The sequence below is a fragment of the Nematolebias whitei genome, chromosome 12 (assembly GCF_014905685.2).
Source record: "Nematolebias whitei isolate Nwh7 chromosome 12, NemWhi1, whole genome shotgun sequence".
Lineage (NCBI taxonomy): Eukaryota > Metazoa > Chordata > Actinopteri > Cyprinodontiformes > Rivulidae > Nematolebias > Nematolebias whitei.
In genome coordinates, this window is record NC_056509.1 from 22,282,554 (window position 1) to 22,342,725 (window position 60,172).

Genomic DNA, 60,172 nt, shown 5'->3' on the forward strand with positions numbered 1-60,172 from the left:
TGGTCCTGTTAGAAGAGTGGTTCTGTTAGCAGCATGGTCCTGTTAGAGGAGTGGTTTTGTTAGCAGCATGGTCCCACTAGCAGCATCCTGTTAGCAGTCTGATACTGTTAACAGTGAGGTTCTCTTAGCAGCATGATCCTGTCAGCATTGTTGTTGTCTCCCTCCACACATTACATTGTGACTAGGATGGCAGTTTTATTCATGTTTCCTGGTCATAATGCTATGGCTGAATGATTAATGTCTACACCATTGCAAGGTTCTTTATTGTCATTCACATAACATGTGGCACATGAGGTGGAACGAAATTGTGTACACAGGGTCCCAGTTACACCCCAAAAAAATAGTAAAAATGTAAAGTATTCAAACATATGTATTTAAAAATATAAAGTATAAAAAGAAATGGGATTAGATAAGGATCTAAGATATACACTAAGATAGATGCTAAACGAACGCTAAGCGGTACACAAAAAGATCTAAGATATACGCTAAATACTAATAATGTAAAATAATATGGTATATTAAATAGCAGCCCGAACATTTATGGAGGCTTGATAAACGTTATATGCATTCTATTGTAGCAGAAAAACAAAATGCTACGGGTAAATTAATTTATGACAAACAACAGGCTTCCTGAACTGTATAATGCCAGATGAGTCATGGCGAGTAAATGAAAGGCATTTATTCATAATAAAGGTTTGAGTTGTCTCTCGATCATCTACCTCACTGAATGCTCATGCTCACTGGCTGACTAAGATCTGGAGAAAGGCTTTAGTCACTACAGTCTCTTCCAATGATTCGACACGGCTGATTTTCTGAGGGGAGTGAAGTGTTAAAGCAGTAAAAAAATGTTTGTTAACCTAAAAATGATGTTAAAAAAGCAACTTCTCATTTGCTTGTTGTTACTCGTTGTTCATCACTTGTTATAATTTTTTTTTTAAACTTCACTGTCTGCTTTGAGTTAGGTTGTTAGGAAAGCTGTTGCGGTTCATTTCATTATGACCTTATTAATATGAACAGAGACCCTCTGTTGTTCTGCGTAGGTAACCATAGAGGTGGTTGATGACCCTCAGATGGAGGTAGAGATGGACTTGGCCAACGAAAAAGACTGGCTACCACCTTCATCCCCGTCGTCCACAGTGGACCGTCTCGGTGAAAAGAAGATTTTCTGGCCGCTCTTTTGGAGTTACACCGACACTGATTCTAGTGAGGGCAGCAACAGTCGATCAGCCATGGAGGAAACCACTGAAGAAGAAGAAGAAGAAGATTACTCCCTGGATTACGGTAGTGAAGAGCCCTTACCAAGTGGTGTGGGCAGAGACTGGGATACCCATTGGAACGAAGGTTGGGATCCCATACAGAGATATTATGGTATGCTTCACTAAATGACACTCTTTTCAATGATTACCAGTTATTTTCTGTCTGGTAAACGGTCTAATTTTGTCACAGCAAATAGAGGAATAATTAAATTGACCTTTAAGGAATGGTAGACAGAGAAAGAACAGGATTAGTAAAGAGGGCCAACCCACTGAGTGGCTCTTGTAGACTGTCACAGAGAACCAAACGATGCCAGCATACGAGGAAGCATGAGCACTCAACCATGAGGGTATTGTGGGTTACGGCTACTTTGAAGTCGACACTATCGTGCTTCTCGCAGAGGTCTGCCTTTTGAAAATGGGTTTGATGCGTTTGCTAATGGCAGCGTGAGGCCGGCACTGTTCCCTGGGACAAAACATCCCTCTGCTTGTGGACAATTAGAGGGCAGATTGGGAACACAGAATGACAAGGACTATTTGGTCGGACTCTTTCATCCTTCCTTCTGAGCCTGCCCCCCACCCCCTTTAGACCCCGATGGCCCTCACTGTCCTCTGCGGCTGGTCCTATTGAGCAGGTTCAAGAATTTAGTAAGACTGTAAGGGTACATTATTACTGTCCGTCTGCACAAACAATGCATTCAGTGACAAAAATAGAGAGAAATGTAAAAGAACAGGAGAGTGTACACAATCGATGACAAGGGTTAGAAAAAAGCTAAAAGAGGATCTTATTGTAGATTATTTCAATCTTAATCTAGCTACATTGTAATAATCCCACTCTACAGAGTAATTTACCAATGATGGATTTGTTTTTCGCCGATTTCAACAGGAAATTTCCTCTATTCATCTGTGACATTGTTGCAGGTATTTGAAACTTGTTTAACTCTAATCCTTTACCTTGTCTGAACCACTGAAGGGCAACAATGTCCGTTAAATGATCACATCTAAAGTCTATGAACATAAATCATGGATGCCGACCTTAGCTTGTTCTGTAATTATGGCTCTCCTGAGACCTCATAGTCATATGGCCACATGGCGAGTTGGCATTACCCACAAAGTCAAATTTGGGTGCTTGCTACACCCAAGCTGGTATTTCTGCACCCACCTCGCCTTTAATCAGGAATGACTTGTTTTCAGTGTTATTAACACCACAAGGCAATATGGTGCAGAGGCGGACAGCCACAGCACAGCCTCTCTCCCTCTAATTTTACTGAAGCCAGCCTAAAAAGAACATGGGTTTGCATGGGAAAGGTTAACCCGGGAGAAAATTATCATTTGTATAGACTGAGACGTTTCGGAAACTTTGAACGCTTGTTCTGGATTAGACTGTTGCAGTACACAAATCCTTGTCAAAACAAAACCATTTAGTTTTGTTTGCTCTGTTTTTGCACTGATCTAATCACAGAGTGTTTAGTTGGCTTTGATCTACACGGAGTGAATTACATGAACTTACTCAGAGCCACCGGTGATTTTAGATTTGTTTTCTCCCCCACAGATAAAGACACAGATGAATGGACTCCTTGGTCTCCATGCTCGGTGACATGTGGACACGGCGACAAAAAGAGGACTAAGTCCTGCGGCTACTCCTGCACCCTCACCGAATCCTCGAAATGTGACTTAGAGCCTTGCCCTGGTCAGATTATGCCTCAGTTATGAGAATAAAGTATACAGAGATCTTTTATAACGGTTTCCCACCTGATTTCTACTTAAATTAATGTATGACTCTCTTCTTTGTAGGTGATGACAACACTGTAGTGGAGCCTTTTCCCTTTGAAATGGAGAATGGCACAGAGCCATTTGGAACAGGTAAGCTTGTTATAACAACCATGAGTTTTATCATACAATATTTCTTTAAAATGATAGTCCAGATGTTTTGAAGTGAGGTTCTTTGGAAAGACTGTAAATAATAGACATCTTACTTAATAACACTTTGAATAATCCCAGTTTAGATAAATATAAGGTCAATTACACACAATCCTGTGGTTATTTACAAGTGCACAAAGCACCGGCAGCAGTTAGCTGTAGCACTTTGAGTGCGGCCTGAGGCACTTCTCTTAGGGATATTAAAACATTACTGCTGAAAAATGTGTAATGTAAAATTCATGGTGTCGTAAACGTTTTTAGAATACAGTAGTCTCTCGATTATCGCGGGGGTTACGTTCCAGACTCCACCGCGAAAAGTGAAAAACCGCAAAGTAGGAATGCTATATTTATTTTAGTATTTATAAATATTTTAAGGCTTTATAAATCCTTCCCACACTCCCGCAATGTTCTAAACTCTTAAACCTACGTAATTTTAACAACATACATATATGTACTGTATAGTACTGTAAAATTTTACTAATCAGCTCTGCAGAACAGCAGCTCAGTTCTGGTCTGGCTTGGTTCCGGTTCTACAGACCTACACTGCTGTGGTGAAGCCCACTACCCCATTCAGTTTGATGTGCACGTGGATAATTGAGCTTCAAGATTATTTACAACTTTCCTGCCAGTTCTGTGATCTTAATGGATAGCGTAGATTTGCATTTCAAAACTTTCCCTCCATTTCATTAGAAAGCAGTGGCCCAAAGCACTGTTGGCTTCTGGGTAATGTAGTTCTTTTGAATGGCCTTACAGTGTAGGTTTATTGAAAGGAAACTACAAAATGGTGGAGCCAGTCCAAAGTATTTTTTTTTTCCCGTTAACTTTATCCCGTAGTGTCCCAATCACATGTGTAATATTAAAGTTGACAATCATTGAAAAACCGCAAAAGAGCGAGTCCACGAAAGTTGAACCGCAAAGTAGTGAGGGACTACTGTAGTATTCACGCAAACCACTATAAGTTGTTATGTTGTTAATTGGATTTGTTTTAGGATGGCAACAATCCACTGTGGTCTTAGCCCTACTCTGACGAGCTGTTATTGAGGAATGGGCAGTCGTTGTTGAATAAACAGTCTAAGTAAAATGGAGCAATTCAAAGAATTATTGCAACGCTCACTGCCATCATCTCGTTCACAGTTGTGACACAACAAGGTGTTTCGAGTCCGGGTGCTTTATTCGACAAGACAATTGTTGCCCACCCCCCTCTCAACAAATAAATTATTATTTTCAGTTTCTGTTTCTGAAATGCTTTTAAAGTAGAAACTATGGTCACAGGCGAGCTTAGCCCAGCTGCCAGAAAATGTGCATCCCCTGTCACGTTGACCAGAAGCTCTGACTGAAAACATCTCAGGACTAAAAATAATAATTACAGAAGAATTTAATGAGCGTTTTTGCTTAAAAAGCCCATCCCTACTGTTAGCTTATCAGTTGGACTGAATTGAGTTTTATTTTTCCAAACTGAGGTGATGAAAAAGCTATCTACAACAGGTAAGATATTAATTATTAAGTATGGAAAGCTGATGAGTTCTCATCACATGCAACTGGTCTGTTGTAAGGGAAGCAGAACTAGCCTGCTCAGAAGTGTTTTATAAATGCCAGACTCAGGGTTTGGACTTGACTCCATGGGAACACCTGTTCCTTCCATCAGCAGAGTACCACGAACCTCTTAGGACACTGTTTTAATTCCTTTGTCCTCCTTCCCAACAGATGTGGACAGCTGTGAGAAATGGCTGAACTGCAAGAGTGAGTTCCTGCAGAGGTATCTGCACCAGGTTTTGTCAGAGCTGCCCAGCTGCCCCTGCTCCTACCCATCTGAAGCGGCGTACACGGTGGTCAGCCTCCATGACGACACTCACAGCCGGTCGTTTCGCTGGCGAGACGCCAGCGGCCCCAAAGAGCGGCTGGATATTTACAAGCCTTCAGCGCGCAGCTGCATTCGCTCGGCTCTTTCCGGCGACTCGTCCACTCTCGCGGCGCAGCACTGCTGCTACGACAATTTCGGTCGGCTGATCACGCGGGGGAAAGGCGCCGGAACGCCGAACCTGATCAGCACCGAGTTCTCACCTGAGCTGCACTTCAAGGTGGATGTGCTGCCTTGGATCCTGTGCAAGGGGGACTGGAGTCGCTTTCACGCAGTGCGGCCACCCAACAACGGGCTGAGCTGCCCAGAAAACCCCCACGAAGACGTGTTTATGAACGAACTCGAAGAGGCCCGGGAGTACTGAGCCACTTCAAGTCAGGGCTTTGTCCTGATTTTAAAAGAGACAATAGACTTCATTAAGCACGTCTTTAAACCTCCACAGCTATCGAGCATGCATTACAACCTCAGAGAGTATATTTGTGACTTTCATGACGATGGTACGGTCGGATTATTTCAGTTTTAGGAATGGGCACATTGTCTTGACGTCAGGCTTGACTAACTGATTTACACAAATGGATGAAAAAACAAGTAATACTGCCTCATCGCTTGCCAATTCCTTTCACATCTGGTTTTACATCCGGCTCTTATGCACACACATTCCTGGGTGCATGTATGCATGATGTGTAATACTGGCTTACTTTATGATGCCCTGAAGTGTTTGTAGTTGACAACATCCACATTTTGTAACATTTGAGCATGTGCTGGTTATTATTTGGAGACAAACATTTGTATGGGCTGAATCCAGGGGATCCAAACGTTGCTGCTACAAAATAAATCCAGTCATTTCTCTGTGGGGTGCATGTCAGCCATGTCTCCATCGTTGTACCGAGGCAGGAGGACTTGTAATGTTCTGCTGTCCTTATCAGACGTGCTGACGGTAATTAGGCAGTAATGATCCAGAAAAGACCCCGTTTGATTTCAAAGGTTTCACCACACAGCTCGACTTCTTGTGTTTCTGCGTATTTTCTTTCACGGCCAGGAGAACGTGTGATCTGGGTGCCAAAGAGATAAAAATCAGAGCGTTGGTGCCAATCTCAATCCAGCCTCCGAGTCTCTACACGGCAGATGTAGACACAGACTCGGTTCCACAGCGAGGAGGTTTTTGCTCGTATAGGCGTGTCGCTGCAGTGTTCTCAGGGGGAGTAACGGACTGCGACAGACAAATGTCTTCATTTACCTTATCAGCAGAGCACAGCTGGGCCTTGTACAAAGTGAACAGAGATGAGTGGAAGTGTGTAATCTATGTAATCCAGATTGGAAGTGATGAACAGTAACCCTTCTGCCTGAACAGTTCTTGATACAGTGTGGTATCAGAACAAGCTGTTTTTGCACAGAACTCGACTGGATAGAAAGGACACGTTCCTCCTCGAATATGAAATCATTCAGCTGGCAGCTGGTACCCCAGCTGGGCACAGGATAACGGTACTGGCAGCAGGAACGGGCTGGCTCTACCAAATATTTCAAGCTTTTTCTGTTCGCTATGGTGTATGGTGTTCAAATAGTCTAGACGTTTGCACCTATAGTCATGTTAAAACTCCTCCCCTAAAAGTGTATTTTGGCCAATTTAAAGTGGGGTCCTGTAGAACGTTGTTTAGAAGTAATATCTTACCTGTTGCAGGTCATTTTCCAAACATTTTCAGAGTTTAATTGTGACTGTGAAGTTGCTGAACTGCAACAGTTCACTTTAGAAGTTTCCCCCTCTCGAACTGTAACGAGCTGATGTTATCTCGTCTGAGCCGACCCACTTCTAAAAGCAGAATGCTGCCATGCAACACAACTCGAATCATTTCTTTTGATTGATTCAAATTTCCTTGAGTGCAAGAAATGCACATGCCATACCGGTAATTTAATTCTTCAAACCTCAATACATTTAGACAAATATTTAATCATTTATATACAGTAGTCCCTTGTTTATCGTGGGGGATCCGTACCCTGAAGCCCTGTGATAATTGAAAAAACATGACGTAGGAATAGTAGTACAAGTAGTAAGTAGAAGTTTATTTTAGTAGTATGTATGTATATATATATATATATATATATATATATATACTCATCCATCAATCAGCCAGTTATGTGTCATGTCCAGTCTTATTTTGAAAAACCGCGATAGATCGAATCCGCGATAAACAACCCGCAAAGTAGCGAGGGACTACTGTTCATTTAAATGGATAATGAACAGATTTTCTGCACCGGAAGCACTTGCTGCTAGTTGCAAATAACCTCCATATTAGTTGTGAATAAATTAAAAATCTAAATAAACAACAAGCTAAAGGTTTATAAATAACAGCATTGTTGCTATTATAATTTATTTTTAATTGGAGTTGTTTTAAAACAGTACTAGTTGTTAGTGCATTAGTCAGAACTGAATACGCTTCAAACTGAGGTCATTCAAAAAGCCATCTAAAGCAGGTAAGATACTAATTGTTTAGTTGTGCACACCTCAAACTATCTCTTTAATGGTTGACTCCAGAACTCGTCTTTTCTATCCCTTGTATTTCAGTATCCGCTCCAAACGTATCATTTGGACATTGAAATATCCAGTTTTCAAAATAAGGCACTTTATTTTCGCCACTCTTTGATGACAGTTTTATTGTGAAGGTACACTCACAGGAAATGCTCCAGTCTTAAACGCAGAGGTGCGTAAACACACATGTACGTTTTAAGAAAAGCATGACTCTTTTGCGATTTCTAGTATTCCATACGTATATGGTGTTGTACAGTATTTATTTGTCTGTTCTCTGTTTTTTTTTTTTTTTTAAGTCTGCTGAAGTTTTGAAATGTCTCTGTACCCGACATGGTGCACTAATTAACAGAAAAATGAAGGCACCCGGCAACAAAGGGAAAATGTTTGCCTCGTGTTGCTCCATCCTGTAACAACAGGTGTCTGTATTTCAGTTTGTGTTGGACTGCCATATACTGAAGAATATATATATAAAGAGTTTGCATTCAACTGATTTTTTTCAGTGTTGCTTCTTTTTCCACCCTTGTCTGCCAAGCACGTGCTGTAAAAACAACTGTTTTCTCTCCAACGCTCAGAAAGAAGGCCAACGAGTCTAGTCTCGCATTTCAAATGACTCCTTTAAGAATTATTTCTTCCCTTAAAACGTGTTTTAATGATCGAATACAAAGTCGGACCATCTACAGACAAATGCTGAGTCCTACCCAACGCTGGTGGAAACTGCTTATCTTTGTATTCTGCACATGTGGGTTTGTAAGTTATGAGAAGTCATGGGAATTGAGGCTGCGATGTCACTTTTCTAAACAATTTCTTCAATTTTCAACAAGCAGTGGCAGGCCTCAGTTTCAAGGTTGCCTCGGTTACAACATGTTGGTAATTCAACATCATGCAGGTGCATCTCAAAAGCTCGTGAAAACGTTCAATATATTTTTATTAGTCATTTCAGAAAGTGAAACTCAGTTTTTATTTATTTATATAAATTCATCTGACAGAGTGAAATATTCCAAGCCTTTATTTCTTGTCATTCTGATGGTTGTGGCTTACAATTAATGAAAAACAAACATTCAGTGTCAGAAAATTTGAATATTGTGAAGAGGTTCAACATTGAAAACTCACGGCGCCAATATGATCCGCTGATTAACTCCTAGACTGAATTCTTGTTTGTCAAAATGTATAAGCCATAATCATCAAAATGATACGAAATAAAGACGTGAAATATTTCACTCTATGAGTAATGAATCTATGAGTTTCACTTTCTGACATGGCTGACAAAAGAATTGAACTTTGGCACAACATTCAGATTTTATTTAGATGCACCTGCAATGCCAGGCTGACCGTATAAGCCATTGTAAATACATCTAAAGCATTCACAACATCCTAAAGAAGGTTATCAGATGGTCTTTATACCTTTTTTCTGCAATGTAGTTTGCTAAAATAATAATAATTCATACAGAAGCAAAGAACATCTACTTTTAATGACTTGTAACTCCCTGTGATGGACTGGAGACCTGTCCAGGGTGAACTCCGCCTCTCGCACAGTGACCCCCGTGACGTGAAGACGGAAGAAGCGGGTAAAAGATAACGGATGGATGGACTTTTGTAACTAGTTATTTGGGATTACCAAGCTACTTTGAGTTCTAGCTCATGGATCATCCATCCATTTTCTTTACCCGCTTATTCCATTTTGGGTCACGGGGGTCACTGGTGCCCATGTCCAGCAATCACTGTGCGAGGGGCGGGGTACACCCTGGACGGGTCGCAAGTCCATCACAGGGCCACATAGAGACAAACGAGACAAACAACCATTCACTCTCTCACTCACACCTAGGGACAATTTAGAGTTACCAATCAGACTAACATGCATGTTTTTGGTCTGTGGGAGGAAACCGGAGTACCCGGAGAAAACCCACGCATGCACGGAGAGAACATGCAAACTCCACCCAGAAAGGCCCCTGGACCGGGGTTTGAACCAGGGACCTGCTCGCTGAGAGGCAGCAGCTCTACCAGTTGCGCCACCGTGCTGCCCAGATTAGGAATATGTTTTGTTGAATTGTGCGTTTGAAATAACAAAAGTGTGCCTTTTTAGGTCAAAAGACACAAATATAAAAATTAAATATAACTTAATCTATGGTATCTCAGGATTACAAGATAAAGAACTTATCTCAAGAAAAAAAAAAGCTTGATTTCTTGAAATAAAAGGAAAAAATAGTCACTTTCTGGAAGTAATGGCTTTAAAATTTGCTTCTAAATTGTCCTCTCAAAGCTTCTGTATTGTCACATGAACTATGCAGTTTTTTTGGTTGCTGGAGTCCCAGTTTGGTCTTGGCCCAGCTGAGACCCTAAGAGCTCATCAGTCCGGTCAGAATTAAACTCTAGTTCGTGTTCAAAGACACATTTACAATCAACAAAATGCTGTCCTTCATTATCTTTCCACTAATAATTCAAATTTAAGCACTAAACGAAACATCAGGTATTCAAACCATGCATCCCATAAAAAGAGCTGTTAAATGTAAAACCAATAAAGCCCCTTTATACCTTTGCTTATAACCACCATTACTGTGGTTTGAAGGTTGATCTATGGTGGCCACTGTGTTTTTCTGAGCCCGCAGTCTTTCCAGAGGATTAAATAACCTTGAGATTAAGCGTTCAAAGGTCAGAGCAATGCAAATCCATTGGCTTAGACAATCCATATAGTCCTCTTAAATACTCTAATTCCAGCCAGTCTATATTTTCTCTTTGACCCTAAAGAAAAGAGGTGAATGCATTGACAATGAGACACTTGATGCAAAGAGAGACACAATTAACAGACGTTTACTAATGCCAACCAGAGACACAGAGGGGATGCTAAGAATGAACCCATCTGTCTGATTCCTCTAATAAACGGTTTGTGGGACGCTGTGTGGTTCTTAAGTTGAAGAAAAGTGAGCGAAGGGAAACCAGACACATGTTGACCACATTGCTGCCACAGAATAACAGATAAATAACCACAGATGTGCAGACAGAGGGGAGAGCTAGAATGGAGAAAACGGGAGAAAAACCGAAAGGGAAGGGGAACATAAAAGAGAGGAGAGGTTTTGGAACCCCACGGCCAAAAGATGTTATCTGACACATCGAATGAGGCGGGAGATTTCTGGGCAGACACTTAGAAAAGGGGGTGAGTTTTCTCCACAGCTTATGGAAGGCATGTGCGTCACGTCACTTAGCGAGCGTGTTGTGGTTACACAGAAGTTCAATCCGTTTAACGGGAATGAATTCTCACTACAAGACTGGGCAAACATTCAAAGTTCTTAATGTGTGATTTGTTGTGCACCTTCCTTTCAGGCAGTCACTGCGTTGCAAGACTTGTTTCTTCAGTTGCAGCCATGGCCGATCAGGTCCAGTGCCACTATTCGGTGGTTACAGATTTGTTTACTTTTGTAGGCTGGCAGGAACATGAGATTTCCTCTGGGTGTACTGCAGCTGGTTGACCTGCAAACTGCGTGGCCCTTCAAGTGCTCTCGTTACAAGCTCCCAACCCCCCAACAGTGATCGCTTGCAGGGAGTCTAATGCCGCACAAACAAATATCGGTTCACAGCGACGGACAAGGTTTCAGTGAAGTCATGGAAAGCAGCCATCAAAGATCCACTCACAAAGCAAATCGGATGCTTTAGCAGCTCTGTCTTCATGCGAATGCCAGACAATATTAGGTCCTTGCAGATTATCTGCAGCTTGAATCATCCCATTCCTCGGCCACCTTGACACAGAGGAAGGTCTTGTTCGGAGATGGTCTACAAGAAAAAGAAAACGCAGCCTCCATCCAAGACAGGTTTCGAAAACAAAAGGAGTCGCCACGTCCTTATTCAATCGTCAGATGTTTTCTTTATCTGCCATGCTGTTATAGATACCTACACACCACCGAGTCGCAAAACACTGACGGTGAGGTCGTAACGTCACCATTTCTTAGATGAAGATCAAAAAATGGTGATGACTCATTTTACATTTACGAACATCTTTTCATGCTGTGCACAGTCGATGTGAGAAATTGCATTTAAAATACGGTCCTGGTGGAGCTGATTGTTCAGTAGGACGGATATTTTGAAAGTTGTGCAGTTTCCAAACATCTTGATTTCTATCAGGGAACACCTTAAAGAAACAAAGTAAACCTTGTGCTCCTTCAGTTCAGCCCTTCAGTCTCCTCGTGAAAGGCCGTGTGTCTAATCAGGTGGTCAGTAGCTCAGGAGCACCACAGGGGACTGTACTCTCACTGTTCCTTTTCACTCTGTACACCTCAGACTTTCAGTACAAAACAGACTCCTGTCATGTGTAGAAATATCCAGATGACTCTACAGCTGTCGGGTGTATCAGAGATAGACAATTCAATTCAGTTAATTTTTATAGCACCAAGTCATCAGGACACTGAACAGAAACATTCATATATATAAAAAATAATAATTTAACATTATTTATCTGAGGAGCAGACTGCTTTGAGTTTAACTCCATCACAGAACTCTCATCTTGAGCAAGCATGAAGGCGACGGTGGAAAGGAAAAACTACCTCATGAGGAAGAAACCTTTAACAGAACCAGGCTCAGGACAAGCGACCATCTGCTTCAACCGGCTGGGTTTGAGAGGAACAGATACACAATGGCAGGTCAAGAATCACATGTTAAGATAGAAATAGTATCAAATGAAAACTTCACTTTTAACAATTCATTTAAGGAAATGGGGTCAATTTGTCCTCCAGTAGTCTAAGTTTAAGATAGCATGACAAGCCAACCCTAACTATAGGATTTATCAAAAAGAAAAGTAATTTCCTTTTTTTTAAGTCAATTTATGTTTTTTTATAATAGTCTATTGTTGTCATCTGTGTTCTTTGTTTAAAATAGGTCTCTCTTACAAGAGAGACCTATTTGAAGCCTGTTTTTAAGCCTGCCACCTGATTTATGAGTCCTGGAGGCTCAATGAGACTAACCTGTATAAATAAAAGATGAATGAAAAAAGCAAAGTCTTAAGCCCAGTTCTTAAAACTGGACACTGTGTCAACCTTACGGACAGAAACTGGAAGTTGGTTCCACAAGAGAGGAGCCTGATAACTGAAAGATCTTCCTCCACTGCTGCTTTTGGAAACTCTAGGAACCACAAGTAAGCCTGCAGTCTGAGAGTGAAGTGCTCTGTTAGGAAAATATGGAACAATAAGATCTGTAATATAAGATGGAGCTAGGTTGTTGAGAGCTTTGTAGGTTAGAAGTAAGATTTTGAATTCAATTCTGGATTTGACAGGGAGCCAATGGAGAGAAGCTAAAACTGGAGACATATGATCTCTCCTTCTAACTCCAATTCTGACAAGAAGCTGAGTACAAGGAACTGGTGGACCACTTTGTGGCATGGTGGGGAAACAATCATCTCATCTTGAATGTGAACAAAACAAAGGAGATGATTGTAGATTTCAGGAGAAACAACAACAGGTCCAACACTATTTCCATCATGGGAGAAGAAGTGGAGTTTGTTGAGAAGTATAAATACCTTGGGTTGAAAACAACAAAGTCCATGCTCAATAATCCAGTTATACAATCCAACATTTTTCAGTCAGGTCATCTGGACAGTTTCTTTTTTTTTGTGCTGAAGCGTTTTGCCGTTCTACAAACCTTCTATAAGTCTGCTGTAGAGAGCGCTGTCTCTTCTGCCATCATCTGCTGGGGTAGCAGCACCAGAGAAAGTGACTTAAAAAAGATCAACAAGCTCATAAAGAAGACTGGCTCCGTTCTGAGGACTCCTCTAGAACCTTTGGAGATGATTGTTCAAAGAAGGATTCTTTATAAAGTGAAGAACATCATAGACAACCCTCAGCATCCTCTTCATCAGACTGTCATACAACAACAGAGTGTTTTCAGTCAGAGGCTTCTTCAGATCCACTGTAAGGATTCAAGGATTTGTTATTGTCATACCAGCTCACATTTTCATGTTTATGGTACGAAATTCGAACTTTCTGGCCAAAAAGACCAACTTGTCCACATTTTCTGCCAAAAGTTGCAGTGACAATATCTCCAGCTGTGGAGAACACCCACTCACTAACAACAAAGGTAGCAGGAATAGTGGCTGTATTTGGCTTCATTGACTTTCCATCGAAGAAGAGGGTCACCTTCAAGGGAAGAGCACCCTGAAGCTCTGTACTCACAAACCTCTTCTTGGACCTGCTCCAAAAGGGACTTGATACTTCCCACCTGTCCCTGGAAAAGTTCACCAAAGATTTCAGTCATCACAGACTTCATAGGTGATCTCTGGTGGATGATTTCCCTGAAGAAGAAGCCTCAGCTGATATCTTGTTGACATCCTCAGACTGCAAACAACACAAAGAGGTAAAAAAAATGGAGTAAATAAGATGATAATTTGAAATTTAAAAATTAATTAGATAATAATAATAAAATAACAATACCTCTTCTAGCACAGTCATCATTTCTGTTGTGAGGTGGTTGAATCTCTTGCTCATCATCCATGTGACAGGGCTTTAATTCTGGGCTCCAGGGCTTGTTGACGATCAGTTTTAACTTTTTCATAAAGTGCTGCTACAACTTTTTGATGAAGTGTTGGCGTGATGGGATGTCGTAGCGGGGCTCAAGAACTTTAATCATATGCTTAAAGCCGATGCATTAACAACAGAATTCGGACGTAGATCCAGAGCTTTAAAAACTCTAAAGCTTGTGTTATTTCTTTGGACCGATCTGAATTACCTGATAAAGGTTGTTGAAATGCTGCTGTTATCGGTCTTTGCACCAAGCTACGTTCACATTCGGATGATGTCGTTTCAAGTGCGTTAACAAGTTAGACGTGTTGCCTGCGGCAGATCCAACCTCTGTGAAACAACGTCGACACACAGCTTTGGATTTGTTCACTTGTCTTATAAAACAAGAAAGCCATAATGTTCCCAAACAGGAGACCACAATGAGATGAAAGGGTCTTCAAGCTCAGGCTCGTTCCCTCCACGTTCCCTGAGGTCAGTGGCCCAGTTGCTCCTCACAGTTCCAGGAACTCGTCTTAAGCGCAGAGGTGACAGGGCCTTCTCTGTAGCAGGACCAAGACTTTGGAACGAGTTACCTCTGCTTGTCAGATAGGCTCCCTCCCTCTCAGTTTTCACATCCCGTTTAAAAACCCACTACTATTCAGTAGCTTTCAACACCAGAGGATCTGTGTTTTGAACCTGTACGCTCCACACTGGTTAGTCGTCATATTTATTATCTGCATCGTTTTTATGTCTTTATTCTGATTTACCTCATTTTGTATATTGCTTTGTGTGTTGCCTGTTTTTCTGTCTGTACAGCACTTTGGTTGGCCTTGTAGCTGTTTTAAGTGCTTTATAAATAAAATGGTATGGTTCGTTGCCTGCTAGGCTGCTAATGCTATGCGTGCTGCAAGATAATAGCGCCGTGCTGAAACACGCTTAGGAACTTTAGTTTTGTGGCCCATAATTTCTGGTTAATAAAATTTAATGAGCAAAAAAATAACTGAAACGGTACACACATGGACCGAACCGAACATGACGTACCCCGAAATGGTTCAATACACCCACGTGTACCGTTACACCACTACAAAAGAGTATATATATATATATATATATATATATATATATATATATATAAATAAAAAAGTAAGATAAAGGTGAATTAAGTGCATCTCGAGTTCAGCAGTCTGACAGCTGCAGGGAAGAAACTGTTTCTGAGCCTGGTGGTTTTGCTCTGAATGCTCCTCAGCCGCCTTCTTGAGGAGAGGAGCTGGAACAGACTGTGTGCAGGATGAGTGGAGTCCTTCATGATGCAGAACGCCCTCCCCCTGCATCATGAAGTGTAGAGGTCCCAAGTGGTGGGAAGGCTGCTTCCCGCGGTCTTCAGTAAAACAGACTGCTACAAGGGATCCTTCTTGCCCACAGCCACCAGCATCCATAACAACTCTTTTTAATAAAACCAGGATATTGAGCTACAACAACATTTAATTTCCCTCTGGGATTAATAAAGTATTTTTGAACTGAATTAAATATATTTGTTAGTTTGTTTGTTTTAAATGTAATCAGTGTGGAAGTGCAGCTTGTTCCTAAGTTCAGTATTTTTTAAGAACTGTTAGTCCTCTGGTTGGCTTTGGCAGGTTAGAATATTCCTCTTCTTCTTACAGCTGCTCGCTTCTTCAGGGGTCGTCACAGCAAACTAACACACGTAGTCTTGGCAATTGTTTTTACGCTGGATGCTCTTCCTGACGCAACCACAGACCATGAGCTACCACAGCCCTCTGTGTGGAGCAGAGAGCAGCTATTTAGGGCGCCTGGGGGAGTAGATGGTGGGGGTTAAGAGCCTTGCTCAAGGGCTCAGAGTGGGATAAATGAGGGTGGAGGGAGGTGTGGGCGTTTCACTTTTCCCACCCACATTTTGATGTTGTTGATACGGGGAGTTGAGCCGGCCACCTTCTGATCACAGGCCCACCTTCCCTAACCTCTTTGCCACCACTCCCCTGTTGTTGGTCAAGTTAGAATACAAACGTTCAAACCAGAGGTCTTTGGACAACAACTAATGTCACAGTTAGTGTTGGGTGGTCCAGCTCAGGGTCCCTGGATCTGGAGAAGGCACAGTAATTTAAGAAGTTTGAGCCTCTGGATGATTACATTCAGTTTGTTAGGGGTTGAAATGTTTTACGGCACATATTTGAGTGTTATTTAAGTGCGTTGCTTATGATCAGGACTAATGTGGCAGGTGTTATTAGTCGCACTAGATCAAAAAGAGGAGCCTTGTGGTGCCTATATCTAATCAACTAAATACCTAAATCTGATCAAATGGTTTTATTAATTGTTCAAATAATTGTGATGTTCAATTATTCGCAGGCAGGTATTGGTAGTTAAACATCGCTTGTGGCATTTAATGACTGAAAGAACAACAATCTGAATTGTGACATTTGTGTTTGCTGATTTTACAGTCTAACTAATCCTTTGAGGATTTTAATATTTTTCGCCTGCTGCCATGACCGAACCAAACACAGAAATAGTTATAAATAGTTATACTTCTATGAATCTTACAGATATCGAGCTACAATTTGGGATGGTAGTAGCTGAGAGTTATCCTCAACTGATACTCCAAGCACTTTTAGATCCCATGACATTTTTGTTCAAAACTTTGACATGCAAGACAGCAGGGGCAAACATTCATTTGAAGAATCATACTTTTAATAAAACCCCAAAATTTTATGAATATTCAAAACACTATTTGCTTGGATATATACAAACTTGTTTATTTTTTTTACAACTCAAACGTGCATAAATACTTTTAATATTTTCTAAGCTTTTCATCTCAATCCCTGGCAAACTTTATCTTTTATCATTTGTATCACACCAGCTCAACGTTGACTATGATTAGCCCAACGCAAGACACTGAACATCAATGTCCTCAGTGAACTCTGAACAACTCTACAACCAGAATCTACAAATGTTTGTTTACTGATGTACAGCGGGAATATTAATGTTCTCCAACTTGCACACTCTGTTGTTAATAAGATCAAAAGAACAGCCAGTACAATATCTTTGGAGGTGGAGGGAAGCTACAGATTTAGTGGGACTGAGCCGGCAGCCTGCCAGCCATAACAACATCAAACAGCCCCCAGCCTCCAGCGCCTACATCAAGACAAGACCCTGCAGAAAAACAATATGATTGCTTTTTTTTCTTTACAAGATAAGAACCTCAAAAACCTCAATGAATAAATCTTTATAAAAAAACAACTAATGCATCAGGATACCTCACCCAAAAAGGGAAATTGGAGCAACCCCACTAGAGCAAGTCCAAACAAGTTGCAACAACAAAAACAAGAGATAAGTTGCAGCTCCATCTTGCGTCCACTTCTTGCAAGAAGTATATTGCACCCGTCGAGATCGGGTGCAATGCATGCAGGTGGCAGTGATGGAGGGTCCCAGTGTGCACCAGGGAGGCATGCTATTCCTGGCATAAATTAGCGCTAGGCAATGTCACATGACTGGCAGGTAAAGAGCCAGAGCTGGTAAGTGATGTTGAGTAATACACTGGAGTTGCCCAGGGAGAGAAACATCAGGCGGGTGTAGGGATATTCTAGAATTGTGCCGCTCAAGGTGGCTACATGTTGGAGTAGCTCTCTTACATTCATTCTGAGATTTTGCTTATGAAAACTTTAATTCCTCTTTTTTCTGGATGTAAATGCTTTTTTCGGATGATTACTTCCTCTGGTATCAGATGCTGTGCCACTGGAAGGATTTTTATTGAAATGTGTTTTCCTTTTGGACATTTGTTATGATGTGTAACCATAACAACAAGGTGGTTTTCTACAACTTGGAGCAGCTGATTAACACCCCAAAAGCTCAAATAATATGTCAATTACAGCCCCAAATCCCAAATAAGTTGAAAAGGAGGTGTCATGGATGCATTCCCGTCTATCTGGAGGTGGTGCTTGAGTGCCTGACTGCCAAGCTGTTGGAGGTGGTGGAAAACGTGGCTTGTGACAGCAGGAGGACTGAGATCATCCCCTGGCACCTGCAGTTAAGTCTGCGGCGACGAGGGGCTCGGCAGGCTGCTGGGAGCAATGGCCATTGCTTGAGTAGGAGTTCTACTTGGCATTCAGGCGGTTCTGCTGCCCAGGAGAACCAAGACGTCTGCTGAGTCTGGGTGGATGGATCGGCATCTGCAGCCAGTTTCTTTGGATCTGCTGTGGGACGGACTGCTACAAGAGATCCTTCCTTCCCAAAGCCATCAGCATCTAGAACAACTAATGAAACCAGGATAATGAGCTACAACAACAATTAATTTCCCTTTGGGATTAATAAAGTAGTTTTGAATTGAATTTTGAATACTCACAAGCCCCAAGCTGAATGCCTCAATGTTGGTCTTCTTTTGTGAACAAGAGGACTGTCTCTCTACAGCTGTAGCCTCTCTGCAGACCTTCATCCATCCACTCATCTTGATGGATGAATAGATGGATAGATGTCCAAAACATTGGCCCATTTCTAAGGAATGGACTTCCCAATCTGGACTTGACTGGTATTGTTAATAAATGTTCCCTAACACAGGATGGTTTTATTTTTTATTTTACTGGAAAATTTCCATCACTGAGGATCTCTTGCAACACTGTGAAGCAGCATTTTGCATCTCTTTAAAACAGCTGAAGATGCGTAAAATATGTTAATCAGCCACATTTCTAGAATCGCACTGTTCAAGGTGGCTGCATGTTGGAGTAGCTCTGTTACTTTCATCCTGAGTTGTTGCTTTTGAAAACTTGAATTCTTCTTTTTCTGGATGCAAATCCATTTTTTTTCCAGATGATTATTTCCTCTGGTATCGGATGCTGTGCAGCGGAAGGATTTTTATAGAAACCTCTTTACTTTTTCTTAAGATTTGTAACTTGAAATGAAGATGTAAATATCTGGGGAAAAAAATAAAAATAATTAAAACAAAGAAACCTCTTTACTTTTGGACATTTGTTGTGAAGTGTAACCATGACAACAAGGTGTTTTTTAACTACCAGGAGCAGTTGATTAACATCTCAAAAGCTCAAATTATATCTCAACTACAGCCCCAAATCACAAATGAGTTGAAAAGGAGGCACCGTGGACACATTCCCATCTACCCAGTGGCGGTGCTTGAGTGCCTGACCGCTGAGATCCTCAAGCTGGCGGGGAACACAGCTTGTGACAACGGGAGGACTGGGATTATGCCTTGACACCTGCTGCTGGCTGTTTGCAACGATGAGGAACTCAACAAGTTGCTGCGAGGCGTGACCATTGCTCAGGAATGAGTTCTGCCCAACATTCAGGCTTTTCTGCTGCCCAGGAGAACCAAGAGACCCGCCGGGTCCAAGTGGACAGATCAACATCTGCAACTGGGTTGTTCGGAGCCACTGTGGGATGGACTGCTAGAGATCCTTCCTGTCCACAGCCATCAGCATCTGTAGCAACTCTAATGAAACCAGTATAATGAGTTAGCACAACATTTATTTTCCCTTTGGGATTAATAAAGTATTTTTGAACTGAACTGAACTGAATGACTTCTGCTGTCTCATTGTGACAATGAAGCCTAAATGTCCTCAGTCATGTGGTCTTGGAGATGTTGAAACAAACAGCCCATATCTAAGGAATGTCCTCCCAGAGCTGAACTTTAATGGACCTAGACATGGGCTGTCCATAATGAATGTCATGTCTCAGCTTAGGGTGCAGCATACAAGTACCTGATACGAGACCACCTTAGGCCAAAGCTCGATGATCAGTTTTGTGATCATATCGTCAGACCTGTGGCCCTATGAATTAGACACTCCAGTAAAGACAGGTGGAGATTTTAACTGATCTCTACCTGGTGGTGAATTATATTTGGTGACAAAGGTGGCTGCCGAGCAGGCCTGGACACCCAAATGAGTAGTGAGGAATAACTGGGAACATCTGGTCCAAACTGTCTGTGGGAGCTTCAACTCTCATGTTCAGGAAAGTTTTTCACATGGAGGTTGGGGACATGGAATCTGAATGGGTCTTCCATGAGCTGCCTGAAATGGGTGCCTGTCACTGCAGCAACCAAAGAACCTGCTGGTAGACACCATCAGTGAAAGAGACCATCAAGCTGTAGAAGGAGGCCTTTAGGGCTTGTTTGTCCTGGAGAACCCCTGAAGCAGCTGCCAAGTACAGGGTGGCCGAAAGCACTGTGGATTTTTAGGTCTGGATGCAAAAACTCAGGCACAGCAGGCCAGTTTTAGAGGCCATGTAGGACTTTCGATTGTCCTCAAGGAGGTTTTAGCAAGCAGTGCGGTGATGCAGAAAGAAAAAGTAGTTCCTCCCCAGGCTGCATTTGGTTTGAGTGGAGAACTGCTGAAACAGACTGGGGATATTGTTGAACGATGGAAGGAACGCTTCGAGAATCTCTTTAATCTGTCCATCACAGTGACAGAGTCTGAAGATTTGGGGGAAGATGTCTGTCATGGCATAGGTCACCCAGGTAAAGGCGGCGCCAGGGGTGGACGAGATTTGCTCTAAGATGCCACAGGGCTGTTGTAGTTGACACGGCTCTATTGTCGCATGGAAGACCTGAACAATACTTGTGGAGTGGCCTACTGGTGATGATGCCTTTATTTATGTTTTACGATTGCAGAAAGTGAAGAAAACAAAATCAGACCGAGCTGCTGGTAATATGCAAAACACAAGCACCTTTTAAATAAGAAGACACAGTAATGCAGTCTATGTGTAGTTGTTTATTATGGTCGTTTTGAACCATTCAACCAGTGGCGAAGAGAACTGCAGCAGGTAAGATTGAACTCTGACTTACAGCGACACCTGCTGGTCAGCCTGTGTAAGTACAGACAGAAAACTACCAAGCCGGAACATAACTCCTGACTGAACATGAGCTACTTTAAAAAGAAAGCAATATTTACATGACATATTGGAATAGTTTAAGGTAATTCACTGTCTCTGCATTTCAGCCTTATTGCGTTACATAACAGCCAATCTATGAAAGTTTGTTTTTGTTGGACTTTAATTGCTGTAATCCAAGATGATCCATTAAGGCATTTTATGTTCTACACAAATTCAAATTAGACTTTACAAAAGCACGTTTTTTTTTTGTCTAAAATCACAAGACAAATGTTGTTAGTTTGTACAATTATTTTAAAAGGTCATCAGTTAATCTTAAGACATGTTACATTATTTGTGTTAACCCAATTTAAGAAGACCTTCACAGCTAATTGACCTAATTCAACAGAAACAATGCTACAACTGTGCCAGATTTACAAACACGGAGTTAAAACTGAATGCGGTAGTAGCTGAGAGTCATTCACAACATATATCTCACGAGCTAACACATCACACCTTAGATCGTACATATTGTTATTTTCAAAGTTTGAGCAAACTGCATACAACAGAGGATTTCTAAAACTCTGGGATTAAAAGAAGCGGGCAGTACGCATTCCTTCAAAGATTATTAGGCCTTAATATGGAACAGACTTTTCTGCTGTGGAGGTTGATGCAGCCGGAAACCAGAGGTAGAAAGAATTTTATGACTAAAGCAAGTGATGCGTCTATGCTGTGACAGCCTTTCAGCGCTTTTCAGCTTTTCAAATTGTGCTTAATGATCAGACAAAACATCAAGAGCAGAATAAAGAGTGCTTCATTCACAATGTCCATCTGCATCACTTGGTCTTTAACCCCCATGTAGATATTTATCTGCAAAACTTGGTGAAGATCCGTGATGACGCAAACGATCTCCAGTTTGTCTTTATTTTCCCAGCCTTCTCCAAGATTAGTGTAATTGCATAAAGCACAGGAGGCTTTCCTGCTTCACCAGCTGAGGGAGAACAGGAGGGATCTGATGCGGACAAATCGGTGTTTCTTGTTGAATGCGTTGATAAGTTGATCCTATTTTAAGTTTTGGTGGAATTCCCTCCAAGCTTAAACTGATGAGTGAGGAAATGAACTTGTTGGAAGTTAAAAAGTTGTAAAAACTTAAATTTTCCTCCGTGTTGTACGTATCATCAGTATAAGCTTGGCCTACTTCCTCCTCTCTGTCGACCTAATTGCTCTGTTTTTAGAGAAACCAAAGCATTTGAACGTTGAACTGGTTTCCTTATAATAGTGTCTGGTGGTGTAGGTTTTTTTTTTCTTCACAGAACTGATATGTCAAAACTGATGCTGTTTCTGGAACATTAATTCTATAATATTGTAGATGTGTATTTTTTTAAATTAGTTTCATTAGTTCTGCTTTTACCAAAAGTTCATGCTCAATAATCCAGGTATAATCCAACAATGTTCAGTCAGGTCATCTGGGGGGGTTTGTGGCTGAAGAAGTCCTTTGGATGAAGGATGAAACATCTCAGCAAAATAAAAAATAAAATAAAAAAGAAAGTTCTGCTTTGAGTTGATATTTATATCCACATAATTTCATTCCTTGAACTGGACATTTAATATGAGTTAAAATTCAAGTCAACTTTTTAACACAACATTTTTTAAACACAAGTGAAGCTCAAAGCGCTGAACAAAGCAGAACAACATAAAACACAAACGTGTTGAAATAAACCAAGTTAAACCAATAAAGACCATTCTTATAGTGAACATCCATGAACGCAAAGGTTATCATATCTAAACATTTAGGCAATTTTAAGTACTTTAAAGTACATTGATACTAATTGTAAACTTTGTGAAAAAGTAAATCTAGTAAAAATAGACTTAAGACATAAAACTTATTCTAAAAAACAACACTGTCAAAGTGGGCTCTCTAGTGGAGACACCATGAACAGTCCACAATTTACAAAATGTGTTACACTTGACAGACATGTTGCTCTTTTCTAAATATTCCAAACCTTATTCTTATATTTTGTACATCTTGTTAAATCTTCCTTGGTCTTATTCAAACATTTGAGAAACTGAGACGTTCTAGTTTTAATTTCCTAAATGTAATTTCAAGGCAACATTAATAACATTATACCAGTGTAATATGATATGCTTAAAAATAAAACGTACTCCATCGAAATTCAGAATATCATGGTAGGGAAAAAAAATATTTGTCAGAAGTGGGATTCGAACCCACGCCTCCAGAGGAGACTGCGACCTGAACGCAGCGCCTTAGACCGCTCGGCCATCCTGACATGGATAAATGGCAATCACATTTCTATTTATGAATATGCACTCCAAGAGTTCTGGTATTGGTAGGTATAATTATGATTTGGTAAAAGCGTCACAAAATGGTCAATATGAACTTTGTAATGTCCCTTAACTTTTCCCTGTATCAAAGAAAACGGTTCTAAAATTAAGCTAACATACGTAAATGACATTGCCACTTCACTTCCGGTTAAATTAGACTGTACGGTCTCGTGCTGATTTTCTTACTTAGCATCGTCAGTCACAATATGGAATATTATAGGCCTAGATTTCTACCAGAATTTTACAAAACCTAAAGGTAAACTACTTTTCGCCGTCAGAAATGGGAATATGAATGTAAAATGTAACTAGGCCCCAGCGAGGATCGAACTCGCGACCCCTGGTTTACAAGACCAGTGCTCTAACCACTGAGCTATGGAGCCAATTGCAGCAAAACTCGTCACAATAAGAGCTTTTTAATAGTCAAATACAGACATGTTTTGTTTAGTTCAAGAGGCTCAGAAACTAGTGGGCGTTGCCTCATATCCAAGATCCTAACAAAGCCGAGCATCTTCACAAGACGATCCATTGTAATGGCAGTTTTCCACGCGCTTCTATATTTGGTCGCCAAAGCGCTCATGCTGCTGGCATGTGTCCTTTTCATAGCACTTCTGGGTTACTGTTTGTACATCAAGTACATTCATCTGAAATATGAACACATACCCGGGCCACCAAGAAGCAGGTAAGCCCGCTGGGTCGGCTCTCGGATGCACGCGCAAACTTTAACCCGGTGTTTTCCCCCTCGCAGTTTCTTCATGGGGCATTCACGGACACTTTTGACGATCATGAATTCCGATGGAGTTGTACATGAACAATTTCGTGAATGGTAAGCGCCTTTCTGTGTAAATGATCATTGCTGTAATTGTTTGTACACATTTGTTTACACTACTTGCAGCTGGTTTATTCGTTACACCTTAAAAGTGTTGTAATTCTTTATAACTATCACATAATGAACGTGATTTACAGGGCTGAGACTTACGGGCCTGTCTACAGGCTGAACATTCTGCATCATGTTTTGCTGATTGTGACATGTCCACAAGCAACAAAGGTAATCAGTCTCTGTGAGACAGACAATAAAAAAAAGTGCACACACAGACAATATTTGCTCCCTTCCTAACTTTGCAAGAACTACTGTAAGAAATAAATGTTCAGTCATTAAAAACACATTTACAGTTAACTATATAAACTCAGAAAATGAATTTACAGCCCTGAAAGGAATCAAGTTTACAGTCGTTTACATTTTTATAACTAAAGTTTCAAAAATGTACAAGTTGTTGGAAGTCCTAAAACAATCACACACACACAAAAAACAAACAAACAAAAAAACTGTTCAGGCACAACACTGCACCGGATTTGCAAGCGTGTGGATGACAAATGTCACATTTACTGAATCAAGAAAAACATTGTATTTATTTATTTATTTATTTTACTGTTATTTTATTTACTGTACCAGTAACTTGCTTTTAAAAATGTGCATTGTGCATCAACTATAGCCCCAAATCCCAAATGAGTTGAAAAGGAGGTGCCATGTATGAATTCCCGTCAACCTGGCAGAGATGCTCGAGTTCCTGACCACAGAGATCCTGGAGCTGGTGAGAAACTCAGCTTGTGACAATGGGAGGACTGGGATCATCCCCCGGCACCTTCAGCTGCTTGTCCATGGCGACGAGGAGCTCGGCAGACTGCTGGGAGCAACAACCATTGCTCAGGGAGAAATTCTGCCTGGCATTTGGTCAGTCCTGCTGCCCAGGAGGACCAAGAGGCCCGCTGGATCTGACGGCAAGCTGGGTCCAGGTGGATGGATCTGTATCTGTGACCAGATTCTTCGGCATCACTGCAGGAGATCCTTCCTGGCCACAGCTATCAGCATCCAACAACTCTTGAGGGGGTCCCTGAAACTTTTTCTCCCCTGTAAGGGGTCCCTGAACCCAAAAAGTTTGAGAACCCCTGGTTGAGAGGGTGGAATACAGTTTATTCCATTCCAAAAACTAATCAGAGTTTGGAAAAATGTAAAAAAAAAACAAAAAAAACTGGCGGCAGACCCCATGTGCAGCTGATTACATTATAAACAGGAAGTAGCTACCACATGTTCATCTGTACCAAGGTAACTGCAAGTAAATCCTCCATTTTCTGTTATAATTACATTGCATGCTTAGTGGTTAAATTATAGGTTAATGCTTAAAAGCTATTTGTGCTTTGTTTCTTGTTTTATTTGTAGACATATGTTTTAACATCTGGTTGCATAAGTTTAGTCTTTGTTTAAACTAAATAGATTTTGCACAAAGTGTTTAATAGATTGTGTAATGTAAAATTTACACTCGTACATATTGAATTTCACTGTGAGTTCTTGCCCTGTGTTGCTCTGTGGTTTGAAAACATCCACTTCTGTAACTATTTTAAGCTATTAGTAGCTTAGATTTGTTTTTGTTTGTTTTTTGCCTGTCTTCTTTGCCTTAATGTTGGCTGATGAAACATAAATGCCTCACTAAAATGCCTCAGGTAACGCCATGAGCTTCACTACCTCCACCATTACAGCCATGTTGTTTGTTTTTTTGTCCGAGTTTAGCTCATCCTGGGTTACATTTCCTCGTGGGCGAAGTGATCTTATATGCATCTTACATCTTCCGTAAAATATTTGATAATGTTCTTATAGAAACCATTACTGAATGTTGTTCGTACTGTGTTAATGCTAAATGTTTGTCTCTTGACCCTACAACTGGGTAACGTTACAGTAGATCTAGCCCGCCACTGGAGTTTTAATTTGGTATTCTAAGCTACTAATAAAATTAATGGATGATTATAATATTGCTTTATGTTAGGCCATTGGTAAGAAGAAGTCACTATTATTATTATCATTTCTATTGGCTAGGGATTTTTTTCCCCCTAAAAGTTAAACTTAGGCTACACTATGTTTCTTAGACTGACTAGGATGTGTGAGAGAAGCGGCATGTACTCTATTCACACAAGGAGAGCTGTTGGTCAGGCTACTTCTTGTTGTGTCATTAACTGTAAAATAGTTATTGAATCAAGTGTTACTTATGTAGGTCAAACTAGATGTTAAACAACCCATTAAAATACACCAGAATTCAGAAAATGGCATCTACTTTATTAAAAATTTTCTGGGGGAGGACCCCCAGAACACCCACACCAGAATATCTCCCCACATTACAAATGCTTCTGATGCCAATGGCCATCACACTGTTCAAGCCAACCATTGTCAGAACTGGGGTCTAAGCACCCCTAAAGGGCATATTCTAAATGTGCCCCTAATGTAAGATTATAATTACATGGTTTTAATAATAAGTATTGATCTAAAGTGGGCCCCTCTGATGAATGAAACTCCAGGGCTGAAAATGAGTCCCACTCTGGCCCTGTGTTAAACCCAGGACCTATATGTTGTGAGGCAACAGTGCTAACCAACCATGCCACAAAACAGCCCAGCCAAAAATAATGGTTAAAAACAAAATTAGTTCATTCAAAGAACTAGCTACAACAGGTTTGTAACTTTTCCACTGAAAGACACTTCAAAATGTTAAAACAATATCTTTACTGCTTCTGCTTTCAGGAAATCCTGATGTCCTCCAAGTACCCTAAGGATAAATTTTTTTACAAGAAACTCTATGACGTTTTTGGTCAAAGGTAGGCTGTCAGTAGTACTACATTATACAGTACAACCTAGTGAAATCAAGGTCAAGGTTTCTTTATTGTCATTTACATTTCATGTGGTACATGTGATGGAACGAAATTGTGTACACAAGGTCCCAGTTACATCAAACAAAAATATAAATTGTAAAAGAAAAACAATTATAAGATCTAAGATATGAACTAAGTAATATTCTAAACTTAGAATAAACACTTAATAGTGCAAAAACAATACGCCGAACAACAGCTGCACAAACTTGAGTCTTTGTGAGCAGATGAGTACAAATGAACATAGCAGGATGAAATAAATCAGCAGCAAGGATAATCAGCAGCACATATCAACAATCAAGTGGCTTTACGTTGATTTTTTTGTTTCCACAGTGATTATCCTGATTAGGGATTCATGAGTCTTAACAGCTTTAATTCAATTCAATTCAAAAATACTTTATTAATCCCAAAGGGAAATTATTTTGTTGTTGTAACTCGTTATCCTCATTTCATTGAGAGATGTTATAGATACTGATGCTGTAGACAGGAAGGATCTCTTGTAAAGGTCCATCCCACAGTGGATCCTAAGAAACTGGTTGCAGATGCCGTCCGATCCGTCCACCCAGACTCGGCTGGCCTCTCAGTTCCCCTGGACTGTAGGACTGCCTGAATGCCAGGCAGAACTCCTCCCAGAGCGATGGCCACTCCTCCCAGCAGTCTGCCGAGCTCCTCGTAGCTGCGGACAGACAACTGTAGGTGCTGAGGGACGATCCTGTCCTTCCGCTGTCGTGAGCCGTGTTTCCTGCTAGTTCCAGGATCTCAGTGGTCAGGCACTCGAGCACAGCTGGCAGGTAGATGAGAATGCGTCCACATAACATCCTTTTCAACTCATTTGAGAGTTAGGGCCATAGTTGAGGTATTATTTGAGCTTTTGAGATGTTAATCAGCTGCTGTTGTTGTAGAAAACATCCTTGTTGCCATGGTTACGCATCATAACAAATGTCCAAAACTTAAAAAGTTTCAGTAAAAATCCTTCCAGCTGCACAGCATCTGATACCAGAGGAAACAATCATCCAAAAAATGTGATTTACATCCAGAAAACCAGGAATTAAAGTTTCCAAAAGCAAAATCTCAGAATGAAAGTAACAGAGCTGCTCCAACATGCAGCCACCTGGAGCGGCGCAATTCTAGAACATTTTAGGGTAGAAGCTGTTCCTCAGTCTAGTGGTTCTACACTTAATGCTCCTCAACCTCCTGCCTGAGGGGAGCGGGGCAAAAAGTGTGTGTGCTGGGTGAGTGGGGTCCTTCATGATGCAGGTGGCCCTCTTCCTGCATCTGGAGGTGTAGATGTCTGTGATGGTGGGGAGGCTGACACCGACAGTCTTCTGTGCAGCCTTCACCACTCTCTGCAAAGCTTTTCTTTCTGCAGCTGTGCAGCCTCCATGTCACACGTTGATGCTGGAGCACAGGATGCTCTCCACTGCACACCTGTAGAAGGAGGTGAGGACTGAGCTTCCCAGACCAGCTCGTCTCAGCCGTCTGAGGAAGTAGAATCTCTGATGAGCTTTCTTGATCAGGCTGGTGGTGTTGTTGCCCCAGATGAGGTTGTCATTCAGGTGCACACCCAAGTACTTGTAGCTGGAGACCACTTCCACTGCAGATCCTCTTATGTTCAGGGTGCCGGGGTGTGGGTGGGTGTGGATGTATGGGGTGTAGGTCTGTTTGTTCCATCTCAAGTCCACAATCATCTCCTTTGTCTTCTTCACATTGATGTGAAGGTTATTCTCTTTGCACCAGCTCTCCAGGTGTTCCACCTCCTGCCTGTAGCTGGACTCATCATTGTTTGTGATGCATCCCACCACCGCTGTATCATCTGCAAACTTTACAATATGACAGCCTGGATGGGTAGCTGCACAGTCATATGTGAGCAGAGTGAACTGGAGATGGCCCAGCACACAGTCCTGGGGGGAGCCAGTGCTGAGGGTTATTGTGGAGGAGAAGAAATTGTGGATCCTCACTGACTGTGGTCTGTTTGTTAAAAAGTCTAGGACACAGTTGCAAATGGATGGGCTTAGTCCTAGTGTGGATAGTTTATCCATCAGGGTTTGGGGGATCATGGTGTTGAAGGTAGACGTGAAGTCCACAAAGAGCAAATGGACATAGGAGTCCTTCTGCTCCAGGTGGGTGAGAGCAGTGTGGACCATAAAGGAGATGGTGTCCTCTGTTGATTGATTCTTGTGGTATGCAACTGGTGAGGGTCCTCGTTGATGTTGATGGTTGTTTTGATGTGAGTCATGACCAGTCTTTTGAAGCATTTAGCGACTATCGGGGTGAGGGCCACTGGCCGATAGTCATTCAGACCAGTCAGTGTAGAGCTCTTTGGGACTGGGATGATGATGGTGGTGGCCTTCAGGCAGATGGGAACAGTTGCCAGGGTGAGGGAGGAGTTAAAGATGTTGGCCAGCTCATGATCATCATATTAAAAAACTTTTTTGTAATATATCATACTCTATTGCATTGTTAGTTGGAAATTTTATTATTATTAAAAAATCTTACTTTTACTGTGCTATGATATTCACTTTTTATATTTTATTTGTTTGTTAATGTATCACTTTCATAGATTTATAGGCAATGGCCTGGTAACAGCACAGACTCATGAGGTGTGGTACAAACAACGCCGAATCATGAATCCTGCCTTCAGCAGCTTGTGAGTACCATGGTTCAGTTTCTTGGCATGATTATATCGTTGTTGTTGTTGTTGTTCATCCTGCTCAGTTTGTAAAATATGTTTCACCCAGTTTTCTTAGGAGTATTAAAAAGGTTTGTAGGCTCAATCATCCAGGTATCCTGATGCATGCTCAATAATCCAGGTAGAAAAATCTAAAAAAGTTAAATCTGGTCCTCTGGACATTCACGAAAAACAAAACAAAACAAAACAAAAATTTTTTTAGAAAGGTTTCGTCTTTCATCCGAAAACTTCCTCAGTCGGAGGTGCTGTATTCAGCACAGTCTTATAAATAGCACCTTCTTGCAGTGGATCAACCAGTTTGCTGCTGAACATCTTCATCCCTGAAAGAGTTCACTTCCTGGACAGAGAGGAACGATGGTTTGAGAGAGGAGTAAAGGAGGCCAACTTTGTGAAATGAAACCGTCCATCATTAAACAGGGGTGGATGCCTCCGGGTTCAACTGTCCCCCTCTTACAATGCTGTGATTGCTAGTATCACTCAGCCCCCTGTGAATAGTAAACAGCCATCAGTGTGCTAATGATCCATTGTTAGGCTGATGGTCCTTCTTGACCATGTGAGCAGCTGGTTTTGGTTGTCAGCAGCAAAACTGGTTGATCCACTCGGAGAAGGTGCTATTTATAAGACTGTGCTGAATACAGCACCTCCGACTGAGGAAGTCTTTCGGATGAAAGACGAAGCATTTCTACATTTTTTTTTTTGAATGTCCAGAGGACCAGATTGAACTTTTTTAAAAATCATCCAGGTAGATAACAACAATAAAGGTTAAATCGTGTCATCTGGACCAGTTTCTTTAAGGGAGAAACATTTCGTCTTCCATCCGAAAGACTCCATCAGTCTGTGGCCTGCCAACCAGACCTGTCCCATAAGTAGCCTTCATTGCTGTGTTTCAAGCCAACCTCCTGTTGGAATCTCAGAGGCAGGCTTTTAGGAGTATTGTCCAGTTCCATCATGGGTGTCTGACTTTGTTGCTATCATGTAGGTGTGTTTTTCTTGTTTGAACCGATCATTCCTTCCAGATATTTGAGAGGTCTAATGGGGACCTTCAATGAGACGGCAGAGAAACTGATGGACAAGCTTGTAGAAGTTGCTGATAACAATACAGAGGCCAACATGCTGCACCTTGTCAACTGTGTCACCCTTGATGTGATTGCTAAGGTAATATCTGTTCATTGTCTAAAATATAAGTTTATCACAAATGTTTCAATCAAGTTTCAAATTTGTAAGAATCTGAAAATGTTTCATTTACTTGATAACTTTCAGGCTGCTTTTGGTGTTGATTTAGAAGTTCTGACAAAAAGTTCACCTTTCCCTAAAGCCATTGATACTTGTCTGAAAGGGATGATATGCATTATTAGAGATGCAACGTTTGAGGTAACATTTTGTTTTTGAGTTGGTTCTTTTTTTTTGTTCATGTAAGATAATTAACTGTTTTTAACAGTAGTTGTACTTTATTCGGTCTACTTTTTCCAGTTCAATCTAAAAAACAGACCATTTATTAAGGGAGTGAGGGAAGCCTGTCACCTGCTGCGCCAAACTGGAGCTGAGTGGATCCACAAGAGAAAGACTGCCATGCAGAATGGAGAAGATGTCCCGAAGGACATCCTCACGCAGATCATCAAAACTGCTGCTGCAGGTTTCTGTTCCTTAAGAGAACATTTAAATAGCAAGAATGAGAGATGAGATTCTATATAGCTGAGTAATTAAAAAATGGCAAACAGTAGATATTCAGAATTACAATTCATAACTGGGCTTTGTAGGATATGGTTTAAGCAGAGACCTCCAGAACATTTTGGTATTAGCTATCTCTTAGCTTGTCAGAGGGGACTTTGAAATGTTTCATAACCAAAAGAAAGATATGATCTTTTCATTTAGTGGTTGGTCTACACCAGTTGAGTTCTTTGAAAGACTTCCAGAAAGTTTTTTATGCACAAAATACTTCATCTGCCTTTTCTTTTTACAAAGGACCAGTTACTCTACTTTGACTTGTGTTGGATAAAAATATCCTCTATTCATCTTACTTACTCAAAGAAGCCACACTCGAAGACATGAGACTGTTTTCAGCCAGTTTTACTTGCAGGGGCAGACTTTCACTATATTCATGTACCACATGTGATGCGAATGACAATAAAGAACATTGAACCTTCACAACAGGTTACACAGATGTACAGAAGTTCTGCATGCATGGAGCCCAGTCACGAGAATCTGCCACGGGCAGCGTGCAAGAATTGTTTTTTATACACTTATCAGATCTTGGCTCAGAGGTAGTCACTGATGACCTTAGCCGCACAGCTGCACAAGCAGGATCAAATGTCTTTCTGCACTTTTCCTGTGTTTCTCTCTTCCTTGTGTTTCTGCTCCTATGCACACCTGACCCAAATCTAATCACCGCAGGTGTTTCCCACTTCATCTCTTTAAGCATCTTGTATTTATAATCTGTCTCGTCACTCCCTTGGTATCTGGGCATTAACTATCCATCCACGTTTCAATGATCTGTGTCTGCTCCACCTGTCACGTAGGGTTTTGCTGCCTCGTCAGCACTTTTGTGTTTAAAACAAAATAATTATTATTTTACTCCTGAGTCCTTCTGCTCTCTGCTTGCACTTGGGTTCAACCATTAACAACCAGAACATGTCAGAGAGAAAAGAACTCGCTAGTAACTCAAACACATGGTTCATGGGCAGTTAACATTCTCGGCCATTGTAGTTCAAAACATCCATAAACATTGATCAAAAATCCCATGACAACTTTTCCCCCAAATAGACATCTCCATTTATCCCTAAGGGAGAGTTCCTATTTAAGTTAATTTCAGCTGTATATACAGTTTTATTTTAAGAGTTTAAATATAGATTGGTAAAACAATAGCTAACTAGTATCACTGCAGACACTTGCTACAGTTTGTATTAATCTACAACACCCTAATCCTACTAGGCAACAATTCCTTAAGATTTCTAAACTTTTCTATTAGAGATAGGACCTCACTCCCAACTCAGAGAAAACCCATTTTCAGCTGAGGTCTCAGATTTGAAGGTACTATCTTCATCCTGGCTGCTTCAAACTGCTCCAATACTTGCTGTAGGACCCACTTTTTTTAATCGCAATTAAGGTAAAACATGATGATAAAATCTAAAACCTCACAAATTCAACACATACTGAGCATTGACTGCTTCTACAATTTTTTAAAATAAAAGTTATTAATAGAGTAACCCTGGCAGGGTCTATTAATTAACACAAAATAGTCCGACGCATGGGAACTCGACTTTCACTTGTACTGTGCAAAGAGGAAATGGCACATTTTAGAGGACAAAAATCTATTAACTCAGAAATAATCATCATAGGATACTGACTATGTTACTATAGTTACATTATATATATATATATTCATGATTATCATATTTATACAGCCATGGTGCACATTGGATGCATGAGTTGTCCAGTGTGTTGACCAGGGATACATTACCATAGCATTGTAAGTGGTCCACTGAGGTAGCTTGGTGGTCAGTTAGAGCAGTCGTCCTCCAATGTGAGAGTTTGGGGTTCGAATCCACCAGCAGTCACATGCTGAAGTGTCCCTGGGCAAGACACTGAACCCCTCATAGCCTCTGATGTGTGTCCCATCAGTGTATGAATGTGATAAAGCACTGATTAGTCTCTTTAGAATGATTTGTTCAATTAGCTTTGCAGAGATCTAGTAGAGTGCTGTATGAATGGGTAAATGAGGCACAGATTATAGCGTAAAGCGCTTTGAGTATCTTGAAATAAGATAGAAAACGTTATATAAGTACAGTCCATTTACTACAGATGAAAAATTATCTCAAAGGTCTCAATTGTATAAATGGATGAATGCATGTATGGGATCTGTCCATTTGTTTGACTATTAATAGGCAGCGAGTATGTAGCTGAATGAAACACAAGGCTTTTCACACACTTTACACAATTTTTAGAACATGACTATTAACATATATATTCATTATATTATATACACATATGACATATTTGTGTGGTAGATGTAAACTGATTTTATTGGTACAAGAAACATAAAATTTAGTAATTCATTTTTCTTTATATTACAGAAGAAACTATGACTGAAGAAGACGAGGAGTTAATTTTAGATAATTTTGTAACAATCTTCATTGCTGGTGAGCTTATTGTTTTTTTGTTTTTTTTTATGATGTAAGTAATGCTGCCAAATAAGTATGGGTGTGCTTTCTCTTAAATAATCAAGGGTAACTATACTGCAACCCCTATCTAAAATGTTGTGTAAAAGAATAATAATAATTAAAAAAAACATTATTTTGCTAACCTAATAAACCCATAATTTCGTTACTTTGGAAATTGTAAATAAAATGAGAAACAAAGATTTAGAATGTAATTAATAAAGTGTACTTTTTTAAAGGAAAAAAGTAGGACAGTTTTGAATTTGTTTGCTTCAGCACATCTACAAATGTTGGGGTATAGCCATGTTTACAACTGTGAAGCATCCTCATTTAATCATCTTTTAGCAATAGTCAGTAAACATCTTGGAATTAGAGACAAATATGACTGGAGTCTTTGGAGGTTTGTCCCATTCTTTTCTGATGTAGGATTGTAAATGTTCAACAGTCCTGAGTTTACTTGGCTGAATATTTGTTTCATGATGCACCAAATGTTTTCAATATTCAGAGGTCAGAACAGCACACAGACTGCTTTACTACAAACTCATGTTATTGTAATGTATGAGGTTTAAAAGAGTCTTGTTGAAATAGTTTTGTCCTTCCCTTAAAATTACATCTGAATGGATGCACATCCGTCCGTCCGTCCCTCTGGCCGTCCATCCATCCATCATCTTTACCCACTTCTTCTTTTTTGGGTTGCGGGGTTCACTGGTGCCCATGAGTCACTGTGAGAGAGGCGGGGACACCCTGGACAGGTCGTAAGTCCATCACAGGGACACATGGAGACCAAAAAAAATAAATAAATCTGTTTTTACTTTCTGCATTGATGATGACTTTTCAGATGCCTAAGCACTACACTACACAAATGCACCCCTATAAGATTAAAGAGGCATGTTTTTGAACTGTTTGCCAGTCAGCAGGTGCTCACCCATGAGCCCCTCCCCCTTACCTGACTCCAGGGTGAGGCTCTGGTAACTCATGCCCGGTCAAGAGACATTGAGCTCCTTGTTTTTTCTTGATCATGTAATTGTTATAAGTGAATCACTCTTTGTCTGGCACATCACCAATGACTAATATGCCTTGGGAGACCCTACGGGAGGCAGTTACTCTCAACAGTATAGCTCTAGGATTATTTAATCACACAAACGCCTCCACCACAATAAGATGGTGGATCGTGGAGGACATTCCGTCTCTTTAAAATGTTTATTTTTATACAGTCCTTTTACTCACCTGTTGCTACTTGACCTTATTATTTGCAAAATGTTCTTTCAGTTTCTCCTCCAGGTCCTCCTGTTTCTTATTTGCACCACTTTAACAATTTTTTTTGGTATCCCAGTCCCAACTTTTTAAAACTGTTTTACTGCCATGTAATTAAAGTTGTTGCATCTTATAACAGTTGGGTTTACTATGTTCCATTGTAAAAACATCCATCCATCCATCCATCCATCCATCCATCCATCCATCCATCCATCCATCCATCCATCCATCCATCCATCCATCCATCCATCATCTTCCGCTTGTTCCGAAGTCAGGTCTTGGGGGCAGAAGCTTGAGCAGGAGGTCCAGACATCTCTTTCCACAGCCTCCTCTTCCAGCTCTTCTTGGAGGACCCCAAGGCGTTCCCAGGCCAACTGAGAGACATAGTCTGTCCAGTGTGCTTTGGGTCTTCCCCGGGGTCTCCTCTCCATCGGACATGCCCAAAGCACATCCCTATGGAGGTGCCCAGGAAGCATCCTTACCAGATGCCCTAACCACCTCAACTGGCTGTCATTTGCATTGCAATTGGTTTTTATTTATATTTTGCATAACTTCCAAACTTTTTCAAACTTTTGGTTGTAGGTTAAACGGACAGTTAATTGTAATTTGCTGGTCTTTTTACTCTGCCTTTTTTGGCTTATTGATGTTTTATTTTAAGCAATCATTCTAACTTTGCCCTGCGCCCTTTCAGGTCAGGAAACAACAGCCAGTCAGTTAGCGTTCTGCATCATGGAACTTGGACGACACCCCGAAATTCTGGAGAAGTAAGAGATTACTACTCAGTTCATTTTAGTTTGTTATAATGTTAGTGAAGAATGTTTTCTGATTTAGAATTGGTACTTTTCAGAGCGAGGAAAGAAGTGGATGATGTCATTGGAATGAAACAAGAGATGAGCTATGATGACCTCGGAAAACTGATCTACCTCTCACAGGTATGTACAGGAAGTGTAAAAAAAATTAAAGCGTCGTCAATAAAAATTGCAATCATGTTCATTTATGTTTACTGTTAGAAAAGCAGTCTTTTAGTTCTCTTAGCAGGTCTCCCTCTGAACCTCTTCCATTTCCATTTAACGTTTACCATAGACATAACCTTGTAACCCTCCCGCAGGTATTAAAGGAAACCCTGAGAATGTACCCATCTGCTCCTGGGACATCTCGGGAACTTCAGGAAGACATGGTGATAGATGGTATCCCCATCCCTGGAGGAGTCATCTGTACTGTGAGTGTTTAGTAACAAACATACTTGTGAATTAAAGCATTAAAAAGTCTGCTTCAAAAGAATTACAACATTACCAACAATTTTTTACAGGACAGAACAAAACTGTTTACCTGATTTAAAAATAAAAAAATCGCACAATAATTCAAATGATTCCTAGCGTGACATAAATGATTTTGATTTTCAGTTCGACTCCTATGCAACTGGGAGAATGGAGAAATTCTTCAAGGACCCACTGACATTTGATCCAGACCGATTTCACCCCGACGCCCCCAAGTACGTTGAACAAAATGTTTTCATGATGTCAGGTTTTATTTTGTGGTGAGCAGAAGGTAGAACATAAACTTCTCTTTATTTGTTTTACCAGGCCTTATTACTGCTATTTCCCCTTTTCTCTCGGTCCACGCTCATGCCTGGGAAAGAACTTTTCTCAGGTGGGTGGCACAAAAACATCCATTTCCTGTGTGTAAACCCACAGCATGTATAAAAGCTCAGAGAGTCTTGGGTGGTTTTGTGTTTTCAGATGGAGGCTAAAGTTGTGATGGCAAAGCTGCTTCAGAGGTTTGACTTCAGCCTCGTCCCAGGACAGACCTTTGACATTCGGGACACTGGCACTCTGAAGCCAAGGGATGGAGTGATTTGTTTCATCAAACACCGGAAGTAAAAACAAAGCAGTTTCAAAGCTGTATGACATAAGAAGTAGTCCTCACGTTAAAGATAAATTGTTTAGACTAGTTAATCATTAAGTTGGTATCACTACCACAACAAAAACTACTTAGAAAAAATAATTCTTGGTAATCTTGACCATTGTTATGGCCTGAGGCCATATCTTTGTGTGACAATATAACAAAGTCCATGCTCAATAATCCAGGTATACAATCCAACAATTTTCAGTCAGGTCATCTGGACAGTTTCTTTTTTTATTTTTGTTCTGAAATGTTTCCCCTTCGATCCGGAAGGCTTCATCCGTCAAGGAAACACACAACAAAACTGATTCTTCCCCCAACAGCTTACTCCAAAGTGGAACAAACCAGTTCTGCTTGTGATAAGATGGTCTCAAAAAACATTGTATGTACAGTACGTCCTGATGCATGCTCAATAATCCAGGTAGAAAAATCTAAAAAAGTTAAATCTGGTCAGTTTCTCTGATATCAGAGAAACTGAGACGTTTATTTTCTAAACATAACGTCCCAGTGGCTTTTAAACCCCAAAATACATTACGGCAAAGACTGGTTCATCCCAAAGATCCAGTCCCCCGGCACAAACAGAGCAATGTTGTGTATGCTGTTCAGTGTCAGGAGGGCTGTGATCAGTCTTACATCGGGGAAACAAAACAGCCACTGGCCAAAAGGATGGACCAGCACAGAAGATCAACATCATCAGGCCAGGACTCTGTGGTCTACAGTCATCTCCAGGCCAGCGGTCACTCTTTCAGGGATGAAGATGTTCACATCCTGGACAGAGAGGAACGATGGTTTGAGAGAGGAGTAAAGGAGGCCATCTTTGTGAAAAGAAACCGTCCATCATTAAACAGGGGTGGAGGCCTACGTGTTCAACTGTCCCCCTCTTACAATGCTGTGATTGCTAGTATCACTCAGCCCTCTGTGAATAGTAAACAGCCATGAGTGTGCTAATGACCCATTGTTAGGCTGATGGTCCTTCTTGAGCATGTGATCAGCTGGTTTTGGTTGTCAGCAGCAAAACTGGTTGATCCACTCTGAGAAGGTGCTATTTAAGAGACTGAGCTGAATACAGCTCCTCAGACTGAGGAAGTCTCTCGGATGAGAGACGAAACGTTTCTACATTTTTTTGTTGATTTGCTTTGTTTTTTTTTTTTTTGAATGTCCAGAGGACCAGATTTAACTTTTTTAGATATGTACAGTACGTGTAAAAAAAAAAAATTAAAGCATCTTGACTAAAAATTGCAATCATGTTCATTTATGTTTACTGTTAGAAAAGCAGTCTTTTAGTTCTCTTAACAGGTCTCCCTCTGAACCTCTTCCATTGTGACAATATAGTTGCAGTTGATTTGCTGACCCAGCTGTGCTGTGGTGGCTCATCTGGGATTGGCTTCATCACCTCCTGACTCCTCCCCAAAGGACATCCATCAGAATCCTGGTTGGCTTCTTCACCTCCTGCTCCTGCAACCACAGAAGAGGTCCTGTCTATTTAAGCCAGGGGTGTCAAACCCACTTATAAATAGGAGCCAAAATTAAAACGTTTTTCAAACTAAAGGCCCGTATCAGAAGCTACATTAAGATATCCAACAGTGTTTCTTGGTTGCAGCTTCCTCAACAAGAGTTTGATTGGTCTCATTTGACGTTCTATATTGCACTTTTGACATCATGATCAAAGATTACTGAAAAAATAAAAATATTTTACATGTACAGTGCCTTGCGTAAGTATTCATCCCCCTTGAACTTTTCAACCTTTTGCCACATTTCAGGCTTCAAACATAAAGATATAAAATTTTAATTTTTTGTGAAGAATCATCAACAAGTGGGACACAATCATGAAGTGGAATGAAATTTATTGGATGTGTGATGGGAGACTGCAATGAAGCCAAGATTCAACTTGTCTGCTGGATTCCTTAGAGAACTTTACTAATTGGCTTTTTATTTATGTGAATGTTCCTGTAAAGTACCCTGAGACAACGTTGTTGTGATTTGGCGCTATATAAATAAACTGAATTGAATTGAACTCATTGTCAAACTTTAACAAATAAAAAACTGAAAAGTGGGGCGTGCAATATTATTCGGCCCCTTTACTTCCAGTGCAGCAAACTCACTCCAGAAGTTCAGTGAGGATCTATGAATGATCCAATGTTGTCCCAAATGACTGATGATGATAAATAGAATCTGCAGCACGGTGGCGCAACTGGTAGAGCTGCTGCCTCTCAGCGAGCAGGTCCCTGGTTCAAACCCCGGTCCAGGGGCCTTTCTGGGTGGAGTTTGCATGTTCTCTCCGTGCATGCGTGGGTTACTCCGGTTTCCCCCCACAGACCAAAAACAGACCAAAAACATGCATGTTAGGCTGATTGGTAACTCTAAATTGTCCCTAGGTGAGAAAGAGAGTGGATGGTTGTTTGTCTCTATGTGTCCCTGTGATGGACTTGCGACCTGTCCAGGGTGTACCCCACCCCTCGCACAGTGATTGCTGGACATGGGCACCGGCGACCCCCGTGACCCAAAATGGAATAAACGGATAAAGATAATGGATGGATGGATAAATAGAATCCACCTGTGTATAATCAAGTCTTCCAACAAGACAATGATCCAAAACATAAAGCCAAATCTACAATGGAATGGTTCACAAATAAACGTATCCAGGTGTTGGAATGGCCAAGTCAAAGTCCAGACCTGAATCCAATCGAGACTCCTGAACACTCATAATGTTACCTCATAATTACATCTGTATTATAACTGAATACTCCATCTGTACTGTTTTCTAAGCTTTTTTATTGTTTTCCATTGTATGGGTGTACACATGTTTTATGTTATGTTTTCATTGTTACTTTATTTATGGGTGTACACATTTTTTATGTTATGTTTTCGTTTTTACTTTATTTTACTTTATTACTATTCGCACCTTTATGTCGAAGCAAATTCCTAGTTTGTGAACCTCGTTCATTGACATGGCAATGATAGACTGATTCTGATTTACAAGAGAGACCTGATTTCTTTAACAAAGAGTGATGACAACAGTGGATAACAATGACAACAATAGACATAAAAGAGGCATACAAACGTATTTATTTATTTTTTCAATAAAACCACTAATGTGATAACTGGGTGAGATGGGGAAACAGTGGTTAGAGCTGTCATCGCTGCCTGAGAGGATGTAGGATCAACTCCCGGTTTGTTCTGGGGGAAGTTTGCATGTTCTCTGCATTCATGTTGGTTTAATCAAATAGACAAAAACACGCATGTTAGGTTAATTTGGTAACTCTAAAATGTATTTTATTGCAGGAAAGAATGTGAGTGGTTGTTTCCATTCTCTCTATGCGTTCCTGTGATGGACTTGGTGTCCTTCGCCTCTCACACAGTGACTGCTGGAGATAGACACCAGCCACCTACAACCCAGAAAGGAGAAGCGAGTAAAGTAGAATGGATGGATGAGACATCCAAAAAAGGAAAACAAAAACACTTTACTCTGTAGATTTTTCAGCTTTAGCTTATTTCTTTACAGGCAATAGTTACACAAAGTACTCCATACTTTAATCAACTTTAATTTCCCTTGTTCAAGTGTGTTTAACTTTATACTTTAGGTTTACAGCACGTTCTAAAAATGTAAATATCTGGAAATCCTTGAACAAATGCATATCACCCGCCGCCTTTCATGCCAGAGTTTTAGACTAAGACCATCTTATGTTGAGAAATGATGACGTAACCGTTGTAATCAAACCTTAAAAAGATCCATGCAATCTGACAAGGTGTCACACTTGGAGTTTTTGTTGTGAATGACTCTCAGCTACTACCACGTCAATTTGTAGCTCAGTATCTGTGAATCTGACTGAGTATTAGCCATTTTAGCTACGTCATCCATCTGGAAGTGGATTGAAACCAAAAGTTATTCAGAGCGCTAACAAATCTCACAAGGTCTTGTAATGTCTCATGAGATTGGACATTCATTTACAGTCTCTTGTCATTGTAAGGGAATTTGTCTTAGTTTCAAACTCTGCTATAAAAAGCTGTGGGTAATATGCATTCCTTCAAGGAATACTAGCCCTTTAATTTACCCTGATGTGTTGACTTCTCCTCTTGTACCGCTCGCTTCCTGACCCCAGATTTTACTGCATGTTATTGTATGAGAGATGTGCTCACGTTTAACTGAAGCATTTGCTAATCTCTGGCTTGATCAATAAATCAGTAGTGTTGTTTTAATTTACACTGAGTGTGATCAGTGAATGTGACTGCTACGTGTCTGGAGTTATAAAGTCCAAAGGTGAGCATGTGGATGTCACATGAGCTAAAAACGAAGGAAAATATACATTTGTAATTCACAGTCCGTTTTTAAAATTATACCACATCCATGTAAGAATCAACTTATTTCTTCCTGTTTATCTATCACATACTGTATGTTTTAGTGCAGTAATTTACAGAGAATGTCATAGTTATTGATGCCAGTGCAGCTTAGTTTGGACAGAGATGAATTACCACATATAGGCCTGTCATGCACATTACAACACTCTTTAAGCTACAGTGACTGGCATTAAAAAAAATAAAATCTATTAAGGTTATCAAAGTGAAATGCTTTGTTTGAAGAATGAACAGGCAAATGTTTGTCCAGTTGATAAAAAAAAACTACCGTAGTTTTCCCTTTCAACGTGGCTTTCAACGAAAGCCGTGCTGATTTTCTTCACTGGTAGTGTTGTTTTCTCATCGACGTGACCTGGTGTATTTTTGTAGAAAGGATTAGATAAAGCTAGATAAGGAGCAGAGATCCTGATTCACAAGAACTTGCAGAAAAGACGCTGCAGTTTAAACATTGACAGAAGAAAACAGAATTTGGACCACTTGGAAGTCACTCTAGCTACGAATTTAGAAGACGCCAAATGGTAAATATCCCTGAAACTTGATTTAGTAGAGATGGAGTGAATGCAACTTGTTTTTATTTGGCACGGTGGATAAGTGACCTCTCAGCCCTGTCGGTCGCCCCCTCCTGTCTTAGAATTCAGAGTGATGAGAGCTCAGCGAAGCTGCATCCAACCCTGCTTTTACTCCTAAAATCATAACAGCTCCTTCAGACTCAGAATTTTAACGTTGGATGGGTTTTATACCCCTCCACACAATTCTGAAGAAGAGGTTCAATCTCACTTAAATTCGGTGAGTAATCTGAGTATTCAGCTCTCAGCTGTGTTAAGGAACATGTGACTGTTATAGCATTTATCAGGTGCTTGAGTTAACTGCACATATTCATGACAGAAGAATTAGTCAGATCATGTGTTAAGCAGTTTTTTCAGGTTATGCGCTTTTGGGTTCGGACGTATCCAGTGAGGCTTGGACTAGATCCAGCCTTGCCTTTAACCCACTAGTGGGCGTGGCTTAAAGGGCAAGCCACACAATGATATAGAATGTAGGTTACAGTGCCTTGTGAAAGTATTGGTCCCCCTTGAACTTTTCAACCTTTTGCCACATTTCAGGCTTCAAACATAAAGATATAAAATTTTAATGTTTTGTGAAGAATCAACAACAAGTGGGACACAATCGTGAAGTGGAATGAAATTTATTGGATGTGTCAAACTTTTTCAACAAATAAAAAACTGAAAAGTGGGGCGTGCAATATTATTCGGCCCCTTTACTTTCAGTGCAGCAAACTCACTCCAGAAGTTCAGTGAGGATCTATGAATGATCCAATGTTGTCCCAAATGACTGATGATGATAAATAGAATCCACCTGTGTGTAATCAAGTCTCCGTATAAATGCACCTGCTCTGTGATAGTCTCAGGGTTCTGTTCAAAGCGCAGAGAGCATCATGAAGACCAAGGAACACACCAGGCAGGTCTGAGATACTGTTGTGGAGAAGTTTAAAGCTGGATTTGGATACAAAAAGATTTCCCAAGCTTTAAACATCCCAAGGAGCACTGTGCAAGCAATCATATTGAAATGGAAGGAGTATCAGACCACTGCAAATCTACCAAGACCCGGCCGTCCCTCTAAACTTTCATCTCGAACAAAGAGAAGACTGATCAGAGATGCAGCCAAGAGGTCCATGATCACTCTGGATGAACTGCAGAGATCTACAGCTGAGGTGGGAGAGTCTGTCCATAGGACAACAATCAGTTGTACACTGCACAAATCTGGCTTTTATGGAAGAGTGGCAAGAAGAAAGCCATTTATCAAAGACATCCATAAAAAGTGTTGTTTAAAGTTTGCCACAAGCACCTGGGAGACACCAAACATGTGGAAGAAGGTGCTCTGGTCACATGAAACCAAAATCGAACTGTTTGGCCACAATGCAAAACGATATGTTTGGTGTAAAAGCAACACAGCTCATCACCCTGAACACACCACCCCCACTGTCAAACATGGTGGTGGCAGCATCATGGTTTGGGCCTGCTTTTCGTCAGCAGGGACATGGAAGATGGTCAGAATTGATGGGAAGATGGATGGGGCCAAATACAGGACCATTCTGGAAGAAAACCTGTTTGAGTCTGCAAGAGACCTGAGACTGGGATGGAGATTTATCTTCCAACAAGACAATGATCCAAAACATAAAGACACATCTACAACGGAATGGTTCACAAATAAACGTATCCAGGTGTTGGAATGGCCAAGTCAAAGTCCAGACCTGAATCCAATCGAGAATCTGTGGAATGAGCTGAAGACTGCTGTTTACAAACACTCTCCATCCAACCTCACTGAGCTCGAGCTGTTTTTCAGAAAGAATGGACAAGAATTTCAGTGTCTCCATGTGCAAAGCTGATAGAGACAAACCCCAAGAGACTTGCAGCTGGAACTGCAGCAAAAGGCGGCGCTACAAAGTATTAACGCAAGGGGGCCGAATAATATTGCACGCCCCACTTTTCAGTTTTTTATTTGTTAAAAAAGTTTGACACATCCAATAAATTTCATTTCACTTCACGATTGTGTCCCACTTGTTGTTAATTCTTCACAAAAATTTAAAATTTTATATCTTTATGTTTGAAGCCTGAAATGTGGCTAAAGGTTGAAAAGTTCAAGGGGACCAAATACTTTCACAAGGCACTGTATATATTGTAACCACAGATTCTATGAATTGTGGGCGAAGCCCTTTAAGCACTGGGCCTCACTGGCTCCCAAGTGGCTGAATAAAAGCCATCTCTTTGGGAGTAGAAAGATGGGTCCGTAGCCTATTTATACAGATGGAGGTGGGGCCCACACAGTGGGTGGGTGTGGATTAGAGTTTTTTCAGTGTTGGCGTGCTGGCGCGCGGGGTTAAACCCACTAGTGGGCATGGCTTAAAGGGCTTTGCCCACAGTTCATAGAATCTGTGGTTTCAATACGTTACCTATGTTTCTGTGCTATGATGAGCTCTAAATTATTAAAAATAATGTTAATATTTATAATAAGATTATACTGGGATAACCCCAGTTTCTCATCTAAAACTTATCAACTTCTAAAGGGTATCTGAAACAAAAATCTTGTTTTCTTCGTTAAATAGTAAATTTTCAGTCTACTGTATGTTCTAATATTTGTGGAGGGGGTTGTGATTATATTATATCTCTGTTTTAGAGAAGTGGAAGACTTTTAGAAGAGGAGAGAGGAGGGAAATAAACTAAGAGAAAGAAAAGTCAAAGAGAGAGAAGAACAATACAAAGATTGATAGAAAAAAGAGTGAATTAGAGCAGAGGAAAATAGGAAGACTGATAAAGCAAAGAGAAGGAAAAGAGCAGATGAGTGTTGCAAAGAAAAAGGAGGCAAGGAAAGAAGAAGGACGAGACTGAACGACAAGACAGATTTTTACTGGGACATTACCAGCAGAGTTTCCATTTCTACGTCCTGGTCGGCTCTTCAGATTGTTGCTCTTCAGTTAATGTTCAAGTTTATCCGTCTCATGTTTATGATGTCAAATATTTACAATTCAAGTTGAACTGATGAAGTGGTTTGACTGGTAACATACTGAGTGATGACAGAGTGTATACTGGTGAGATGTTACGTCTGGTTCAAGTTGAGAGGATAGAAGTTCTTCCTGAGTCTCTCTGAGCTGAGCGTCAGGCTCACTGTACTTCTCTAACCGCAGCAGTGTGTGAAGAGGCAGTTTTTATGAGTGACGATGAAACAAGTGGAAAAACAAATAAAAGAAAATAATAGGTATATAATCCTATTACTAAATTGTGTCTTATTTCTTATGTTTTAAGTATTTCTCCTTACTGTAATCTGTGCTCTTTCAGTTTTGTGTGTAACCTTTTCTGTTCTTCTTCTATTCCAGACCTCCATGGCTGATGGTTCTTCAGACAGAGGAGGCCTCGCAGAACCAGAGATGAGCTCATAGCGGACTACCTGACCTTCACTCACCTCACGCATACACACAATATAAATACACATCAGCCACGTAATCACACACTGTGTACTTGTACACACCTATGCAAGCACATACATGTTCTCATTCACTCACAAGGTATGCACGCTCACTTACTACTATATATGACGCTCCCTTCAGTTTTAGTATCTATTACTACTACTATTACTTTATTCATTTTATTACCCTTAGGAAATGTTAACAGTGTGAGAGACACATTCCTGCTGTTACGTTTGATTTTTATTGTTTAAACATGAATAAATATGTAAAAATAAATGAAACTGTCCCTGTTTTTAATTTCATCTTGATAAAATGTCATTGTTTTTGCTCTCTGAGCTGGAAATGTCCCCAGATTTCACTTCAGAAATCTGGTCACTTTATGCTATTTTTATGATTTGGGCTTTTACCATATTTACTGGTTTGTGGTTGCTTTTAGCTATCTTTTTTTTTTTTTTTTTTTAGCTTTTATTTATTGCTTTTTTTCATTTGAGCTTTTAGCTACTATTTTATTGGTCACAGTATTTAGCTATTGTTTAGCTATATTTAACTTTTAGCATTTATTAGTTTTATATTTTAGCTGTTGTCTTGCTAATTCTAGCTTCTAGCTGCTGTTCCACTAAATTTAACATAACTTTTGTTTAACCTAATTTTAGCTTATACAATATTTTCTGTTGCTTGTAGCTACTGTTTTTAGCTTTTAGCTATTGTTTTGGTGTTTATAACGTTTAGCTAATGTTTGGTTAAGTTTAAATTTTAGCTCTTGTTTTGCTAAGTTTTCGTTTTACTTAGTTTAATCGTTAGTTTTTATTTTGCTAACCCTATCATTTACAGTAGCTATTGTTCTGCAGTAGCTTTTAGCTACTGTTTTGTGCTGCATATGGCGTCTTACTAGTGCGCATCATCTGACACTTCTTGCAATCATTTTCTTTGTTGATCACAAATATTTCTCCTGAGCTTTTTGTTAAGGTGGAGAGTTGCAGAGAAACTAAATACTAAATGTTTAGCCTCACAAGTCCAAGGTTAGAAACGTGAGTTTAAGTGTCGAAGTGGATAAACTTTAGTCACAGATGAGATGGTGAATTTTTTTTACACCGTGTTTAATCAGTTTTTAACCATTTCAATCATATTTAATGAGAACCCACCCACCCTGACACAAACCCTAACAAATAAAAAAGAAAATTAATAAGTCATAAAAACTCTATAAATGCATACGCAATGCATATATGTATTCAATTCAATTCAGTTTATTTATATTTGCACCAAGTCTCAACAGAAGTTGTCTCAGGGCACTGAACTGAAACATTCACATACATAAAAAAAGCCAATTAAACTGTTTTAAAGAAGTATTTTGGACACCCAGATAGTAAACAATTGTAACAGTCCAGTCTAGACGTGATGAATGCATGGACCAGTTTTTCTGCATCATTTGTTTCTAATTTTAATGATAATACACAGGTGGAGGAAAGAGGTCCTGAACACATCACTGTGGTGCTCAGCTCAAAATAATCTAACATTTTCTATCGTTTACTCAAAACAATTTCAAATGATCCAGACTTACCTGCCAACGTCAGTCTGATTCTTGTTCACTTTAAGAAAATAATGGACCTGTGTATGTAAAGCTGCAGATTTCCAATTTAGCAGTATGATCCATTTGCGTCACCAGAATTTGTCAGTTACCAAAGTGACACTTAATGCATCATAACTGTGCAAATATGTTCTCCTTGATTAAAATGTAGGTTTTTCTAAATGACTGTAAACTAATCCAGATGAAATGTTTTAAGAGGTGGCTCGTCTTTCGTTTTCCAGTGTGAAGAAATTACATTTGTGCCTCTCTTTGTAGAATTTCAATGGTTTAATGAATGTGAAGACAATTTTTCTGTTTGCTGTCAATAATGGAAACTTTCATTGAAATTAGTTCAAGTAATGAGGAGATGAACTTTCTGTTGGTTCCTGTCTGGATTTATGGACTCACTTTTGTCATCTTTAAGCCCCTAATGAGCTGCAGGTTCATATATGAGTATTGTGACAGAGTACAAGTGTGTGAATGAGCGGGAAGCAGGTGGAACAGTGAGGCTACAAGGAGCAAAGGTCACAAAGGAGCAGGACTTCAAGTACTTGGGGTCCACTGTCCAGGAAAATGGGGAGTGTGGTAAAGAGGTGATGAAGAGAGTCCAGGCAGGATGTAGAAAAGTTTTATCAAAGATCAGAGGAAAGGTAATAAGACAGTGGTGAGACCAGCTATGTTGTTTGGTCTGGAGACAGTGGCATTGACAAAAAGACAGGAGACAGAACTGGAAGGAGCAGAAATGAAGATGTTGAGGTTCTCCTGAGGAGTGACAAGGATGGATAAGATCAGGAATGAGATCATCAGAGGTACAGCACAGGTTGAACAACTGGGAGATAAAGTTAGAGAGACCAGACTGAGATGGTTTGGACATGTCCAGGTCAAGGTCAAGGTTTCTTTATTGTCATTCTGATCATATGTGGTACATGTGGTGGAACAAAATTGTGTACACAGGGTCCCAGTTACTTCCAACAAAAATATAAATGGTAATGAAAAACAGTAATAAGATCTAAGATATGAACGAAGAAAAACACAAAACACTAAGAGTACAGAAACAATACGCCGAACAACATCAGCACCAACATGAGTCTGTGTGGGCAGATGAGTACGATGAATGTCCAGAGGAGGGACAGTGGGTATACTGGTAGAAGGATGTTAGAAATGCAGCTGCCAGGAAAAAGACAAAGAGGAGATGTATGGATGCAGTTAGAGAGGACATGGAGGTAGATGTTTGCTGGTGTCGTTCTGTTTCAGCTCCTTGCTGCTTCCTCTTTCTGCTCATTCTTTTATTTTGTCTGAACTCTGCTGAAGATCAAAGTCTGTCGTACGTGCTGCTCTTGTTTTGGTTTTTCCAGTATGAATACAAGAGACTGAACTTCTTGTTGAATTTTTATTTTTTTTATTTTTTTAGGGGTCACCACAGCGAACTAAGTCGCACGCAGACTTGGCAGTTATTTTTACGTCGGATGTTCTTCCTGACGCAACCACAGACACCGAGCTACCACAGCGCTCCGTGTGGAGCAGAGAGCTGATATCTAGGGCACCCGGAGGAGCAGATGGTGGGGGTTAAGGGCCTTGCTCAAGGGCCCAGAGTGGGACAAATGAGCGTGGGGGCAGGTGTGGGTGCTTCACCTACCCCACCCACATTTTTGATGTCGGTACCGGGGCTTGAACCGGCGATGTTCCGATCACAGGCCCACCTTCTCTAACCTCTGCACCACCACTCCCCTCTTGTTGAACACAATTCATAAATATATGTCACGGTCAGCGGCCCCCGCTGCCCCCCCATCTGCCAAGCCTCTGCCACCTCCTTCAAGCTGCAACCAGAAACCAACATTTATATCTTCTAACTATCATCCCTCAGTCTTAATCATTTCCTTCTATTTCAAGTTTCTGTCTCTGTCTGCTTTTTATATTTTTTATTGTTCTGCTTTGTGTGTGATTTTCTGTTTATCTGTTTCTGTTATGTTCCTCTCATTCCTCAGTCTGCTTCTCCACTCAGTCTTTATCATTCACACCTGTCCCTCATCAGCCACTTGCCCAGGTGCTCTCGTTACTAACTCTCCCTCTGTCACATAAAAAGCCTTTCTTTCCTTCACTCCTTGTCCGGTGATTGTTCTGGGTTTACAGACATTCTCAATCCTCTTCTGTCTTGTCTGGTTTCTGTCCCCCTGATGATCTGCTCTGCCTGGTTTCTGATCCAGTCTGCCAAAAGTAAGTTTTGCTGCACCGACAGCCCTTTTGTTTTGGTATTAAAAATAAATTATTTTTATTTTTTGAACTCCTGCCTCGCTCATCTCTCTGCAATTGGGTTCCGACACTGAGGTTCGTGACAATATATTCCATGTTTAGTTGTTTGTGTTTTAGTCACAGTGTAGTTTGAAAGTTTGAGCAGACAGAACACTTGGCTTTGGAAGACCTTTCATAACATTATAGTTTGTTTTCTATGGTGGTGTTTGGTCTAATGATGAGATTTAAAGTTGGTGAACTATTTTAACCACACATTATTAGATATGGTCATCGTGTTAATATCTGTTACACAGAGTACATCACCTCCTTCTGTGCTGGTCTTATTTCTTCCCTGATCAGCGTTAGATTCGAGCTTCTGAACAAAGACCCACAGTTTTTTTGTAGGTTTTGTGTTGTCTGATTTATTTATTTGTTTATTTTTAATTGTCTCTCGCTTCGAGGCTTGATGTGTTGGAGCGACTGTGCACGGATGAGAAGCAGCAGCTTTGATGGTAACGACAAGAGTTTCGCTTAAATGACTTGAAAAAAGGCATTTGTTTTTAATTACAGCGTTTAATGAAAACTGTGCTATTGATAAGTGTATAAGCAATCTATTGTTATAACTGTTTTGAACGTTCAGTTTCGTTGAAGGTCAAAGGTCAGTTGACACAAAAACAGCTTTGACTCAGTCAGTTTCACAGACATTGATCTAAAACGTAAAATATGACGTGTTCGCTGAGATTAGTTCCCAACACATACTGTGAGTGCTACAAGACTTTGTCATTAACTGCTGAGTCAACCCTATCCATGTGTAAGCAAAATATCTCCTGAACCATTGGAAGATTTGAACAAAACTCTCAGGAAACAACCACTGGGTTTAGATTTATAACTGGTTTACTTGTTGCAGTCAAACAATTTCAAGCTGCTCAGCGCAGCTAATTGAAAATAGCCAACACCAAATAGACTACCACCCATTCAAATGTGTTGAACTGAAAGTGGTAGTAGCTGAGAGTGATGAGCAGCACACACTTTGAGCACTAACTGATAGTGCAGGAACATATAATATAACCTGCATTTGTTTTTGTTTTAAGGCTGAGCAAAATGTCTCTAATAAACATCTTGAGATGGTTTGGGATTAAAAGTGTGGTGTGAAAAGAAGGTGAGCAAAATGCCTTTAGGAAGAAGAAACATGCAACCCAAGAAATAGACTGAACCAACGTTAAAAAAAGACTGGCAAAAACAAAAATAAAAAGTTTTATTTGCATTTTTTTGTTATTATTTTAACATTTATTTCTATAATTCTTTCTTTACATAATTTATTATAAGTTTTATTTACTTTATACACACACACACACACGCACACACACACGCACACACACACACACACACACACACACACATATATATATATATATATATATATATATAATAGTCATATCATAAGTAAATGAGCAAAAGAGCACTCTAAATGTAAAGTGTTAATATTTTTACTATTATATTAGTTTGTTTTAGTGTATGGCTTTGCCTTTTGGCGTCAAGCTTTAATTAAACCCAGTAGATACTACAGAACAGATGCGAGATATAAACACACTACCTGCACCAATTTCTTTTCCCACTTTGTCATTTTCTTGACAAACATCCAACATGAGCGTCACTGAATTGTTGCATTTTGACTGAAGTGTGACAAACTATCTTTTCACCACAAGAGGGGGATGAAGCCTTTCTGCTCAGCTGTAATCACACAAGAATTACTCTGTGACAACTGATGTAGATTAGTTTTTTTTATCCATTGAGCTGTTTCTTAACTTTGAGGAAGGAAAGTAGAGATTTGAATGCTTTAATCTAATGATTCAAATGGAAATTAAAACATTGAGGGGCTGATCAATAGATTTTTTCTGTTTGCAGTTTCATAAATAATATTTGTTTACTTTATTTGGTATTTTCAGTCTTATTTTGTTCTGGAGGCACTGCAGTAAGTATTTTCTGACCTCCTTGTCCTGATGGGGCAGAGGCAGTGCAACCAACCTGGGACCCGAAAGCCCCAGGCTCGATCACCAGCCACCCCCAATCGCTGTGGTGCAAGACACCCAATCCCCAATTACTCTCCGGGCGCCTAAATAGCTGCCCACTGCTCCACCCGGGTGCATCCCAGGTGCGATGGGTCAAATGCAGAGAACCAACTTCTCCACTGTATGGAAACATACAATGATGATACACAGCACTTTATTTTTGCATGCTGCTTTTAAGTCATTTGTTGTAATAAAAGATGAACAAAATAAGCAACTCTCATTATTGGATGATTGTTTTTAGGTCGTTTTGGCAGATGAAGATAATAACAAGCATAAAACTAAAATACAGAACCAAAAAAGTTCAATCTGGTCCTCTGCACATTCAAAAAACAAGAAAACAAACAAACAAACAAACAAAAAAAAAAAAGCAAAAAAAAAATGTAGAAACGTTTCGTCTCTCATCCGAAAGACTTCCTCAGTCTGAGGTGCTGTATTCAGCTCAGTCTCTTAGGGTGCATTCACACTAGCCCTGTTTAGTCCGCTTTAATCGAACTCTAGCTCGTTTTCCTAGAAAGTCCGGTTCGTTTGGGGAGGTGTGAACGTGCCATCGAACTCTGTCACGGAACAAAAGGTGAACTCTGGCTCGGGCTAAAACCTAGGTCTCGATCCGTTAGAAGAGAACTCCAGCGCGGTTCGAGTGCAGTGGGAATGTAAACAGACCGAGCCCTGCTCCGCAGGACAAACACTCATTTCTCTGACCTTATATGGAGCCGTCAGCTGCCTTGTGTGAAAAACAATATTCTCCATGGTCTTCTGTCTCATCTTCTGCTCATGCTAAGTCCATTTTTGAAAAATGACAAAATATAACTCCTAAAACTGCTAAAACTTGATGCCACTTCGTTTTTATTTTTATTTACAGAAGAAGAAGAAGACGTGTCTTCAGAGGTTTTTGTGTCGTTTCTTTCAGTAGTTCTTGGTGCAGCGCCCCCACAGGTGAGCGGGGGAATAGGTTGGTTCAACAGGTTGACTCGACTGCACAGTGCAGTGTGAATGCAAACGCACCAGCTCAAATGTAAACAAAAGGTCATGAATATTGGTCCCGAACCGAACCGAGTCTACCGGACTATCTGGTGTGAAAACGACCTTAAATAGCACCTTCTCAGAGTGGATCAACCAGTTTGCTGCTGACAACCAAAACCAGCTGCTCACATGGTCAAAAATGGTCTATTGTTGCCAACCTGTACATGGAGGAGGTAGAAAAGAGAGCCTTGACGTCCTTTTCAGGGACACCACCAAGTCATTGGTTCAGGTATGTTGACGACACCTGGGTTAAAATCAAATCTCAGGAAGTCCAACATTTTACTGACCACATCAACTCTGTGGATAAATACATCAAGTTCACACGAGAAGATGTAAAAAATGGCAAGTTGGCTTTCTTGGACTGTGAGGTCTCAGTCTCTGATAGAGGACTTTTGCAAACTGAGGTGTACCACAAACCCACCCACACAGACCAGTATTTGCAGTTTGACTCCCATCACCCTTTGGAGCACAAGTTAGGAGTCATCAGGACTCTGTACCACAGAGCAGACAGCGTCCCCACTAGCTCAGGAACCAGGCAGAAGGAGAAATCCTACACAAAACAGGCTCTAGAGCAATGTGGATATCCTAACTGGGCCTTCCTGAAAGCAGAGAAGAAACCCAAACAGGACTCCAGTCAGCCAACAGGTGAAAAGGAGGAACCCAGACCCAGACCAGTGGTCATTCCATATGTTGAGGGAGTATCAGAGAAACTGAGACGTTTAATTTCTAAACACAACGTCCCAACGAGGCCTCCGGGTTCAATTGTCCCCCTCTTACGATGCTGTGATTGCTAGTATCACTCAGCCCTCTGTGAACAGTAAACAGCCATCAGTGTGCTAATGATCCATTGTTAGGCTGATGGTCCTTCTTGAGCATGTGAGCAGCTGGTTTTGGTTGTCAGCAGCAAACTGGTTGATCCACTCTGAGACTGAGCTGAATACAGCACCTCAGACAGGAAGTCTCTTGGATGAGAGACGAAATGTTTCTACGTTTTTTTTTTTTGTTTGTTTTGTTTTCTTGTTTTTTGAATGTCCAGAGGACCAGATTGAACTTTTTTGGATTTTTCTACCTGGATTATTGAGCATGCATCAGGATAAAATACAGAACAGCTTTATCTACACACAGACTGATGCAAAGACCAGGTTTGCACCTTGCAGACCACTTTACTTTGATTTAGAGGAGAGCAGGATCACTGGAGTCACTTTAATGTTCAAAACTAAATGTAAAATTGATTAATTAGCAACAAACATAATCAAGGCTCTAATTCTTTACAATAAATATGTAAAAGTTATCAATCATGTCTTCAAACTGATTACCTTTACATAAAACTGATTCTGAGCTTCATCGAAAGCAGAAAATATGCACAAAGTTTCACTTCTTTAGTTCTGGACAAATTGTTTAGAACTGGTAGATTTTAAAGTTAAAACGTTAATACATGTACACGTGGAAGAAAACCGAGTCAACCTTAAGTATTAGTTTAATTTTACAGTAATTTGACATAATTTGTACCATGCTACATAACTGAAACACAAAGGGTTGAGCTTTGGTTACAGGCTGGCTTTTGTTCTCTTTATTATGTTTTGTGGATATGCAGTAGGTTTCATTAGGAGGAGATTTGTGCCAGACGAGACACACGGATACGCTGCCATAGGGAGCAGCCTCATAACGTGGCCTAGTTAAAGGTTTTCTGTTGTTTGCATCTCAAGTTGGTCAAAATTTCCCAAGATGTGGCTTGTAAGCGTGTGGTACTGTGTGTTGTTGCTTAGGAACTGTTCCTCCGGTGTCTCCAGTAGGTGGTCTTTTTTATGAATATCATTACATTTCCCCATTCAAGGGAGGGGAGATGTCTTTATCCCTTGCAGAACACGTATGTCAGTGTTTTCACGCTTACATTGCGGAGGGAAATGTTGGCTTACTGCTCAGACTTTACTGATAGCTGCTGCTGTGATCCACAGAAGCAGCGCAGACAGGAAGATGCAAACGTAAATGGACTGTACTTATATAATACTTTCTAACTAGTCAAGATACTCAAAGCACTTTACAACAATCTGTGCCCTCATTTACCCATTCATACAGCACTCTACTACATCTCTACAAAGATAATCTGAATCTATTGAGGTCAATCAGTGCTTTAGATCACATTCTTGCATCGATGGGACACACATTTGAGGCAATGAGGGGTTCAGTGTCTTGCCCAGGCACACTTCAACATGTGACTGCTGGTGGAATTGAACCCTCTACTCTCCTATTGGCGGACAACTACTCTAACCGCTCAGCCACAGCTGCCCTACAACAAGGTGATGTGGTCATAGCAAAAAGAAAGTCCATGCGCTTTCCATTTGTTTTACATATCAAGACATAAACAGTGGTTCCCAACCATGGTCCCTGAGGAACACCATCCTTGATGTTTTAGTTGTTCCTCTGCTTCAACACACCTGATTTGAATGAAAGAGTGATTAACTGGCCTCTGCCAAACTTAAGGAAGTAATTAAACCACTGAATCCAGTTTGTTGGAGCAGAGAAACAACTAAAACGTGCAGGATGGTGTTCCTCAGGGACTAGAATTCCATAGAAAGAGATATTATTTGCAAGTGGAAAACATTTGCTGCCAGATGTCCAAGCAATGGATGCAACAACAATTTCACCCCAAGGTCTGACCATGCAATGCTCAGAGGGAAAAAAACTAAACTAGAGTTTTATCTTTATGCTCTTTTATAAGATAGCTCCAGACACAAACACAAACGTCTCCCTGAAGCAATTTACAAAACTTAATGAATTAACTCACTTAAGCCATCTCTTTGGTTAACATGTATTAAAGCTAACTACAAACTGAGCATCATCATCAGTACTACTTCTGTGATGAATCTGTTTGTTGTTTTTAATCCTGAGAGCGGGCGGTCGCACGCTAATGCCATCAGTTCATCACAACACAACAAAGGAGGAGAATCAAGATTATCCAGTCAAAGTTTAGACCTCCGCCTGACTGGATCGCTGTGCTGAGACTTAGAGACGTTTGGAAATGAAAACGTGGACATTTTTAAGAACTAGAGCAGTGCTGTAATGTGAGAAACTGAAAAAGTTAGAAACAACTACAGCACTTCACGTTTGCTACTAAAGGCTATTTTACAAACCATTTCATTGCTTTTGTTTAATAATTAATAATGTGGTGGAATTTGTTGTGAGTTTTTGTACAGTTAAGATTAGACTTGAATAATTTTATCCATCCATCTATTATCTATACCCACTTTTTCATTTTTGGATCATGGGCGTCACTGGTGCCCATGTCCAGCAGTCACTGTGCGAGAGGTGGGGTACACCCTGGACAGGTCTCCAGTCCATCACAGGGACACATAGAGACAAACGAGACAAACAACCATTCACTTTCTCACTGTCAATTTAGACAATTTAGTTACCAGTCAGTCTAACATGCATGTTTTTGTTCGGTGGGAGGAAACCAGAGGACCCGGAGAAAACCCACACATGCACGAAGAGAACAAGCAAACTCCACCCAGAAAGGCCCCACTGGCTTGAATTTGAACTGGCAACCTAGAGATGCACCGATACGATACAATATCGGTATCAGCACCGATATCGGAGAAAACTTCTGGCTCATGTATCGTGACAATGTGACCGATCCATGACTGGGCAGATCTATTTACTCTAATTCTATGCTTTGTGGCATCACGTGCTAGCGTACTGACTGAACAAATTAAAGTTGTGTTGTTTTTATATGTTTGACCAAGCTTGTGAAGCTCTTGGTGTGGTTAAATGTGCTGTTCTGGTGCAGAGTTTTCAAAAAAATTTGTATTTCAGTACTTTCATGTCTGCGTTTAACAAAAAAAATGTTTTAAATTAATTCAGCACTGGGTTTGTAAGCTCAAACATCCACGTAGACAACAAAAATGGCTAAATCATGTCATCTGGACCTGTTTCAGAAACGGGTCCAGATGACATTTTTGCAAATTCAGCACAGTTTTTCTGTATCAGATCGGTATCGGAACAGTATCGGACGATACTAAACCGCAGATATCAGTATTGGATCGGAAATTAAAAAGTGGATATCTAAGCTGAATAATTTTAGAATCTGGAAAACTAAAAACATTGTTTTATTGTTCTGATACAAATAAATCTAAGAATTGAAAGGCAGCATGACCGTAGCTTAATACAACAAAAGGCTGTAATGTTTTAATCTACTCGTGTGTTTCCAAAATCAAAAGCCTTATATTCTACAAAATCCACTTGCTTACATTTGTTTCTAATTAATCATGGAAGGCAGTAAGACTCTATCCAGAGGTGTATCCACAGGAGGTCCGGTCTGGGGTCCCTACAGTTGTGTCCTCTCTTACTCTTACCGTGTGCACTCTGTATGGGGCAGAGGCTCTGGGCTTGGCCCCCCTGTTGTCCTGCTGCGACTCCATCTGCTTTGGAGGTGGTTACATCCTCAGACTGATGGCAACACAATGACTTCATGACACGTGTCGCAGTGAGTGACAGAGAGTCTCGTCCCAACTGGGCTTCCTGACGACCACCACGATCACACTAGTAGTCGGCACATTGCCAAGGCTAATGGGAGGACTGATCCTCCTGCGGTGGAATGGGACTTGTAGTTTACAGCTGGCTGGTAATTTAGGACAAGGAGTTAATCTCTCTGGCTTCTGTCCTGAGACACTTTGTGGAGGCACGAGCACATAAGCCTTCCAGTACGCTGCCGAAGCTTAAAGCAATGATTTGTGGTGAAACAGGCATCCATCGGTACCAACACCTAATTTGTACATGTGAGTTAATAGCTGCTCAACCACCAGAGAGTCTATTGTTCCCCCTTCTTTTCTGAAGCTGCCTTCTAAACTGGTTTCTGAAGTTTCCCAGTTGACCCAGCGGGACTGCTTTCACACACCTGTCAACACGCTGCTTCCTTCCACTTTGGTGGGCTGGAGTTAAAAAGAAATTGCCTCCTTCATCTCCCACTCTTCTCCTCCTTGCCGAAAACAGGATGATAAAAGCGAGAGTTTCACATCAGAACAACTGCAACAATACTACTGTACCTTCAAAGGGGGGGAGACGCCACATTGTGAGATGACAGGGTGTTGATCTGAAAGTGTTGTCTCCTTTCTGTCTGAGATCAGAGGAGGCCTGGTGGATGTGTTGCCGCGCTGCTCTGACGGTTCTGACCAGTGCGCTGGAAGAGAAGTGTCACTCTCTGTCGTTTGTCTCTGTCACTGCTTCTTTTGCTCATTTATCATAATGCAGTTGGTTGGTGTGTCCAACCGATCGGCTCTTTAATGTCAGGAACGATCTCTTGCTGTTTGCATGACCACACATCAGCAATCAATTTTTCAGCCACAGAAAAATACAAAAATGGCTACATCTCTGTCAAGTCTGCAGTAATTGAGCTAAAATTTGTTTTGCTAGTAGCTAAACCAGTATTAGTAGCAGGGATGCACCGATCCACATTTTTTTTTACTTCCAATACCTAAATCTGGATATCGGCCGATACTGATACTATTCCATTATCATCGCCATTATCAATTTTATATGAGGCTGTAATAATCTCCTCTCAAGTACAATTTGTACAAATATATACATGCATGTCCAAAAAGGCAACTTGAGGTAAGTTTTATTAATGTTGGATACGTTTCAAAGTTAGAACTAAATCCTGCTAACACAAAACATGTTTTATTCCTAGCTTTAAAGTCAGTGTCAGAGTCAGAGGGTTTTATTGTTATACGCACCACTTGTGGTACATGTGGTAGAACAAGATTATGTACACAGGGCCCCAGTTACATCCCACAATAAAATTTAAAGAAAAACAGCAGTAAGATCATGAACTAAGAAAAACATCAACTAAATATATACTAAGCACTAAAAGCATAAAAAAATATGCCGAAGTGTGTATTAAAGTGATTAAATGGCTTCAAAACATCTGCTAAGTTCATGGAACAAACGAACACAGATGTGTTCCTGTTTTTAGTATTTTACATCGCTTTATAATGTAGCAGTTTTTGTCTCTTTAAAAAACCAAAACAATTTTCTTTTATTTTTCACGTCATGTTTTTTTATGATTGTCTACTGTTGTTATGATAAATCTCCTGGAGGGTAAACTATATCTTGGCTGCAAGTATTCAATCAAGCTGTGAAGCAGACAGTCTGATTTTGGTCAGCCGCGCTCAGTCTGCTCCTCCTCTGAGACGGGCAGACTGAGCGTGGCTGACTGAAATCAGACTGCCTGCTTTGGACTGAATGAGAGGAACACACCGCTGAAACCACGGAACTCGAACGTCTAATGTAAAGCTAACTTTACTACGGTGCCTGGCTAAACAAGCCTCGTGTTCTTTAATGTGGTGCTTTTTCAAATGTTTATTAAGTTCTATGTATTGGAGGTCGTGACGGAGCTTCCTCCACTCGGTACAGCGGCTCTGCAGACATTGCACGTTGCTGTCTTGCAGTGTTTAGTGTAAAATACTTCCACATACCAGACATGTTACAATGAAAAGTTGGTTAGCCGTTAGCCACAGTGCTACTCAGTCCTCAGTGTTTACTCACATTTTAGCTGGCTGTAAACTATGAAATGTATTTCCTGGATGTGAGGCGGGTCTTATTACTCTGGGTTCATGAAACACGCCTCCGCTCAGGAAATCCATTCCATAGTTTGAAGCCAACATGCAGAGCAACAGACAGGGAGTCACATGAGGAGACGTTTCATCAGACACAGACATGCATCATGGATCAGAAATCTCTGCAGGTTGGATCGGAAAAATCAGATACGTAAATTAATACCAGCAAAAGTGAAAGAAACGTGTGGCACATAAAAAAACAAAACTAAAAACTGGAGGCAGGCGGTGGTGGAATCCACCATCGTGGATTAAATAAAATAAAACTAAAAACAGGTGCGGGTGGAAAAAAACACCGTCCGCTGACGCAGCAGTTGAGTCCAGTTACGCTTCAGGCGGGTCGCTGGCAGTGAGCCATCTGAACTTTCTTTAATTCTTTCAACCGGTTGGTCTGCGCGCTGTCAAACGACAGCGCGCTGCTGGTGATCCAAATTAGATCGTCAGCCATGTGCATCCGCTGACGCAATCAAAAGCCCAACAACGACCCGGCCTGCCATCCAGCACAATAATTAATGGATTTCTAACCCGCCCATGGGACGTGTTAGAAATGACAGTTTTAGCCAGTGCCTGGCGACACAATCATGTGACTGCGACTAGTCGACATGAAATTTTAAAACTTGCGAGATGTCCTAGAATCGTTAACCCCTACTGTGAGCGCTAATATATTTGCATTAAGAGCAAATAAGGTTTGACCAAAGTGGCTACACAGGCGCATCTCAAAAAATGAGAATATTGTGAAATAATTTACTTTAATCTGAAAAGAGAACGTTGAACCACTGAGCAACATTCCAGCTCTTTGTCTCCTCAGCAGGTAAGGCGCTTCTGATGTCTCTGGCTCAGGAGTGGCTTGACTTGAGGAATGAGACATTTGTAGCTCATGTCCCGGAGTTAATCAGCTGATCAGTGTGTGACACCAGGAGTTCACAGTATTGAAGCTCTTTACAATATTCAAATTTTCTGAGAGTCAAAGAGGTTTTATTGTCATTTCTGCTACGTACAAGTACATATTGAAATGAAACAACGTTCCTCCAGGATCACGGTGCAACATAAAGTGCAAAACAATACAACACACAGTGCAGATACACAACAAAGCAATAAATACAAACAGACTTATAATAAATGCAAAAAGACATCTAACCTAATCTAAACGTGTAGGTGGTAAGTTGTTATGGTGAGATGCCGAATTTTGGTTTTTCTTTATTTGTAAGTCATAATTATCAAAATTACAAGAAATACAGGCTTGGGATATTTTAATCTGTGTAATCTATGTAATATATGCATTTTACTCTTTAAAATAATTAACAAAAAATATTGAACTTTTTCAGAATATTATATATTTTTTTGTTGCACCTGTACTTCTGTCCCTTTTCAGCAAATAATGCTCTTAGTTTAAAACTGTGGCATGAAAAGTCAGGAGGTGTTCTGCATTCCATCAAGGAATGTGGTCTTTATATATATATATATATATATATATATATATATATATATA

At 40.5% G+C, this 60,172-nt stretch overlaps 2 protein-coding genes and 2 non-coding genes across 4 annotated transcripts in view; 2 read left to right on the forward strand and 2 right to left on the reverse strand.

The window, feature by feature from the left end:
- ism2b (isthmin 2b) overlaps positions 1–5,548 on the forward strand; it is a 16,225-nt gene extending 10,677 nt beyond the window's left edge. The window contains exons 3-6 of the mRNA XM_037685738.1: positions 1,041–1,368; positions 2,806–2,943; positions 3,048–3,116; positions 4,878–5,548. Of these exons, the coding sequence (XP_037541666.1) occupies positions 1,041–1,368; positions 2,806–2,943; positions 3,048–3,116; positions 4,878–5,395 (1,053 nt within the window). The 3' untranslated portion in view covers positions 5,396–5,548. The remainder of the gene's footprint in view (positions 1–1,040; positions 1,369–2,805; positions 2,944–3,047; positions 3,117–4,877) is intronic.
- Positions 5,549–23,055: 17,507 nt separating this feature from the next.
- Positions 23,056–23,138, reverse strand: trnal-cag. Its single transcript has one exon. It is a non-coding gene; the product is annotated as a tRNA-Leu (tRNA).
- Positions 23,139–23,500: 362 nt separating this feature from the next.
- On the reverse strand, positions 23,501–23,573 carry trnat-ugu. The gene has a single exon. It is a non-coding gene; the product is annotated as a tRNA-Thr (tRNA).
- A 150-nt stretch (positions 23,574–23,723) lies between these two features.
- On the forward strand, positions 23,724–36,857 carry LOC119418059 (cholesterol 24-hydroxylase-like). Its single transcript, XM_037685306.1, has 15 exons — positions 23,724–23,872; positions 23,939–24,016; positions 24,157–24,238; positions 26,756–26,829; positions 29,441–29,527; positions 30,586–30,724; positions 30,830–30,940; positions 31,040–31,202; positions 33,640–33,705; positions 35,669–35,741; positions 35,825–35,909; positions 36,086–36,196; positions 36,381–36,469; positions 36,561–36,627; positions 36,717–36,857. The coding sequence occupies exons 1-15, from the start codon at positions 23,724–23,726 to the stop codon at positions 36,855–36,857; spliced, it is 1,515 nt and encodes a 504-aa protein (XP_037541234.1).
- The last annotated feature ends 23,315 nt before the right edge of the window (positions 36,858–60,172 follow it).

Excerpts from the sequence above, each read along its gene's own strand:
- LOC119418059 (XM_037685306.1), top strand. The coding sequence starts at position 23,724 with ATGGCAGTTTTCCACGCGCTTCTATATTTGGTCGCCAAAGCGCTCATG. Across the intron at positions 24,017-24,156 it reads CATGAACAATTTCGTGAATG|GGCTGAGACTTACGGGCCTG; the intron begins GTAAGCGCCTTT and ends CGTGATTTACAG. Across the intron at positions 26,830-29,440 it reads TATGACGTTTTTGGTCAAAG|ATTTATAGGCAATGGCCTGG; the intron begins GTAGGCTGTCAG and ends TCACTTTCATAG.